This window comes from Amblyomma americanum, chromosome 9 (genome assembly GCF_052857255.1).
Source record: "Amblyomma americanum isolate KBUSLIRL-KWMA chromosome 9, ASM5285725v1, whole genome shotgun sequence".
NCBI lineage: Eukaryota > Metazoa > Arthropoda > Arachnida > Ixodida > Ixodidae > Amblyomma > Amblyomma americanum.
Window position 1 is genome coordinate 106,033,539 of NC_135505.1, and position 71,521 is coordinate 106,105,059.

The following is a 71,521-nucleotide window of genomic DNA, read 5'->3' on the forward strand; positions in this document are numbered from 1 at the left end:
GGCGGGCGTTGGGCTCTTTGTAGCGTTCTTCAGAGGGCGTCGAATAACTTAGCTTCGCGACCAAAAGAAATGGGCCTATTTTTCTTTTTTTAAAAAAAAAAAACGGCACCACCTCATCAGGATGGAAATTGAAGTAACACAGACGCTCCGCCGGATCGGAAGAGTCCTTTTGTTGTGCTCAGCTTAGGCAAAAGCGAAAAATCACCATTGCATAGTCCGGACAGCGCCTTTCTTACTGCGGCCCGCGCAGTCACGAGGCGTGTATTTCCCAACTGCAAATCGGCAGTCGCGACCACTCTGGATTGCTACAAATTACCTGTGCCATGTCATAAAACGTCGACGGCGTGCTCGTCGTGTACCTGTTGCAGCCTCATGATGCTAGCAAAATACCTTGCCTGTGCTCATCGTGCAACAATAATCGCTGTGATTTGGGGTCTGTTAATTGATTACGGCATTGTGTAACCGTATTTCTTCGGTCTGGGTACGTCTGAGGGCCTGATACGACGACACTTGAGCGCATGTTTGCATGATGTTTTGTAGAAAATCGCTGGTTCTGAAGAAACTCGGCCTCACCTACTTTGAAGAAATCAACTTAAATGGGCATATTGTAACTTGAACTTTAAATTTCTGACCGAAAAAAAATTGTGCTAAAGAACAAAATCTAAGATCACGTAAAAAATATGCTTATTACCTGGTCACCACTTGAACTGGTCGAATCGTCGTTGTACAAGTTGCTGTTTTTTGAAGATAGACACAATTTTGCTGAAATGCCGTGTACATTTAATTGCTCATTAAGCCGGCCGGCATGATATCGGAGTAAAATGTTACCAAGTGCAGTTGTGGCTCGGCTTTCCAGGACACGAAAAGCGTTAATGCTGTCACATGCAGTTAACGCTTGAGATAAAAGTTATAAACATCTAGAATTCTTCCTCACTGGTCCTTCCATTGTAAAAGTTTAAAACAGAGCAATTTTAGTTAACAACGATATGAGTACAGCATAGTTAGGATTAGCACATTGTTACAATCTTTGCATGTCACAAAATGGCAGAATTGCGTATGTGTACTGATGTGGATGCATTAAGTATGGAGAAAATTCAAAATTAGTTTTTGCATGGGCGTTGAAATTTCAGGTTTTGCCATTTGTTTTAGCTCTTGCGATGAGCGATATAAGTGGCGGTTTCTGCTTCTGTGACGCCTGATATTTGACCTTGTTTTGATACCTTCAGGAACTGTTATTTTTATAGAAACAGAAACGAAAACTACTCATGCTTTTACCGTATTTATACTACATGACAGCCATGCGTTAAGAGCTTCATATCAAGTCTACATATTGTGGTGCTTAAGTTTAAAGGGGGTGTCATTTTGTTTAACAGCGAACAGTGATAACAATATTCTTCAAGTGTTATTATTGTACCATCAATCATGTAATATACTTTACAAATAGTATAAAACGAGGAATACGCCTCGTTTGATTTACAAAACTCAAGGCGATGCAGTGAAGTCATTTCCGTATTGCTATCATGCCTTGAATAAAAAACCACACTCTATTGAGCTGTGCGTGTGCAGGAGGTCGCCTTGCACAGCGTTTATGACCTGTGAGCGTCTGGCCAGCAAGATTTTTTTGCATTTTCCTTTTTAGATGAACAAGTTCATTTTCGCTGCGTGGCTGTCACTACACTGTACGCGCCCAGCGAGAACTCCCGCCTTCTCCTCTACTGCGCAAATAGAATGTTACATCGGCGTCATTAGTGGCATGTGATACCAATATGCACACCCTGAGTCAAAGATTAACGGCCTGGGGGCGCCTGTTGCTGGGCTACGCCATTGGACTAGTTTTGTGTCGCAAGCGTACTACATCTCTTGAAGGTAAACGGAACTGAGGTCCTGCCCACTCTGAAGGCTATGATTTCCACGAATGCTACAAGCGTCCCACTATAAAGGCTTTAACTGGAAGATGAAGCACCTATTACAATAGCAGGTGGGAGGCTGAGGTGCGGTTCAGCTGTTGTCCGCGCTTTTTTGCGTTGGGGGACAAAAAATTCTTTTTTCTTTTTTTGCTGCTATTTCTTTACCTGCCATCGCCTTAAAACCTGCGTCATTTTTCGAATACTCCTGGATGCTGCTAACAGCGCTTTATCACGTAATTAATAGAGTCCGCAGAAACATAGGTCTTTCCACTTTGGGTGACAGCCTATCATACAGTCTATTCTTTATTCTCTACAAGATACTTCATTTTCTTTTTAACCATTAGTTCTCGTTAGCCGGGGCGTCCTGGATAATCTTGACGGTGAGACGCTCGCTCCATGCCTCAACGAGGGCATGAAAGAAGCCGACGTAAATGTAAAAAAGACAGTGTATATCAAGCTACCGGGTTGCGCGTGCTCGATTCCTCCCGCGCCTGCCGTGTTGCACGCTGGATAAATGTCACCGGTGAGCTTTTCACTTCCGCCGGGTCCTTTCGTGGGGTTCAGTTACGCTTGCCCCCGTCAGCTCCTGAAGGATTAGAAAGTGCCAGACATATCGAGGTCTCCGTAGACATCGCCGTCGACGCCACGCACGCAGTCCAAAACAAACAAAACTAAAGGCTAAGGAAAGAAAAAGGACCTCCCCCCCCCTTCTCCTCTTCAGACAACCGCAATTCCATTCGGCGCCGCGATGAATCCACTCGTTTCTCTCTCTCAACCTTCTCAGAACAGTCGTGGTTGCTTTGCGCAGGCTATGCTTTTATTGCTCTCCGTCGAGACAGGTGATCACTCTTATGTTTCCGTGACACTCCGTAATACTTGCGTGTAATTGGTTTTTTGGGGGGAAAGGAAATGGCGCAGTATCTGTCTCATATATCGTTGGACACCTGAACCGCGCCGTAAGGGAAGGGATAAAGGAGGGAGTGAAAGAAGAAAGGGAGAAGAGGTGCCGTAGTGGAGGGCTCCGGAATAATTTCGACCACCTGGGGATCTTTAAAGTGCACTTGCGTGTAACGATCTCTATTTTATGTTGTACGCTGCGCAGTTCGGACCGGCAACCGTAATAGGGTGTTGTTAAAAAAAAATAAAACGCTTCAAGTATTCGCTGAGGTGGCAAAATAAACTGATTTCTTTGTTCTTCAGTTCAGTAATTCCTTTGTTGTTTGTCTTACACAAAATGGAGCGTGGAGAGGTGTAAAAGCAGCATTTAAGTGTATAGAAAAGGAACCAGCGAAAATAGACGCAAGACAAGAACAAAGGAGGCACACACCACAACGATGGACTTACAACTGATTTATTGCGATGGATAATCGCTCATTTCAAAAGAATTTCCTGCCTGCGCACCCACCCTACAGACAATATACTTCGCGCACCACATGATGACATGCCTACTATAACGATAAAAACTTGTACTCCTTTTCAGTTATAATCACAGACGGCTCACTGACGCATTTCTGCTTATTCTTTCTGATCATGAATGCCTCCAATAGCTCACGCTCACGTTTAGATTTCCCCCGCCCGATAATGCTGGCAATGTGAAAACTAGGAGAACATTTGCAGTCCTTTACATGTAAGGCTAGATTGCTGCCTGTGCCTGTGCCCAAAGTTGTGCGATGTTGCCTCAGGCGCTTATTCAAGCATGCTCCAGTTTGGCCTATGTAGATTTTCCCGCATGACAATGGGATTGAATACACCACGCCCACTGCGCATGTGGTGAACATAGTCTGGTGTTTCGTGTTGCAAACACCAGTTCTGCGCATGTCTGCAAAGGTTTGGGCGCACAAACCGGACAGTTTGCAAGAAGCAGAAAATTTAAGTGTAGAGCACGGTGTTGTATAAGGTTATTTTTATCCCCGTTTTTATGGCCGTCGCAGCGTCACTGGTGCATCCTTACTTTATCTTTTCGAAGACTATGAAACATTTCCAGACTGAAGCCTTCGCCTGTATCCGGTGGTGTCAAAATTGAACGGATAATTTCTCTTAGTGATGCAAATTATAACGAAACGAAAAATTAACCCTGCTTGGTTTAGACGACCGCCTATCACATTCCACGAGTTCGAGTTACGTCGAACGTTTCCTTAGACCCTTGACCAACATTAGTTGCCGAAGCGTACCGACTCTACCACGTCCGTTTTATCGGACCTATCTACAGAGACACCAAACACCGGCCGAGTTAGATAAGACAAGCGCGCCTCCAACCACGAAATGTGACCACTAACACTCACGCCATACCACAAGGCCACACTACGGAGGTCGCTGTTTGACGTTCTCCGTCCTGTCTTCCGTCCTGAATTCACAATTAATGCCGCGTCGCACATCACTCCAACCAATAAAGATTGCGTACTCCAGTTTATCCAAATGCTAATGACTTTCGATGTCTCTTCGAAAAGGAGGCCGATACCCGGGTTGAATAATAACGCTCGCGGTGCTATCCAGGTTACGCACCTCAAATAATTGCTTCCCAGAAGAGCGCCCTAACCAAAACAGCGTAAGCGACGCGGCCACACCTGAACGAAACGGCCCAGCGCACGCGACAGCCGAAGCACCCTGAACGCTTGCCGGCACTGGCGCATCCATCGTAGTCGCTCTCCGCTGCGAAAGGGTTCGTCCCTACGTGGTCAATTGCTTATGCCGCTCTGACGCCGCTTAGTAGATGCACGTACGCGATAGCGCGAGCACGTTCCCTAGCCGCGCGGAGCCGGACAGCAGCGCCCGCGAAGTTGCCGATGGAAAGAGGGAAAGACGCGCGCGTTGAGAACAACAAGAAGCCGAACAAAGAGAATAAAAACAAGAAAGACCACGGGCGAGCTCCGGAGAAATTATGAGGCGGCGGAAGTGAGAAGGAGAAAGTGACCGCGCTTCCGATCCAGGACAGAGGAGCAGTGGTTGCGGAGCGGCCGGAGAGGTAGAAGATCCTCCCCTCCCCTCGACACTGTATACCGGAGGTCTTCGGTGCGGGCTGCGCGTTCTGCCGTTACACTTTCTCGATGGTCTGACTAGAATTTTAGATCTAGATAAGCGAGCACCGTGTGCGAAACTCGTCGCGTTTTATTTCTTCCTGGCCACAGCTGCTGGGGTGCCGCGGTTCGCAGCGGGAGGAAGCTTGCGGGATGGTCCGCTGCAGGTGATCTGCCTCCTCCTCCAGCTTCTTCTCTCCTGGAGGAACAGGGGAGAGAGAGAGAGAGAAAGAGAGAGCCGTCGGAAGTGATGCGGCTGCGGAGAGGCTGAGGGCGCAGGTCCCACGCAGTGCGTGCTTACACGCAACCTGGCGCATGTGACGTAGCTGAGAGCCCCACCAGGGGTGCGGGTCAGAGTATAAAAGCCTGTGCGCCTCCAGCGAGGGAACACAGTCTCCTCGAAAGCTCTCTTGTGCTCAGAGCAAGAAGCCAGCCCCAAGCAGCCACCATGAACAGCCTGGTAAGGACCGGCGAGATCGGCTCTCCAGGTGCCCGTGAGCGGCTCGGTGGTCCACCTATGCGGTCTCGGACTCTGTGTTCACCCCACGAGTTAGCTCGAATACGGATTTACGTAGAAGTGGCCCTGCAGCCTCAGCTAATGTCCCCTTAATATGATAATATATAAGAAACCGAAAAGAGGAGCAGTGCAGGCGTCAAAGCATTTTCTACAAAATTACAACGGTTGACCGAATGCCCAATGACGTCCTATTAGTCATCTCCCGCTAGAGAGTGTGCCTACGATCTCCGCTAGCCCAGTTAGAAAGCCAACAAGTGCAAATAAACTAAGCTTAGTGTTTCCCTATTATGATTTACCTCTTCTAAGCCGTATAAATATCCGGAAATTATGGCAAAATTCCTGCGATAGTTTGGAAAAGTGCAACTGCGGGTGTTATAGATTCTGAACTTTGTGTCATCGAATACCGAATAGCTTAAAAGAAACAGGTTCGATGAAGCCTTGTTTCAATGAAAAGAGAAAAAGTGCCAGAATTTTTGATAAGACATCTGAATTTAGGCTTCAAAAGGTTTACCACCTCAAAACTGTCCGAAACGGACAGCAGGAGCAGTTTGAAGGCACTCGGGGCGTCTGAGCTTGCATCCAAACAAAGAAATTGTGCATAATTACTAGGGGGTAAATTGGACAACACTTTTGCCGTCCACTAACCTGTCTAAAAAATTAGCACAAGTGCCTAAAAATTTAAAATTTAACCTGAAAACGTGAAATTGAATTTATCAGTGCTTATATGCATATTGCCTCTGGCTGGCTATAGCGTACCGTGCCAAACCGCATGCCCAGCCATTCTCAGAAGACTTGAGGGCTCTAAGTAATACTAACCAGGCCATTGGGTAGCTAAGCTTCATTGAAACATATGGCCACTACGAGACTCAGCCCGGCTATCTTCAACGCGAAAATTACGAACCAACCTCTGAACAACGAAGAAGTGACAGTTCATACGGCCTCGCCGCTTTCAAGTTTTATCTAACACTCACGATAACAGCATCTCCTCAATCTTTAGCTTCTGTTTTAAGGAATGTGCAAGTGCTGTCATCCACAATTCTTTGGACAAAGATTCAACATTTCCTTTCTTAACCAATGTCAGTTACGGGCAGGAAATTCTCATCGCGGCACTTCGGGACCGTACTTGCAGCGGAAACAAGGCCATCGGTGTAATTGCTCGTTATTTACACAGGCTACTTTTCCTGAGCCTCTCAAGGCATGAAAAAATGATCATGTGTAAATAACCCGCCCCAGAATCACCCATAACTTTCGGTCCCGTGATTTACTTGTGTGCAGCCGTCGTTCGCAAATCCCTCGCTTTTCGCTGCGTTATGCGCCTTCTTATACTTTTGATCATTCACGTGCCAACCAACCAAGCTTTATGGCTATATTGGGCACAAAAGCTCCTCGGTGGTTTTAACGGGAAGCTTAACGGAAGCTTTGCTGCCTCAAGCAGCAAAGGATGCTGCATTGTCTTCTCACAAGGCGCTATACGTGGCGTTCGCCGTTACAGACCTGCACCATCTTCCTGAGCGCCCTTCTGGGCAGCGCCCTTAGCGGATTCGTCGGCGGAGGTGCCGGTGGTCTCGGCGGCGGTTCCTATGGAGGAGGCCTGGGCGGCTACGGAGGAGGAGGCCTGGGCGGCTACGGAGGAGGAGGCTATGGTGGAGGTCTTGGAGGTGGCCTGGGAGGCGGCGTGGGACTTGGGGGCGGCGTGGGCGGAGGTGCTGGCGTCGGCGTCGGCAGCAGCGTCGTCCTGCTGAGCGGCGGTAGAGCGGGTGCGAGCAAGGCTGTGGCCGGACCGGCGTTCCTGGTCAGGACCGTGCACCACGTGTCCCAGGTGCACGGTGGTGGCGCCATCGTCGCTCACTCCGGCCTCGGAGGCGTCGGCGGAGGTGCTGGCGTTGGAGGCCTCGGTGCTGGCGGTCTTGGAGGAGGTTTCGGCGGCGCTGGTTTGGGAGCCGGAGGCCTCGGCGGCTACGGCGGCGGATACGGCGGCTACGGAGGTGCCGGTGGCTACGGAGGTGCCGGCGGCTACGGAGGTGCCGGTGGTGGCGTCGTCGGCAAGCTCCTGCTCGTGAAGCACCACAAATAGAAACCCACCAGCTTTCTAACATGATTCAGGTAACGTGTACCTTACAGGTTTTTATTTCTGACGGACGTGTATATCAACAAGCAGCTATCATAAGTGCTAGCCTTGTTGCTAAAAGATGGAAATAGAGGTGTGTGGATACGAAGCAAATTAAGATTTCAATACACTTTGGCAGAAATTATGCGTATTAAGTTCACGGGTCAAGGGCATATCACACGTAGAGCTGACAATTAGTGTAAAATTCTATTGAGCTCGTCGACACCAACCGATGTGGCCATGCTCGACGATGGCCAGTTTCGCTGCTTATGCCGCCGCTTACGACGCAGGGCCGGGATGCAATTGGAACTTGTTTGAAGGGGGGGGGGGGGGGCTCTTTCATGTTCTTAAGCTCAATACATTCGACAAGAAAAATTCCTTCTGGGATAAGCACCAAGTACCCCTTGTCACAAAATCAAAGCGAAATGTATCATAACTAGGACTTCGCGCAGAACACAGAACACAGAGCACGCAATAGCATATCTACTGTACTGACCACAGAAACCGGCAGCAGTTTGAATGAGGACCACTGAAGAAAGATTTCTACCTGGGACAATTAAGACACTCGAGCATGAATAAATAAAAGTGATTGAGCACGCTGAATCAGCACGCTTATGTGAAACAAAGGGTAATAAGGAAGTACGTAGACACACTACGGTAATTGCAGAGATGCTGCGCAAACGGGCGAGAATGCAGGCAACCTCGTAATGGCCGGTTATACTCCTATCATCGTTTCTTGCGCAGTCGTTATTACAGCAATGCGCTTTGTAAAATGCTTGCAGTAAAACCGGTCTGAAGAAAACTCCTCTGCGACCACAAACTCGACTTCTTAAAAATGTTGGTTGCATCAGTGCATTGCTTCATCTGAGTGAAACCATTACATTTAGACATTTGCTGGGTACTCCTCAAAAAGATGCAATGTCTGAATATTTTCTTTTCTACATTAGATAACGTTAAACTTTTTTCGCCTTAGAAATGCAATCATAGAAATAGATTTCGCATGCAAATAGGTACAACAAGCCGATTTCATGTGTTGCTTAGAGAATGCAGTAGAATGCTTTACAGCGCTTACTATTAATGCTTGAAACAGCTTGACCTGCTATAGTTAACCTGCTGAGAAAAAGACGGGCTACATGATTGTGTCGTTTATTTTCTACTTCAAGGAAGCAAGCAAAAAAAAAACTATTATCCACTGACAGCGCATTTCTCTCTTGCTTCCAAACTTCTGTGCAGCGAACACATGTCGATCTCTGATCTTTCCTTTATTCCTCCTCGTAGAATGAAGAGGCGCCCAGTCAAAGCCGTGCAACGTCCAGCCCCGCGGAGATCTTCAGCGACTTGCGCCTCCCATCTAAGTCGAAGCGAAGACGGACGCGATGCCGAATGTATTCCTAACGGGTGTAAATACACATCATCTGGGGCCACGCTCCCCGTTATGTTTACCCTGTTGTCCTGTCTTGGTGGCCTTGGTGGTACGCACCTCTGCCATGCTTTCGTCTTATTCGCTGCTCGAGGAGAGCAGAATCAACAGAGTGTAGTCTTTGAAATGTGGCAATGAATGCGAAACAACTTGAAAAAATGCAACGTTTGCTCTTTGGGGCAGCCTACTGCAAAGTCTTCGAGGAACGATTTCGGCGGAGCTTACAATTTACATACCGCAAGAGATATGATACTGATATAAGCAATCTACTTCTTCAAACGGGATGCAAACAGTGCTGTTTTAACATTTCCCCACCAGTAGGGGCATAGCCTTTAATTAAAAGCGGTAGCAGTGGACTTATAAGAAGAAGTTGTGGCATTTATATCATGGATTAGGGTTCTGTTCGTATATTTTATTTCTAGAATTTGCTTATTGCGGCTTTTCCTTGCAACAGATTTTTCGCTTAAAGTCAGCAACGCCTGCATCGCTCTGGTTTTATATGCGCCAACGCACAGTAGAGGGGGTCAGCTACAATTGCCTCGGTCTCTGTTGCGTCGCCTCCTTTCGGCAGCCGTTTCTTGGTAGACAAGGGACTGCTCGCCTGCACGCTACCGCCATCTGCCGGCTGAGGGTGCATCAGTTTTCACGCAATACGGCCGCGCGAGGCGGGGCTCAAGTACGGTTACTGCAATTTTGTCAAGCTCAGCCGAATCCAACAGCGAGAAAGTGGACTTCGATTTCACGATGCGACGTGCGTGATTCAAAAAAGAAGTTATGGTAGGCAAGTTATGGTAGGCAAGCCAAACATTTCGGCGCTTCCTGAAGGTTACCGAGTTGGCAGGTTGGCTGTATCATAGAAGTATCTACGGTGTCGGGCAGGCAGTAAGGAGACGTATACTCATTGTAAACCAAACCTGCTGGAACATGCGGGTGTGCACTCTTCGGAAAGGGTTTTCGGACATTTCGGACGGTTGTATGTTTCTTTATTTGGCCCCCTGTACACGTGCTATGTTTTCTGTTCAACCCACATCTGCAAGATGCACTCGTGGTGTCCACTTCTGACTTCTTCCCTGCTATGAGAAAATTAGGATGTAAAAATTTCATCCTTCTCTCGGCCGTCGCTTCAAATTCATGATATTTATGCTGTCGTAGAAATAACATTGCACTCCCAGTTCACTGCCTAGAACTGGATAGCGGTGTAGTCTCGAATCAGAAATGTCCGTTGAAAATTTTTAATGTCATCGCAGCTGATACTGGGTAAATGCTACTGGCGACTGTAGACGTATTTTATTGGCGTGGTTTTTCGTAGTTTTCAACAGTCAGTTCTAATTGGAAGTACGTGAGTTGCCTCTAGTATCAGGCAGTTGATCGGACAGGCCAACTAGACCATAATTGAATTAAAACCCCCCTAACAGTACTCAGGCTCATATGGTTAGCATTCATGCTCGGCTCCAGTAAAAAAACGACGATTCATGCTCCCACCTTGTTTTGCATAACATAGAATTTATATAACATAATTCTTTTATTAGCGGCTCGATAAGAAAGATTTCAGTCAATCGATGACGGTTGTAGAACATAAAAGGTCACATAAAATGGGGGTCATTTATGAAAACAAACTCACCTGGCGACCTCACATTGACCATGTCGCTGCGAAAGGTGCTCGTGCCGCGGGCATGTTACGGAGATTATGTCATCACCGGTACGGCATGCGCAGAAATGCGCTATTAATGATCTACACAGTGTATGTCAGGCCAATTTTAGATTTTGGATCAGTGTTGTTTTCAGGTTCGGCTACATATAAAGTTCGTCCTCTCGTCCTTTTAGAGAGGGGAGCACTTCGCATGTGCCTCGGCCTTCCAAAATTTGTGGCTATCAATGCCCTGTACTTTGAAGCCCGCATTCCGCCTCTCTTATCACGACTTCAATTTTTTTTTAGGTTTTAACTGTGCAAACTTACCTCAGGATCTATGAATCCCATTTCCTCCGTTCCGAAAGTATTTTCTGTTGTCAGCCGACCTCCTTTTTTGGTATCCCCTGGTCTCGTTTCAATTCCCTCCAGGTAGTGTTTGTGCAAAGATTACTTCAGCCTTTAAAGGTAAACATTTATGATATCCTTCCCGCGCTTAGTAATGGGCCCGCTATCCACATTGTTTTCGACGACATATTCCCAAAAAATGCAAAACTATTGCCACCGAGTATTCTAAATGGTCTACTAGAAGATCATCTGAAGACCCTACCTACAGATATAGCAATTGCCACTGACGCATCGCAATTAGATGAAAATGCAGGTGTGAGAATATTTTGCTCGCATTTAGACTGGTCCTTTTCCCTGTGCCTTCCAGATTTCACCCCTTTTTTGCAAGCAGAGCTTCTAGCAGTTGTACTTGATCTACGCAAGCTAGACCCCTCTATTACAGCAGTTGCAGTAATTACTGATTCTTTATCTTTGTGTTCGTCCCTCGCTGCTCATGTTGACGGTCCCATTTTAATAACTTTCTTATCCCTACTTCCTCCGCATTTGAGCCTTGTTCATTTAGTATGGGTTCCCGGTCACAGCAGTGTGGCAGTAAATGAGATTGCTGACAATCTCGCAAAGGCTTCCCTCAGCGGCCCCGTGTTGCCAATCATCCCGGCTACAGCCTATATTACAGCATCTAGATTTCGGCGACGTGCGTTTTTAAGCACGCAAGACACAACACTTTTAACATCGGCGGATTATGAGCACCTTAAATATTATTGGAACAGGAAAATTTGTTGCTCTCGGCAGCTTGAAGTATCACTGCCAAGGCTGCGCTTCCGCATCCCCCCTCTAAATTTTTATTTACACAAGTCGGGTTTGGCGCTCTCTCTTCTTTGTGCATTTTGCCGTGAGCCTGAATCTATAGAACATTTTTGGCTGTATTGTCGTCGATTCAACACTCTGAGAAAAAGGTTGCTGGAGGAGCCCTTGCAGCATCTTGGCCTTAGTCTGAGCAGCCCGCTCTTGCTATCATTTGGCGCCACCACATTTGGGTTCAGCCACAGATCTGTTTGTACCGCTGTTCTAAATTTCCTCATAGAATCTCACCGACTGCCTTGCTAAGTGGTCCAAACTTTTCTTTTCTATCAATTATTACATTTGGACTAAATCATTTTTATTTATTCCCTCTCTTTATTATTATTCTTATAATTTTGAAATGAAAACTCTCATCCCTTTTCTGTTCATGAGGAAGAAATCACCGGTGTTGCGCTCCCACGTGCTTTTCCTTTTTGTTAACTGCGTTCAGGTGAATAGCCACCCGATTCTTGGCCGATCCCCCAGTGTGGGTATGTGCCATCATTTGATAGGCTAACAACAACAACAACAAGAGAAACAGGAAACTGTACTAAAATTATCTTCCGCCTTTGAATGTGCGCCTATGTCAGAAGCCCAGCGCTGCCTGCAAAGCCCAGAGGAAGGAACAGCCAGTGTTACCGCGAGGCTCCGGTGGGGTGGCAAATGGGCTGTTAGGGGGTGCTCCCACATATTCAGACCATGTTGTAGAGGGTTGGGTGGCGTGTGCTAAAGTTTCGTATTGGAGGCGTGCCCTTGCTGTGACTGGCATAGATATCATGCACAGACTACTACAGCGGCCGCGATAGTAGACACTTGGTAAAATGACTTGTTTCTAAGGGAATGGACGCTTTACAGGTTCATTCAAGGAAATATCTTACAGCGGTAGCTGTTTAGCGCCTCTTCCTGGGTTTCGCGTCGGTGTACTGGTAGCAGATGTGTGTGCACCCGGTAAGTGGTTGCCATAGGAACCACTCGGAGTGTGGTTGCCTTGGAAAACGGCGGTTACGATGACAGCGGAGGTATACATAACCGGAGATTGGTAACTGTGGAAAATATAATGAAAACGGTGCAACTAACCAGGACAAAAGCAGAAAACAAACGACAGGACAAGTGACAGGCCAGGACAGGCACCGGTCCTGTCGTTTGTGTCCGACTCTTGTCCTCGTTCGTCGCGCCATTCTCATCACATTTTCAAGCATGAACTAACAAAGTCCAAGCATGAGGTTCACTTGGGCATGTAAGCGTGGAAGGACGGGGGGAAGTATGGCGAGAGTGGAGGAATCTAGCACGGTCCATGTGCGGCCGCTGTTTCGAAATGCACTGCTCGAGGAGAAGGTCAGTGGTGGTAGCAAGACGGGCTAAGAGCGGCGGAATTTAGGAGCACGAGCCGCGTAATGAGTATGTGGAAAACAGAAAGAACATTCCAAAACTATGCAGATATGAAGTCGGTGTCATCTCCTGTACCTCAGTATTTCGTGAAATATACCTACCTTACCACCACCTTTCCTTTGCACTTGCGTTACACACTTATAACTATATACACACACTCATATATGTGTGCGCGCGCGCGCGTGTGTGTGTGTGTGTGTGTGTGTGTGTGTGTGTCTGTGTGTGTGTGTGTGTGTGTGTGTGTGCGCGCGCGTGTGTGTGTGTGTGCGTGTGTGTGTGTGTGTGTGTGTGTGTGTGTGTGTGTGTGTGTGCGTGCGTGTGTGTGTGTGTGTGTGTGTGTGTGTGTGTGTGTGTGTGTGTGTGTGTGTGTGTGTGTGTGTGTGTGTGTGTGTGTGTGTGTGTGTGTGTGTGTGTGTGTGTGTGTGTGTGTGTGTGTGTGTGTGTGTGTGTGTGTGTGTGTGTGTGTGTGTGTGTGTGTGTGTGTGTGTGTGTGTGTGTGTGTGTGTGTGTGTGTGTGTGTGTGTGTGTGTGTGTGTGGTTAAGCTACTGCGCCGCTGATTCCGCCTGGAGTCTTCGGGCCGAAGAAGCTCCAGATAACGGAAGTCCCCTGCCCTGTCTGCATTTTATTCTGTTTATTTGTTCATTCTTTTTGGACCACGGCACGCGGGAGCATGCATCTCTAATATTATCTTTTCGGCGATTCCACCACCGTCTGTTGCTGTGCGCTTTACTCGCCGCCGCTCTGTTGTTGCCTTGAGGATATATATATATATATATATATATATATATATATATATATATATATATATATATATATAGAGAGAGAGAGAGAGAGAGAGAGAGAGCTTTGTTGCTGTTTCTGTGAACAAAAAGTCAATATTCGGACATTTATTTAAAGTTGGCAAGTGGTCGTATAACTCTTCGGACGAAGTGGGGTAAATTAATATTAATTGGTTTTTGGGGAATGGACATGACGCAGTATCTGTCTCACATGTGTCGGCGGACATTTGAACCGCACCGTTAGAGAAAGGAGGAAGGTGGGAGTGAAAGAAGAAAGGAGGAAAGAGGTGCTCTAATGAAAGGCTCCGGAATAATGTCGACCTCCTTGTAATCTTCAACGTGCACTGACATCGCACACCACACGGGCGCCTTTGCGTTTCGCCTCCATCGAAACGCGGCCGCCGCGGTCGGGTTCGAACCCGGGAACTCCGAGTTAGTAGCCGAGTGCCCTAACCACTCAGCCAGCATGTAACATGTCTAATTTTGGTAAATCTCTACGGCCGGCGGGAGGACATTATTCAAGTTTCGTCAGCAACCTACTAACTTGGCAGGAATAATGGCTAACTGTCAGATTATAGCCGATTTTCCAAAGTGTGCAGCCAACATGAGAAGCACTAGGTAACCTGCCCATGGTCGTACATCCAAATTCGCAAACACATTGGCAACGCGCTGCCTTTAAAATAGGCTGAAGAAGTTTACTGACACGGTTTCATCATTTGGTCGATGAGTTCCATTGGCTGACAACTGACTAGCAGTAATTTTTTTTCCTTTCAATGAACGCAGCTAAGCGCCCACATTTGGGAAATAATGTGACGGCTATATTTTCTTTTGGAACTTCGGTGCCATTTATATTTTTCTGGAAGTGAACACTGCAGCTTTCACCTATGACAAACTGCATGCTCGATCGCTCCGGTTTCCGGAGTCAAAATGTATCATACGCTTTTATAGTGGTGTTACAGGAAGCAGGAACACTCGTGCCCCACAAAGGCGCATCGGCTCAGTGCAAAAAAAAGCGCAATATTCGAAAGCTACGCACCCTTCTAAGACACACACAAAAAAAGCACGCACAGAGAGTTTTCCGCTTCGATTCTCAAGGCGCAGCGCACTAACCGAGTTCTTCCTTTTGTTAAGACTGCATCTCAGTGGCATGCCACGTATGCTGGTTGCGCCCAACTAATCCTAGTCGGAAAACCGCGGCTGAGTGCGAGAAAAGCAGGCCGGCTAAAGCTTTCCATGAGGTAGCAACGTTAATTTTAGGCTCGACTAGTTCGGTGCAGCGTTCAGCAACCGAACTGCGCTTCACAAAGATTCATTTTGCGCCAGAAAAGAACTTCTGAATGGTCAATATGATCACATTCTGGGTGCATATCAATATATCTATACTTAGAGTGCTGGAGAAACCTGAAAATGAGTACCCTTTGGCCCGATCGAGGCCTCGCTGCAAAGGATTTGCGGTAACTTATTAGATTCTTTGAGCGCTTTTATTAGAAATGTGTAAATCCTCTGCCAGATCTGATATACGTGGAGCACTGGAAAAACATAGAAGAGAAGGCATGCCTTGAACCCAAGTATACGTTTTAGTGAAAAAAAAAGGATCGACTTTATCTGTAGTAGGCAGCCTTCCCGATCAGCGTATTGCATCAGTAGATTCAGAAACAAGCTTTGTGCCTTAAAATTGCTGAAAATTTTGTTTCCTTGAATTAAGCTGACCGTATAATCGTGTTGGCTTAGTCCGGCCCAAGCGTTAGAGAGGTGCAAAATGCCGTTAATTTTTTTTTCCTGACACGTAGTGACGCGGCAAACACTTCAAATATTCCAGCCAATGGTCACGATAAATATTAAAGTTGTGTAGATGTGGTATAAAAAGCGGGGGAGACAACAGTCAACCAACACAGCTGGCGGCACGTTTTGTGCAGAGCTCGAAAAGCTGAAAAAGAAAAAGAAAAGAAGACTACAAGGAACAACACACGCGAACATGCAGTACACAACGCCAAAGATATGACAACGGTTCCTAATTTACATTTCTTCGATGCAGTGAACCGTGCCATCCGCAGCTGCAGCGCTGCACACAACTATTTAGCGGGGAATAAGAAGCTTGAGAGCTAGCCGCGGCCACCTCCTCGAATAGGTAATCCACTCAGTGTTATGCGTATTCTCCCCCATTGTGGGGCTACGCTTCGGGAAGGCGCGTGAATTTGGGTTTCACTTTTCTTGCCGCTTACAACACAATAGGGCAGCGAATGGCCAGCCTTCGTTAGCGTATACGTCACGCCGACGTAACTAGAGCTCAATAAACCTGGAAGCTGGAAGGAGTATAAAAAGGGCCGTCGAACGCTCTACATTATCACGTCTCTCTGGGACTGCAGCGTTCACCAGCTTCGCCATGAACACACTGGTACGTGTTGTAGGATTCTTGTATTAAGCACTAATAACTAGTAAAAAACTTATCAGTAGCTAATACTGAGGACCATTTGTCAGGATTAGGCAGTTGAGCTTGCGTATGTTGATATATATCCTGTTCAGAAAGGTAATGCTCCCGAGGTCCCCCTTGGTAGCTTATTATTGCATAATGCTACAACCTGGTTCATGGTGTAGAATTTTGGGGGTACTATTGGTGAGCCAAATCTTGACGCACCTTCCACTGTGTTCATCATTGCGCTAACGTCGCTACGATACCTTGCAGCAGACATCGTTCTTATCCTAATGCAGCGCCATTAATCATTCTGCCGTACAGAATTATAAAATCACAAAGCTTGTTCGCAAATTGTGAAGGTGGACATGTGCAACACAACAAGAATATCTGAGAGCAGCATACGAAAACAAGCCATGCTTACGGTGAAGCAAGAGACGTCTTGTACTACCGTGGCATTCCTTCGTACAATGGCACTGAGTAGTACTTGCTATGTATCGGCAGCGATCGCACTGCGGTTCGCTATTCATAAGACTTTGGTGAGCTCGAGCACACTATGCGCAATGCAAGACCTTTTGTTAAACAGCTAAATGCGCAATTTTTTCATTAACTGGACACAGCTCCTGCTTCGTGAATGATACACCGACCGCGTCGTCGTTCTGTGCGTCATAATGTGCCCGACTGTAGAGTGTAAAATAATTATACGTATTGGTCTCGAATACCAAAGGTCCCTAGCAAAAATACTTAAATCTTCTGGTTTGCACTTTTACAGATTGCCATCCTTGTCGGTTTCACTCTGATGGCTCGTGCCTTGGCGGGTGGTCTGGGAGGCTACGGAGGCGGCTACGGAGGTGGTCTAGGCTACGGTGGTGGACTTGGAGCAGGAGGCGTAGGTGTAGGCAGCAGCGTCACGCTACTGCGCGGCGGTCCTGGTTTCTCCAGGGCAGTAGCTGGACCCGTCTTCGTAGTAAGGACGATTCACCACGTGGACCAGGTGAACCGCGGAGGTGCCATCGTGGCCCACAGCGGACTCGGAGGCTACGGAGGCGGACTAGGATTCGGCGGAGGTCTCGGCTATGGTGGTGGACTTGGATACGGTGGAGGACTGGGAGGTGGTCTGAAGTATGGCGGCGTTGGTATCAAGGGATAGGTGCGTGCTTCTGTGCGACGAACTGAAAGAATGTGCGCAATGGTGATGAACCGAGAATGCTTGTTGCGTGATGACACAGTTTCGGAAACTATGTTCTGCAAAAAGACATCGGGACATGCGATCAAAAGGTGAAATTTCTACCATCTCTCCTGCTTGGGCATCCATCCTCTTCAGAAAGTGTCTCTTGATGTCATTCAGGCGGTGATAGCTGTGTGTTCTGAGGAGGATTGCGTCTGTGATGTAGAAGAATGACCGCAGTGATATCCGCGAAGCATACTGATGTGAAGACATCTGGCTGGCCCTTGATCACGAGTCTTAAATAAAGTGATTTTGTTTAAGTCTCTCCTCCCTTTTCCCTGCTTTGACTGCGGGGAGGTTTTAGTCTCCAAAACATCTGCCGGCACTTTGGATACACGAGGCACTACATCAGTAGACTACTTCAGGGCAAGTACATGCCATCGAGTTCACTGTGAGCTTCACGAATGCCGGTAGTAGAACATCGTGATCTGAGGGGAATGAGTTCTCGGTGCAATGGACAGTGTTCGCGCCAATTCACGCCAATGGAGCAACGCTTTGGAAATGCATCTGCTTTCCTAGGCTGCTGCGACCTGCTACATGACACTGAATATCAAAAATTACCGCCACGGGAGCTTTCATTGTATGTTACACCCACTGATTTTAAAAGGCGCTCGGAGCTGGTCGGCATGAGTGTAGGAAGCACTTTGCAAATCGTATTTTCCAGCCTGAAAGTTTAGCGGACGTTCATAATCGAACTTTTGTCGAACTGTTTACGCGCTCTGCAATTTTTGTTGCAATTTTTGTTGCATACTGATGTGAAGACATCTGGCTGGCCATTAATCACGAGTCATAAATAAAGTGATTTTTGTTGCAATTAGAAATGAAAATGCCCCTTCCAGTCACGCAGTGCTCGCTACTGGGGGCTAACGGATGTCGCTAGTTACGGTGCTTGAAGAAAATGTGGGCATGTAACAGCTTAAAGAAGTCAAGATTTCTTCTAGAAGAAAAAACTGTGTTTGCACGCAAGTGTGCATAAATTTTTTTATTTTGCGATGACAGGCAGTTTTTGTATCAGCGGCACTTCCATTATATTGGCGGCTGCGAAAATTTAACGGAGGATGCGTAGGGAACGATTGCTCCCGTCTATTCCTTGTTATTTATGTTCCTTTACAGGAGTAATTCTGACCTGTAATACATGCTTACGTGCGTTCAGTTGGCGGTCCTGAAAAGTGTAGCTCTTTTACCAACCGTTATTGAAGTCAGCGCCCGTCCTGTGGTGCATGCTCTTTGTTCATTTCAGAAGAGCTGTATGTATATTCCTTGCAACTATAGTAGAACAATGTCCCGGAGTACTACTTATTGAATGTTACATCTTAAAAGCTATACGAAGAGTTGCGATCGCGATAACGCGGCACAAAGAGTGATAAAAGTGTCATGTATATCAAATATTAGCTCGGAAGCAAAATCAGTTATACCGCCTTCCGTTACATAAAATTTTAGATTTTCGATAAATTTGATTTCAGTCGGAGGAGGTTTAACGCCCAAAAGCGGATCAGGTGGTGGAAGGCTCCAGAAAATTTCGACCGCATGGGGTCTTAAACGTGCACTGATCCCGTACAATACACGCGTCCCTTGCACTTTACATCTGTAGAAATGCAACCGGTGCTGAGGAGATCGAACACGCGTCTAAAAGGTCAGGAACCGAGAACCATCACCATGGATGGATGGATGGATGGATGGATGGATGGATGGATGGATGGATGGATGGATGGATGGATGGATGGATGGATGGATGGATGGATGGATGGATGGATGGATGGATGGATGGATGGATGGATGGATGGATGGATGGATGGATGGATGGATGGATGGATGGATGGATGGATGGATGGATGGATGGATGGATGGATGGATGGATGGATGGATGGATGGATGGATGGATGAGGCTGAACACAGCTTTTTGCGGCTGGCGCCACCTATCCACCATGCCAGTTGCAGGTGTACGCAGCAGATTGGCGTATAACAAGACGACGCCCAGAAAGCGGGTGGTAGCTCCATGTGAAGAAAACAGTGCACTGAGCCATATAGCGTGAGTAAGGCTAGAAAAAATTCCGTCGAAGAGGTGGCGCCTTGGAGTTCGATCTGCAATCATTTCATCCCCGTTTTGACCCCGTTTAGAACCCATTTCGGATGTTGCAAAAAGGGTAACCTACTTGGCACGCCTCATACTAACGCAGATTGTACGAACATTATAAGAGCAAAGACCACTTAATTACAAAGAAGTTCCGTTGCATTATTTAATGCTATGGCGCAGTTTGGGTTATATGCTGATATGCTCGATTCGGGCGGAGAATGTACGTAGTCCACCGAAATATACGCCTACCTTTAAAGGCGGAGGTGAAGATAAAGAAGAAAAAGAGAACACTCACAAGAAGGAGGTCTGTGACTGACGCAATGGTCCACGGCGAAAAAGACGTGTTTCGGCCGTCCGACTCTACCTTCAAGCACACAGCTTGGAAGAATGAAAGCCAGGATAAGGAAATTCCTGGCCTACAGCACGCCGTCCATAAGAGTCGTCTGAAGAAAGAGCAACGTTTTCTACAACCGCCAGGTGAGTGTTGGAATGCGGTTGAGACTGTGCGAGTATTGTTGCGGAGAGAAGTGCACTAACCGAAAGCCAGTCCGAAGAATGCCTTGCCTGCCAGGAGCCACCATATTCTTTCTTTGTGAATGACTCTTAAAGATGCTGGTTGCCGCGGCCCCAGGTCACTAAACTTTGACTAATGATATGCTTACAGGCGGTATTGTTTGGCTCTTGAGCTGGTTTGGAGTTGGAGTAAGAGAAAGGAACAGCGGGAAGACTGCGGGAAGAAAGTGACAACGGGAACGGTCATTTTGTCACGTTCTATATTTCCTTCCACACCGCTTTTCTTGTCCGTAACAAGATATTCATTGCCTCGTACTGAAAGCTATGTGCTTAGCGCTGCCTGCCTCATAGTTATGGTTCTCGCGAAATAATCTTACTAAAAATGAATGCGTGCGGTTCCTACAGTGGCATTTTTTCGCTTTCGAGGCTTTGCGACCGCTTTGCGACAAGCAGTGACTTACCAAAAGAGCCAACAGGGCGTAGCGCCTTTACAACTATACCTAAGCAGACATCCCGTACGTTGAGACAATCGTATTAATTGCGCACCTACCAGGAGTTTTTAGGCCATGAGCTGTTAAAGGACCTGGCCGGAACTAATCATAGACGTTATATGCGTATTCTTCACTTAAAAGCTATTTTTTCTCCAACGCTGGGCAAAGAATTGCAGCTTCGCACTATGCAGGCAGAAAGTGTATGAAAGCATAGTGCTTGGATAGGCCAGTAGTTAAGCTTGCACGCCTGACTTGGGAGGAGACGCCTACATGACATCGTGTTTTTACGAAGATATCGAAGATTGCGTCTAGCAACAATTTAAATGCATTATTTTTCACTTCAAAGAACTTGCGTAGCCCTATGTCATCTCTGCATTCTAGGGCGATAGTTGCCAGTGGTCACTGGTATTCGTAGCAAGTTATTAAGTGAGTGCCAGAATCTCACCGTGCGAGTTAACCTGCTGGCCAGTGAAAATTCTGCCAGGTGTACTGCTGTATGGGCTGTTTCGAGTGTGAATCAAGGACTGCCATGAGATCCAAGTATGATATAATTTTAGCGACAAGAGGAAAGGGTGAGGAGGGTGCTTGCTTTCCTTATCGCAATTGCGAAAAATCGACTTTTGTCTACGAGTGCTTCCTGGGTTCGAAACCGACCGCGGCGGCTGCGTTTTTATGGAGGAAAAACGCTAAGGCGCCCGTGTGCTGTGCGATGTCAGTGCACGTTAAAGATCCCCAGGTGGTCGAAATTATTCCGGAGCCATCCACTACGGCACCTCTTTCTTTCTTCTTTCACTCCCTCCTTTATCCCTTCCCTTACGGCGCGGTTCAGGTGTCCAACGATATATGAGACAGATACTGCGCCATTTCCTTTCCCCCAAAACCAATTATTATTATTATTATTATTATTATTACGAGTGCTTCGTCGGTAAGGCGGCTGAATTAAAGACTGTGGTCGCCCATCTTTATTTACTTCTGAACCACTGAGTTGTATGGTTTGTTTTAGCTCCTAAATTATCTCCGCTAGTACTCATGTATGTTGCTACATCTATTTATTGATTTTGATGCCAGAGTACATTGCAGATATCAAGCACCTTTTGAGCTAGATGGACAAAATTTACTAAGCTGAAGACGAATGAAGAGAGCAAGCTAATCTCTGAGGTTTCGCTAAAAAATACCACCATAATTATTTACAGCGACTCAATCGGTATTTCGTTCCTGGCGTGGTTAAGAGCGGTGGTAGCTATCGCTCAAATTCGTTTCCACCATGTTTCGGGCGAGTGCTTGGCAGTCTTTTCTCCTGAGCTGTGGCCCACATTTGGTTACTTGACTCCACGTGACCGATCTTTATGCATTCGTGGAACGTTTACTTAAACCGCCTTTTGACATTCATTCGTTCCTCGCCAGCGTGGAAACATTTTTATGCGCCTTTTTATGCTTGTTTCAGTCAATCGACCTCACGAGGCGCCTCTGCAATTGTTCAGAGAAAGATTTCTTTGATCGTGTGGTCGCAGGGCAAGACGAGTGGGCCATGACAAACCCGGCATCGACGGAGCTGTCCACGACGGAGGCTCCCATACACGTGGGGCTGGACGATGGCTCCCAAGTCCAGGAATCCGCATCAAGGAGCGCTGTGTACCACTACGCGGTGGTCGCCATCGTGACGACCGTGGCAGGTGTCGTCTTCATCGTACTCGTGGGCTTCTTCTCTGGCCGCAAGAGTATACGTGCCCTCCAAAACACTTCACTGAACAACACCGAACGGCCTTTCCTTAATCTTTGACTCTCGCGCTGCAATTCCGCCCGTTGCTCCAGAATCAAAATGAGCTACACAGGCAGTGCGCGATCTGCCAACTTTTCTTATTTACGGGGGGCTTCGAGAGGGAAAGAAAGGATATGGTTCCAGTAGCCAGGGGCTCATGCTATCTGTTTCCTGGAATAAATTATGCATCGGTTATTCATGTCAGAAGATGATGAATTATTTTGTGATTGTGTGAAACCATGGGGTGTTCAACCGCGCATCAAGATGCGACCGCAATTCTCTTCAGTAGTGCTGTGAACCGTCGGCGCTATTTCTAACTGTCGTGCGACACTGCCTTAGTCATTCACCTGGGACAAGCCGGGAGGCTTATGAGGTCGGCAAGGTAATGAGGATTCGGGCATAATAAAACATCTCTAAGCTTGTCCTCAGTGAACAGATTGTGTCGTTTACATTTTCTGTTGCTGCTGATTTTGTTGTAGCAAATAGCCATATACGTGGGATTCGGGATTCTATACTTTGCATTCGTAGATCGTTGGAACTCCTCAAACGAAGTCTGGAGCATTAGTGCAGCGGTTAAGCTCGGCGCCACTGCCCCGCAGTGGTAGGCGCTTCCATCATGAGCTTAACTGCCACCTGCCACGGTTGGCATTGTGCTCACAATGCTGGAAAAGGTTACCAGGTATATGTGTATAAGGAGACTGATACCCGCTAAAAATAGTAACCGATTACTGACGTTTCAACTGGGCAGCAGTCTTCTTCAGTGCAACGTCATTATTCCAGAGGAGTATTAATAGGGGTTGGAAGAAGGCTGCTACAGTGCGCTGAGTTAAATCCCGGGAAAAACAAAGAGGAAAAAGCTTGACAAAATGGGACCTACCTGCTTGGCGCATGATGAATAAGAGTGCAGAAGGGTGTGCAGTGCTCGTACTTCCGGCATAGCTGAGTACGCCGGAGCACACACCCTAAAGCAGAAAACGCGGGAACACACATGCGCGCTGCACACCCAAAAATAAACAGACACGCACACAAAGCACGTGTGTCCGTAGCACGCGGTGGCAAGGTGAAAGCACACTTTCTTGATTTGGTAAATGCTTGCTTTTGATGGGCATTTGGATCTAGGAATGTGAGTTCGGTAGTGCGGTCTAGTCTTCCGAGATATCGGTAATAAGAAAGTGGATACCGGTCTACGAGCCTGGACACGACTAGACCCTTCAATGATATCGGTGGATTCCCCCTTAATTTTATCTAGATATGGTACGTTCTCTATGCACTCGAAGTCTGCGCACAAGGGGATTTCGACACGGTGGTCGAAATTATTCGGAGCCGTCCACAACGGCGTCCCTCGTAGCCTGAGACGCTTTGGGACGTTAAACCCCATAAAACCAAAACCAACCGTCTGGGCAGGTTCCCCTTAACCAGGTGGCCATATGGGCAGCCAGCCAAAAAGCCGGCTTCGGACGAATAAAAAAGTTGGGCTGAAGCTTAGCTAAAGTGCTAAGCTTGGATATCTCGAAGCGAAAAGCTTCATGGCGGTGCTCGTGGTTTAGCTTAAGGTTTCATACATAGGGTTACAATTTGGGTATACCTTTCAAGCTATTCCAAAACGTGTTGTCTTAGGTGTACAAAGCTTGTACAGTCGTTATACAAGGCGATTAAAATCTCCAACTTCCACGCTACCACTTCTGTGTCTTCTTCTCCTCCTTCCATGGCGAAAGGTCAGACGACGGATGCAGCGCGCGGCGGCGACGACGGCTGCGGCAGCAGCGGCCACCTGCGCACCGCGTGACGTCACTCGGTTTCACGCATGCGCAGCTGTGGCAAATCTGTGGTGTGGCTCACGCGAAGCCCGGTGTTGACGAGACTAGTGAAGCTTTTCGCTTCAATACGGGGCACACTGAAAATTCGCAGGACAGTTCGTCTCCGTACTGTCAGCAACAGCGACAGCGAACGTTGCGATGGCGTCCTTTTACTTTGGTGTCCGTGGCATACACATCCGGATCTCCCAATCAGCAGTATCCTATCGCACTGAGCGTTACCGGCGACCGACATGAGCGCTTGCATTGTCCATCTCACCGCCTACACAATTGCGTGATAGGCTCAAGCTTTGGCCACTCGGCCACTCTTTTCTTTGCAAGTTATTTTCACGCACGTCCGCGAAATCTGGCCTAACACTGATTTACAGCGTCTCGAACACGAAGCTTCCTCTGGTGTGAATACGCTGCTACCGAAGTTGACATTGGCAACTCTAGACCACGGCTGTACGACGGGCTGGTATTCGTGCATTGTGTGGTTGCGTTCACGATTTCGTCTCCGTCGCAGAGCCAGTACGTACAATGGGCCCATAGTCTCCGTGCGACTAAGCGCTCATCGACAGGAGAAAGACCAAACGGCTCTCAGTCGCATGTGTCTCACCCTCTCACGACACGCGCTTTACCTCGCACTTTCCTCCTCTCGGCGGACAACATGCTACTACTAGTTATACTACCCATACTGCTACTAATTATTGTTCTACCAATAGTACTACTAATAATTTTACTGCTACTGTTTCTATCACCATTTACTGCTTCCTGCTTTTCCCGCTGCAGTGCCTACTACTAACCCTTACGGTAGACAGCCTCATCGTCATAAGGCACATGCAAATCGACTTTTCATAGTTCGACTTGCTGCTACGTCGGTTGTTTCCAAGAAGTTTTCTTGTACAGCTAGATAACTGTGGCACAACCGAGACAATAGGCCAGCAGAAGAAATGGCAACATTCGTACAGAACAAGCCTGCCAGAGAGCCAAGACTAAATGGATGAATAAGTGTCTCGCGTCTTGGCTTTCATGGGGCTGTGGCCAAACAGAGATATTCCTTTCTTGTCATTGATTCTCAGCGTCACTTCCGCTATGCTCGGCACGCCCAGCGGAGCAGAGTGGGAAAAACACGGCTTCGAATAAAGTGGAGTCGGGTAATTCTCGCAATTGGAATGGGACGTTGAGTATTTTGCTCACGGAGATCTGTGCAGCATTTACGACCATAGCTATGCCAAAAATTATAAGGTAGTGGCCAGGTCGAAAGAATTCTTTTTTGCGCCAAATGAAAACATGCACACTATTTTTCATATCAATCGCCTTTTCGCTGTGAACTAATATTTAGCAAACTGTAGAAGCATAGAAGGCCAAGAGATATTGTCCTTCGAAGGAATCCCCGTTGTAAACATTTTCGGAGCAAAAGAAGGATTCTTGCACTGAAACAAATACAATCAATGTAGCACGTTTTGTGCTCTAATTAACAATAAAACAGAAGCAAAGGCACAAAGCCAAATCTGTGTTTTTGTTTATGTAAAAACATCACGCCGTCTTTCGCGGTCATCACTTAGTGAGCAGGTATGGGTAGCTAATTTTAACTGAGCAGTAAAATGTAACTGACTTGCTGTCTCTCAAAAGACGCTCAATATAACACTATCATGGCTAATTTATTGCCACATTTGAAACAGCGAAAAAACTACTCTCCAACATCAGAACCCAATGGTCATAGCATATAATTGTGCTTCCAGAACCGTAGCAACAGCAAGTGTTTTGTGCAAGTCTTTGCCAACAATTTCGACCTCGAGAAAAGGTAAAGAAAGTGACCCTTCATAAAGAGGACAAACAGCACTCCTGGGAAGCACCCAAAAGTTATGTTGTGTACCGAATGAGGACGTCTTTCATTGCTTTCGTTTCCTGGCTGCACTTCTTTGCGCCGTGCACCGCTACAGCTATGCACACAAGTAGTAAACCGTATAAACGAAGTTTGCAGCCTGTCTTCGCAGCATTTTCGAATCTGTGGTTCACTCAGCATTGCGCACATTCCCATAAAACGTAGTATGCGTTGGGAAAACATGATAATTTGAGTTTCACTCTTTCGTACACCAAAAGCACGAAAGAGCGGCGAATTGTGTGGTTTCGTTAGCGCATAGGTCACGATGGCGCAGCGAGCGCCGAAGATACCTGAAATAGGAAAGGGGTATAAAAATAGCAGTCGCCATGGCCAAACCACTACAGTCGCACAGTACCGCAGTGCAGAACAGCTTCGTCATGAACACTCAGGTGTCTCCTGCAGACTGTTGGAAGTAAACTCAGCTTATTAGTAGAACCGAACATTGTTTAGGGCGTCGTTATTTCCTGCAAGGATATGTTCTCCACCCAGCGGGTCTCAACTCTACAGACGTGTTTGGTGTGTCTGGTGTCGATGTATTTTAAGCGCAAGTCCTTTACTTTGCACCTAGGAGCCCCCATGATTCTTAACCTTGCATGCGCTTGGCTAACCTAAACAGCGCAATGTACTCCTATCATATCAGGATAACTTGAACATAGGCACGACGAAAGTGCTTGATACCATTCAACTTCATTATATAAAAATAAATCGTTAAGTAGAAAACATCCTATGAGTATCTAATCTTGTAGAGCATCGCATATAGCCAGCCCATAGTGCAACGACATGATTAAGCGATTCATAGAATATGTTAACAGCATGCCTCCTGGGTACAGCCGTGTTCAGCACCAACTGCCACGTAGCGGCGGCGACAGTGTCTGAATTTGCGCTTAAGAATGCGCTAAGATGTACGCTGTGAAAGCTTGCGCCTCTTCGAAATGCAGTCGCAGGCTTAAATTCCCTTTAATTAGGCTCTTACATTGCTTTGGCTAGAACATTTAATCTCATCTTACGGGCTACAAGTTAATGTGGACTATGAACAATCACTTCTTTGGCAACCTCTGCGACTCCATCAGCGAAACGGGTCTTCACTCGTCCTTGTAACTTTCTATCCCCTACATTCCCCCCCCCCCCCCCACCCCTTTTTACAACTTATGCGTCATGGCACACTTGTCGAATAATCATAAAAAAAGTCCTAGGGTGTGCGAATGCTTCAGAATTCAGTCAAACCTGCTCTTTCTTTGAGTTTTTTTACGTCAGACTCTTATGTGCCTTTATGTATTTCACAACTTCGCTTCACCGTTCTGCAAACATCACAGGTAGCCGCCATTATTGGTCTTGCACTGGTGGTTTGCGCCATGGCCGGTGGACTTGGAGGCTACGGAGGAGGCTACAGTCTAGGCCACGGAGGTGGCTTCGGCTTTGGCGGTGGCCTGGACGCAGGAGGCGTGGGGGTAGGCAGCAGCGTGACCCTATTGCGCGGCGTCCCGGTTTCTCTAGCGCAGTGGTCGGGCCCGTATTTGTCATCAGGACGATACACCACGTAGACAAGATGCACAGAGGAGGTGCCACCGTGGCCCACAGTGGACTCGGAGAATACGGAAGCGGACTCTGATTAGCAGGAGGACTCGGATACGGTGGTGGACCTGAAGTACGGTGGCTACGGTCTCAAAGGCTAGTTGTGAGTCTGTGCGACGGTGTTGCTCCAATGATTTTTGTTTAATGTAGTCATAAAAAGCAGGGCAGCCTTTGCACGTGTTGACATGTGTTGAAAAAGTGAAATTTCGGTCTTCTGATTTTCTTCGGCCAGTTTCTCTCCTAAATAACAATCTGAATGACACGTAAACGCTGGAAACTTAAAAACATGAAGCGCTGTAACCTTGACTTCAACTGCACAGCTGTAAAACGACGACTGTGAGGTGCGCCAAGCTTAGGGCCCTCAAAAAGTCTTGCCGTCATCTGGAAACAAGATGTAAATAAACTGGTTTTGTTAAAAAAAATCACGCTTTTTCCTCCTTTCTTTGAAGTTGCAAAATTATGCTCAAAATAATATACTCACTGGTTGTACAACAGAAAAGACGAACACACCGGTTTTCCGGACGGGCTAATGGCTTGAAGGGCGTCGTGGCGATGATGACGATGACTCCTAATGGGGGACGGCCATCTTTGACCAAAGACAGCCATGTAACAAGTCGTTTCTAGCGTATATAATGTGTAATGTGGTGTCTTGCTCCCATTACCCAACACTTAACCTCAAAAGCGAACCACTAGGTGAGGGGAAAGCTTGTACCTTATATATATCGGATGGGTACCAGGTGACGATGGGGGATCGAAAGCCGCACCTCCCGGATATAAGGCGCATGCTGAAAGGGCTGTTCTACCGTTGCGGTGCGAGGGACATAATGAGCTCAGTGAGTCAGGGTACCTGAAGAATTTCATTAAATGTAGGAAACGAAATTCACAGCACTCACAGTTCAAGTGTCAAAAATCGGCTTTAAGGAATTTTTTTTTGTGTGTAAAAGCGAATATATTGTTGTTTCCCACCTCACATGATGTAAACACATCTTACACGTTACGGTATTACATGGTTGTTGGAATCGAAAGTGAAACAGCAACAAGAAGTAATTCCCTTACAAAATTGTTTAGGAGTCGGAGCAGAATACCACTTGGGACTCATGTATACTAGTTGCTTAACCGAGCTTACACGAGTTACTTTCACTCATCTGCAAACTCATCTGCATCATGATGGCTTCTTCGCTATCACGGCAACTATTTTTAGCGCAATAAAACTAATCCTCGGCACTGGCGCAGCTGCTGATGATTAGATTGTTCACTCTAAAGCCGGTCGTGGTCCTCACTTCCAGCTTTACTACCTAAGTAGCCGCCCTGCCCTTTTATTGATTCTAAAGTGTATGCGTACACCATGCTCTTGGCCACAGAATGCTGTGTTACTACTGAATTTTAACCAGACGCCTTTAAAATGGTACGTTATTCACAGAATCGCCCTCCAATGACTAGGAACCAGACGCAACCAGCGAAAACAGAAGATCGCCCGCTGGAGTCGAGCCCGGCTGAACCAAAGGTCGTGCCTTCAGCGACTTTGGGAATGTCCCGAACGAACAACTGGATAGGATCGAGTTGCTCTTAGGTTTGGGCGAGTGTAGATGTTTATGGTTTATGGGGGTTTAACGTCCCAAAGCAACTCAGGCTATGATGGACGCCGTAGTGAAGGGCTGAGGAAATTTCGACCGCCTGGGGTTCTTTAACGTGCACTGGCATCGCGCAGTACACGGGCGTCTAGAATTTCGACAAATCGAAATTTGATGGAGAAGAAATTCTAGAGGCCTGTGTACTCTTTCATTTTTCAAAGAATGATTTCTTGAACCTGAACCGCTTAGGAACGTTACATCCTGTAAACCGTGTTTATTTACGTGGTCACTGGGCTGAACGAGGGCTTCAAGTCCACGACTGCGCGTCAAAGAGCTCCGTGTATCACTACCGGGTCGTCGGCATCATGGCGACCGCGGTACGCGTGGTCCTCATTGGTTGCGTAGGCTTCTGCAGCCGGAAAGTGCTCACGTGCAATTCGATACACTTAACTGAACAGCACTGAGAGGAGGGCTTTTCAAATCTTTTCACTCTCGCGTCACGATTCCGCCCGTTTCTCTAGAATCACGAAGAGCCCACCTTTGAACTTTTATTTACGCGGGGCTCCGACGGAGAACAAATATTGAAAAATAACCATATAGTGGTAACATAAGAAAGTTTATAAGTTTCCGTCAAAAATACAGTAGCATAACTCCCTCAGACATATAAATGTATGTGTATAGCCGCCGCAGTGGCTCAGTGGTTCCGGCGCTCGGCTGCTGGCCCGAAAGACGCGGGTTCAATCCCAGCCGCGGCGGTTGAATCTCGATGGAGGCGAAATTCTAGACAGCCGTGTGCTCTGCGATGGCAGTGCACGACAAAGAACCCCAGGTGGCCGAAATTTCCGGAGCCCTCCAGTACAGCGTCCCTCATAACCTGAGACGTTTTGGGACGCTAAACCCCCATAAACCAAACCGAACCATATAAATGTATATATTATGCGAGAAAATGGGAGATTGGTGCACCTGGAGTAGAGCAGCAACATACGCAAATATCGTCTGCAAATCAAATGGTCACCCCGAAGAAATAGTTATTCAAGAAATATGACAGCCTGTCCAAGTTTGCAGATGTAGAGTTAGAGGTGAATTTTCTTTTTTTACGATAAAGCCTGCGGGCGGCTCACAACCAAAATCTCTGCCATGATGGGATTCAGTAGACTGACAGCACCGAGGTCAGCGCTCCTCACGGCTTCAGTTCTTCAGCGTTTTGAGATTCCTTGCGAAGGCTGCACGGGGCTGGGCAAGGTTAAGTTTCAATGCCATGCGCCGATCATGCTCCCTGTGAACGCTTCGTCTTCTTTACGGTTCGGGTCGGAGGAGGGGCGCGACGCGTTATTTGTTCGCCCTGTTAAACTCGAAAACATCTGATCAGCTGAAGTTGGATGAACTGCGTGCTCCCAAACATCAACAGTATCGGGAACGCAGTCGCAGGGGCATCTTTTGGTCAAATTATTTATGTTAGGCAGTAGTTTGCCGGATGCAGTAATAGTTTACTTTGGTACTCACGCTGATGTATTGTAGACTTTCCACAGCCAAGAGACCTGTTTTACCCTCTCAAATACCTTTTTAGGCGTCGTTAGCGAAGTGTGCGCCTCGTCGGGAAACAAAGCGTAGTGTCTGACAACGATAAGAGGCCGTCCTAAGTGGCGACGATGTTAGCGCCAAGCGCAGTCGTTTTTAGCACTTAGATGTCCGTTACGAACAGGATTCTCGTTATTCTAGAGCACAGCGGTGTGCCTCTCAAGTAATCTTATCTTGCAAGCGTCAACAAGGCCTGTGTTTATAAAAAATGCGTGCCTGTACTGAAAAGAAGTGCTGCTTAGTAACCTCCTCCGCTATTGTCGTCATCACAATTGTTATAAATGAAAGAAAATAAAAAGCAGGTGAAAGTTGTTAAATACAAAAACAAAACAAATCGCCCCGAGTTGTAGATAGTCTACACCTCGAAAGCGCGTGCAATATCGCTATAAACCCCACAGTTGGGGTACGGCGGCATGGTGCATGCAAATGCTTTAGCGAACGTCTTGGACGTGCGCACGACGTAGATGAGTGTCTTCCTAGACGCCTGCGGTTCGCCGCAGTAGGCTTGTGCGAAGCGCACAAACATGAATCGCTCCAGGTGCGCAGACCTGCCGTGTCTGGCAGCGCCCAGAGCCGCGTCGAGAGCAGCCTCGACCGCCCAGGTGAGGCCCGCGTAATGCGTCCAGTGCATCCCTTGGATGGTCAGGTTCATGTGGCTTAGCGCGAACGTTGCGAAGCAGGACATGACCTCGGTCGACGTGAGGGCCTCTTTTGGGACACTCCGTAGGAACAGGTGTTCGGCCACCTTAACGCCGACGGTAGCGTAGTTGACGAATGGCTCCGTTGCATCCGGGTAGAAGTAAGGAGGCCTTAGTAGCTTGGGGTCTACTTCATCCGCCGACCAGCTGTTGGCTGGCTCGACGGGGACCAGGACACCAGTGTTTCGCGTGTAAGTAATCAAGTTAAGTAGAAAGTCGCCGCCATACGCGCCTTCCAGCGCTCCCTCAGGCATTTTTTCGGAGTCGTCGAAATGTCCTGCAAGAAGAGTTGAGATGTTCCAGCACGCAGTCTGCACTCTATCGCTCCAATAAAAATCATGATCGTACAAACGTTCCCGAGGTGCCACATAAAACCTTCCTGGGGATGTAGACCCGGTATTCAGCCCGCAACCCGTTTCTGTCTATAGATAAAGACAAGAGATGACGCCACCAGTATACTCTGCATGGCAACCTTTTCGACAGCCTTGCTCTCTGGCCTCTTACATAGCGCCGCGAATTGATGATGAATAGGATTATGGGTTTTTATGGTGCAAGGGCATCAATGGCCATCTATGGTCATGGCACAAGGTATTTTTCGATCACTCAAGGTGGGGCCAAAGACCCATTTTCCAAGCATTTCTACCCTGATAGGCCAAACACCAGGCCAGAGTAAAGCTTGTACCCTTGTGTCACCGGTGGGTACCCGGAAGCACTGGGGACCGAACCCCGCACCCTCCGCATGCGATGCGGATGCTGAACCAATCGGCCACCACGGCGGTACAGTGCCGCCAGTTGTTGGACCGTAAGCAAGCCTGCGGGCTCTAGTGCCCAACAGCGCACACAATTTATTTATCACATATACCGTGCATTGAACGAAAAGGAAAGGTGTTCTGTGCCCACCTACAAATGTCCTTCAAGCAAAGCAATAATTTGAAAGCTTCAGGAGGACCTGTTTAACTAACACTCAGTGATTAACCTTGAACTATTGCTGTTTGCCTACATATTTACTGAGAGGCACGCAGATCATCGTACGTAATATATCAGTTGTTAGAACTTCGGAAACGCAGTTACCGTCGATGCAGAGGCACAACAAATTTTGGCTATTTCGACAAGTTAAATGCAACTGAGATGTTCGTATGTATGTAAGGTTCTCGAAAGGCCATGTCACTTGGCGCGATGTAGCCAAAATTGGTGGGGCCATAGCGTCGAGCGTAATGGCACTTTCAAAATTCTGAAAGTTGTTATGGATATTCGTACTGTGACTACACGCCTCTCAATACATAAGGAGACTAACAGTAATTCTTAAAAGCTCTCTTCTCAATATTATTTAACCATCCTACTTGTTAGGAGGCCCTAAATGTATTTTGATGAGCAGCGCCACTGACAATGCTATGCTGAAAACGCGCTCTTCTAACTTAAAAAATGTAGTTTTTATACTTGCAACACATCTCAGGCAAAGAAAACGAAATACGCGCCAGATTGAAAAAGCTACACTTTCCATCCGGACATTTTTGTCAAACCCACCTTAATGAATTACAGGACGCACTGTTCTACATTCAGGCACATATGGACAAATGCAGACATACCGTGGAGCAGGACAGCGGCATTGCGAGGAACTGGGTCCTCTTTCAGCCTGAGACCTCCTGCCTCTGGGTGCCTCGAGCTGACCTCCTGAAGTCGTTTCCACATAGCATTGATTCCTGGTAGGGCTTGGGAGGCGCCCGTCGAAGCGGCTATGACCGAGTGCAAGGTGTCTTTGAAGAGCAAGTGCACAAAGTTAGCGCACACGGAGCACACTTCGGAGCGCACGCTGTGACCCCTTAGGACCGCTGTCTCCCGTTCGAAGTTTATGAACTCCGCGAACGGGACATACAGTGCGTACAGAGCTACAACCTTGACATCGAATGCCTGGATGCGGTCCAATAGTTGAAGCATTGAGGAATCGTCCGGGTAGCGAAGCTGTGCCGGCGCTCGTTTGTGCGCGCTCTTCGCATGCTTAGCGAGTGGCTTCGCAAACCAGCGTGCTACGGGGCTCTTGTCAAAGTGCTCAGACTTCACGGACACCAGAGGATTATCAATGCCAATGTATTTCCCTACGATTGCCATGATGCCTTCGTTCAGAGCGTTCATTTTGTCCATCTGGGCGCGGTACCAGTCGTTCCCAGGAAGGTTCTCTGCCTCTTTCATCATGACCTGTCGGAGAGAGAACAGGGACTCGGCGTCGATGCCCGTGCCGATCCTGACGTCGACAGTACCGTTGCTGTGATAGACGATTGATAGGATGGACTCCAGGTGATTCGTCAAAATGCTCTCGACGATCATTTCGATTAGCACGGCGTAGTCGGTTGCACCCAGCCAGCGTTCGGTGTCTATCTTCGCTGCACTAAACATGGCACCTAGGTCGGTACTGCGATTGACGTGAAAGGCAACACAGGAGCTATAAACGTTTCCAATCTTTCGAGCGGCAGAAACTCCGCTGGTTTCTGTCAGCTTCGCATCCACCAAGTCGAGGAACTCTGCCTCAAGAAATCGGTTGTATGTGAGCCGCGGCGAAGACTTAGATGTCGTGTTCCATTTTCCGCAGGCGAAAAGGTAGAAGTCGTGACACGGCATGACAGAGGCATCAGCCGAAGTCTGGATTTCTTGTACGGCGTTTCTGCATGCGGCAGAGTTGCACGACCTGTACATTGCATTGGGAAAGTCGGCCATGAAGGCCTGCGCAGTGGTTTCCTTGGCACTCCAGAGCGTGTACAGTCCATAGGCAGCAGCACTGGACGCTAAGATGGCAAATGCAATGATGGCGAGTAAGGGCGTTCCACGAGATTCTTTCGATGGTTTCTTGTGCTGGCCGTAATTTTCGAGTGAAGACACCGCTTTTCTGCCTTGATCCTCACGGTCGCCTGGGAACGTAAGATATCGAACACTTATGCTTAAGGTGAACTTTGTAGACCAATTCTAAATATAAAGATCGCTAAGTTCAGAGAAGCATAATTTACGGTACATTTCAGAGCAGCGGACGTACTGAAGCTGCTCAAGGTGCAGGAATTGGCACTCTATCGCATGTTGCTGCTAAACCGCATAACACGTTGACAAATGTTTAAAGCTCAAATTATGCACTCACCGCAGAACTTCAATAAACTGAGCGTTTAACTTGATATTTGCAAGAGTTGTACGTGTTTTGTTATAATGATGAAACTTCACAAAAAAGAGAAATTTAGCACTTGTGTAAATTTGCAACTAATATATTTGTTGATGGCGCCATTCAGAGCCCGGCTCCTGCTTCCTTGTGACGCCTCAAAACTCCACAATGGTGGAACGGAGTTTAGACAGGCACCAGCATTTTCGGCCGGCCATCTGCTCCCTGTTTTAACCTTCGCTCGAAGTGCATGCTCCCTGCCTTTTACAGTTTGTATGCTTTTGTGAGAGAATGAAATGCCAGCTTTAAAAACATATATACACCACTTCGACGCCCCTTCCTCCTGCTGGGTCTAGCCGGTACGTACTCAACGAAGTTGGACACGGTAATTCAATCATTTTTTCTATGATATTTGCTCGGTATGAAAAGTTCAGCTTGGTATACCATAATTACGCAATTTTGAGGCTCAATTTTAGAGCCAGAAGAATGAATACTGGAGTATCTGCGCTCCATATTAAGCATTATATATAATTTCAGGTTAAGAAAAACATCGGACGGAACTGGTACTTTCAAAATAGCTCTATCGATGAAACAGACGTTTCTACTAGGAGTCTCCAAAATGACGCGTGAATGCACAAAAAGAGTACCCTTGGTGGCAGTACTTCCTCCAGCTTTCCTCGGTGAATCCAGAGGTGCAGTTCCGCCTGATCCCGATTTCTGAGAGCCTGCAGCGGTGTTTCCTTGCTTGCCAATAAGAGCGCTCCTGCGACTGCCAACGGAAGAAGCCATTCGCTGGAATGGCAGAGATTGTAGAAACTGGGTCAGGTGCGCGTCTTCCTGAACATGGTAGTTAACTACTATGATCAACACGACAAAGCGAGGCGCAGTCAGAGAGATGGCCTAAATAATTTCAAATTTTTACATTCCGTTATCTTGTACAACTAGTGGCCCGCATGAGTCGCTTAATCACCTGTGAAAGACTCACTGTGCATGTTTGTTCGCGTTCTGCTTAAAACAAATGAATGCTAGCACACCACAGCATGCAATTCCTAACTGTACATTAGGTATCGGAATGCGCTACCCATTTAATAAACGCGGGTTATCTCTTATCTCATTATAATAAAACCCTAGTGTACAAAGTATGCTGTACAAAGTGGGCTTTGTTTCTGTAGACCTTTCTCAAGAATTCCACTTGGCGCACAGAACTAATGGAACGCAAGAATAAAGCAAAAAATTATTAGCAAAACAGTGAATCTCATATGAGCTTATTTCGGTAAAACACACTACGAAAAAGCACGCAGAAATAGGACAATGGGAAGCACTTACTGCACGCGAAGAGCAGGCACAGCCTATGCGGAGAATAATCGAACGTATTATCTGTTGCCAACAGTATCTCAGGCGCTGATGGTAAGCCTTGCGAGGGCTGTCAGTTCGCAAGTATAAACTCTTTTCCTTATTTTTCCTGTGGTATGAAGTAACATACCTGCCATGTAGATGGCCTGCGGCTCGCGACGTTCTTAGCAGCGCCATCCGCGTAGTTCAGGATGTCTACGTCTTCCAGGGGGCTTTCTGGTGAGGAAATCGCACCGGGTGAAGTGAACTTCTGAGACAGGTCCCCGGTGCCTGGTTGGAGTACGACTGACATTTCGCTTTCTGCGGTCGTCGTCTTATTGTCCACCACCCTGGCACTTGGAGGTCGAGGCTCGTCTGCGTTCAAGAGTTTGAGTATATCTTCCGCTTTTAGCGGGCGCTTCGGGTTTCCCAGCAGACCAGGCAGCGAAGAAGGCGCTGCAAGGCCGATCCGTGAGTATGTTTTAGCTCGCCGCTGCCCAGGTGCGTTCGGTAATGAAGTCTGCAAAGAAGAGGGAGTTTCGCGTATTGCATCGCTGATCAATCTGTTTAAAAATTACGAGATACATACATGATTCAGAGCTTAAAACAAAGAAGTTAAGAGTGGGACTGACTCCTTTGCTCTACTTTTTTTGATGCAATAGCCGTGAAGCACAGTCAGCAGTCCACTCGGGGAACGATCGGTTTTTTCTCCCATTTTTCACTCGTATTTGTACCACCGTACCATTGTGCTTAATGTGCGCTGGTTTTTTCTTCACAGAGTGGCGTGTATTGGAGAGCTAAGGAGGTTTTCCATTTCCGATAAGCACAAAGCTGACATAAATGCGTTTTTTATATGTGCGCACAGACAACAGAACACTGTATTATGCAAAGAGCACACCGACAGGGTTGTGTCGGTTCAACGCCTTCTCTCTGTCCTTTTTTCACGTCACGACTTTGCACTGCTCCGATAATACAAAAGTAAAATTTTTATTTCAAAGTTCCGGCTTTTCTTCAAAATCCTAGAAAACATTTGATTTATAGTTTACTTTCGCCACTACTTCATGACGACTCCAGTGCTTATGCGCATGAAGTTTTAAAAGTCACTCTGGGTTATAATAATGAGATTCATAGCGATTGAGAGCAGGGTGGCACAAAAATGACTTCAATTGTGGAAGAAAACTTGGCAGTGGAAATTAAAAGTAGCTGAAATGTTATGTGCTCTTTTTTTGATACCAAGCACTACGCACAACTTCTGAGGACTTTAATACAGGTGCACAACTAATGATCATCCTGACTGAGTCGTTCCTTCAGCAGATCTGAGGCTGGTTGGTCGAGGTGCGACTGGTTCTCTATGAAAGATGAACAGCGTCCACACATGGTGTGAATGCCGAGACAGACAAAAGCAAGCACACAATTACTATTGTTGAACTAGGTTTCTTTCCGCATCTCTCCCGTTTCAGCGCGCTGCTATTCTCTCACGATGACCTTTAAACACAGTTTGCAGTAAGAACTGAGGCGACTCTCCCTTTTACGCAGTGTCGTGCGAAATAGCCAAAACACATGCCAAGGGATCAATGCTTAACGGCACTCACAGAGCGCAAACCACAACATCAGCCGCATCCAATGCTGGTTCATTTCCTCTAACGCAAAGTCGATACTTCCTCGACAGCCGTTCTGAGCCCTTCAGACCAAATTCTATAAGTCCCCACCTTCACGTTCTCTATCTATGCAGCCACCCTCTATTCGTTTTAGGTATCGAAGTGGTACGTCCGGGCAATGAGCGCTAGCTTATTGGTGGCTCTTAATCAGAACTTTAAAGAAAAACATTGCTCTCGCACTGAAACCTACCGGGCTTGGGAATGCTGGAGAAGCAGAACCAGGAGATTGGACCGCTTGGCTAGGAGCCTGTGGACCCGAGGTTGGTGGTTTCGGTGGCCCAGCGAAGGCTCCCAGTGACGACCTTGGTAGGTGGGTTTTTCTGAGGAGCTCTGGCGACGGCTCTCTCTTGGTGCTGTCCGCGTCTTTGACGTCTTGGTCGCTCCTTGATTCCACATCTGCCGGTCCCTGCATGAGTGAAAGTATTACATGGCGGAAAAGTGGTATCTTTAACTCGAGTATGAGTAACACTGTTCACGTCCCCACGCAGTGTATCATTCTAAAGAATGTTATGGTAGTGGCTGGTGTGGACAGGGATCTAAATCACATTTTTAAAACAAAATTAGCAGAACGCATTTTGCGAGGTGTAATCGGAAAGTGTAGCGCTTCGCCATTGAGCTGTAGAATTGTATATGCGGGCAGAAGAGCTGGGGTTGTCAAGGGTATGCCATCTGTCACCACGTGCACAAGGTAGGGTATTGCAGTAGACATCAGAGAGTCCAGGGAGGCGGTAGTGCAATTAAAGCCGTCAGTACCGAGCTTTCGTATTATGGTGGGAAAAAAGTTGGAGCTCCCATGGGTGTTAACAATGATTTTGAGGAAGAATGACAGCTCCGATACGTATGGAAAAGAATCTGCGGCTTTGCGTGTGGTATGATACAGTAAGAACAGTTATCAGGGCGCATAAAGTCTTGCGGAAGGCACAAAGCGAAGCTAATGCATGTTCATAACGAAAGCAACACTGTACGTGGAGCGTGAAGAAAGGAACGAGCAAAATGAGGGCTAGAAATAAATTAGTGCCGCCACTTTTAAAAAGCGCGATGTCTACCGACGACGAGCCTCTTGAAGGAAGGAAACTTGTAATCACACTACAACCAAAAACACGTCTCGCTGTTTGTCGATTCCATTCAGCGCTTGTAAGCATTTTTTTACTCACGCTCCAGATATATCGCGCTTATGAAATTAAAGATATCGGACACTGTCCAGGTCTAATGCTGTTATTTTCTTTCTATGTGCCATCTTTGCAATAATGATACCTTGAAAATATTATTATTATTATTATTATTATTATTATTATTATTATTATTACCACATAACCAATACCACAGAGGTGAATAAATTTTGTTTATAGAGTGTTAACGGGAGCAGGACGTGTATCAAATCATACAATATTGACCAAGGCCACAGGGGCACTGTGAATACAATGTCCGCGAAATCCAGCGTAGTAATAATAATAATAATAATTGGTTTTTGGTGAAAAGAAATGGCGCAGTATCTCTCTCGTATATCCCTGGACACCTGAACCGCGCCGTAAGGGAAGGGATAAAGGAGGGAGTGAAAGAAGAAAGGAAGAAAGAGGTGCCGTAGTGGAGAGCTCTAGAATAATTTCGGCCAAATGGGGATTTTAACGTGCACTGACATCGCACAGCACACGGGCGCCTTAGCGTTTTGTCTCCATAAAAACGCAGCCGCCGCGGTCGGGATTCGAACCCGAGAACTCTGGATCAGTAGCCGAGCGCTCTAACAACTGAGCCACCGCGGCGGATTAGAAATCTAGCGCCCGAACACGCTTTGCTCACCATGCGGCTCTTCCCATTTGGTGAGTCCAAGGACATAGTTCCTGATGTAGGTGAAGGCGAATCTCCGGACCCCGCAGAATATCTGTTACGGGTCCAATTGGACTTATTTTTGGAGGATTCATACCTAATAGATATGTTCGATGCTGAAACTACACTGCGTCCAGATGCAGCCTGGCGCAAGTTGAACTCTTTGGTGCGTCCCGGTACTCCTACGCTTACACTTGGCACATTTAGGCATGGGGAAAAAGAGCTCTCCGGTGTTCCATTGGCAGATGCTTTCAATCACTTTTTTATTCAGCAAACGAAAGATAATGAACACGATGGGAGTTCCATTAGAAACTACGCTCAGTACGTGCGAGGAAACGATAGGATAAGTTCGCTGTTCTTGGCCCCGACTGAAACAGCTGAGGTTTTCTCTTCCATCAATAACTTGAAGAATAGTAAAACGCTGGACGTAAATGGCTTCCAGATATTGCCCGTAAAATATGTACTTGATATACTGTGCCCGATTATTACCTATATTTATAATTTGATTCTCTCTACTGGGGTTTTCCCTACAGGAATGCATATTGCTCGAGTGATACCCATTTTCAAAAAAGGTGATAAGACCCTATTCACAAACTACCGACCGATTTCTATACTGCCTGTGTTTTCCAAAGGCATCGAGAAAATAATACATCACAGAGTGGCTTCTTATTTTGACGAAAATCACTTATTTCTAGATTTTCAACATGGATTCAGGAAGAAAAGATCTACAGAGACAGCACTTCTAACTCAAAAAGAAATTATAATTAAGGCATTCAGTGAAAACAAGCTCACCATGGGTATTTACATCGATTTTACTAAGGCCTTTGACCTCATAAATCATGATATTCTTCTTTTTAAATTGGAAAGGTATGGTGTGCGGGGCCTAGCGCTAACCCTATTACAATCTTACTTATCTCACAGAACCCAATATGTAGATATAAACACAGCATCCTCTCCTACCCTCCATATAACATGCGGAGTGCCCCAAGGAAGCATTCTTGGGCCTTTGCTATTTTTAGTTTATATAAATGGCATCGTCTACAGCGCTAGTAATGTTCAGGTTGTGTCATTTGCAGATGACACAACTTTTTTTGTCGCAGGTATTTCCGAGGCCGAGGTTGAAAGCAAAACAAGCGAAGCCCTTAATAAACTGCACTCATGGGCAGATGCAAACTCCTTGCGCATAAATCCGTCAAAAACACAAATTCTGTTATACCTCCATAAGGGAAAGAAAATATCTAGGCCTCTCAAAATAGCCTTAAACAGCCAACCAATAGAGCTTGTGACTTCTGTAAAAACACTGGGCGTTATATTTTCTCACAACCTAACTTGGAATGCGCGCATAGAACACATTTGTTCGAAAGTTTCCTCAGCTCTAGGTATACTTGGTCGCTTTAGACATATTTTTCCAGTAAGGGTAAAGATGTTGCTCTACAACGCGTTAGTACTAAGTCATATCCAATACTGCAGCTTGGTTTGGGGAACAACAGGGCTAACAAATCTTCATAGATTGCATTTGCTGCAGAAAAAAGCCGTCCGGTCCATAGCAAATGTGCCATTCCTTTTCCCCACAAGAAATATCTTTATAAAGTATGATATCCTTCCAATCTTCGCGTTATACTTTTACAGGCTTCTATTATGCTATAAATACTCTTCACAACAACGTGACAATCCCTTTATTGTACTTGGACAACTGAGAGAAAATAACAGCTGCCGTAACACTAGATACAAAGAAACTTGGATCACTCCAACACCAAGAACTTACTCTATGAACCAGTCCTTAAGTTACAACCTTCCCCTCTTGCTAAACAAACTAATCCATGACAATTTTGATATTACCAGAAATTCAAAACACAATATCCGTGACTGCTGCCGAGACAATTTCAATCTGTGAAAGAAGCAGACATGATATATTTTAGTATATTTTAGTGATGTAAAACATTTGCTTTGAGTACATGTGTGTATTGCGACTTTCGTTTTGCATGTGTGTTCGCGCTTCGCGTAAATGTGGATTTGCATCGGATACCCATGACATTACTAATTGATGTAAATGATGTGACCCTCGCCTTCCTTCTGTACTGCCACTGTCTCAAGGAGTCGGGACCTCCAGTCAAGCTGTTACCACAGTTTTTAGTCCCGGCTCCTTCTTTGTAAGAAAGGAAAATAAACTTGAACTTGAACTTGAACTTGAAATGTGGCGGAGAGTTTGAAGGATGCTTCACTCCCGCCAGGCAGTTTGGCTCGTGACGCCGCCGGAGGCGGACGCTTCTTTTCGGAGCTCCAGCGACTACGTAGAGCGTCCGAGGACGCGGACGCGGTTTTGCGACGCGCGTCCTTTCTTTCAGAAGGGTGCTTTATGGGCAATTTCGACCTGATTTTTCTCTATTCGGCCCCTAATTATGTGCTGAACGGATCCACGAAGTTACACGCTACACTGGAATATAGGACCTTTTTCAGCGAGTGGAGTGTACTCGATTTTACGGCCTTTCTCGTCTTGACTATACGCCACCCGCCGTGCTCGTGGGCCGCGCCGGCTCCCCGGCCGCCCGACACTTTTGTCATGATGGAATACGCTGTGGAAGGCGAAGATATTTCTCCGGAAGACGTTTCGGAGGATGCTGGCTGGAAAATTAACACCCAGAGGAATTCTACGACCAAGGCAAGGCTGTCATACAGCGGCAACGCTGTTAGCCCTAACGGCGGGCCGGGACCCAAGAACGGCAGAGTACAAACTCGCCTTCTAGCGTCAAGAAGGGTATCATCCGGCGACATAAAATGCCTCCGCTGCCGAAAAATGATATCAAGATTATCGTCAGGATCAGGGGAGGTCTGAATATTGCTAGAAGTGGTGCGGCCGCGGTGGCTGATGCAATCACGGCTGCTGCTTGCATAGACGAGGTGAAGCGAGAAGCGGACACGATCTGCCCCAACTATCAGCAGAATATTGTGGTGGTCAGCACGCCGGAAGAAGAAAATGCTACGAAGTACGTGAGGATCAAGGAGTTATGCATTGCTGGGGACACGCATGCAGCCGCGGCATATCGTGCGGCGCCGCATGAAACGTGCAAGGGAATCATAAGAAACGTTCCTCTCAGCGAGGGACCCGAAGCGCTCAGTTACAAGATTGTTAAACCGCCTAATCCTCTGGCCCTGGCGGCAAAACGCATCAAGGAGTCGGGTACGGTCATCATCGCTTTCGACGGGTACAAGGTGCCCAACTACGTTCGCTATGGTAACGCGCTGGTTAGGTGCACGCTTTACCACAAGCAGATTGATATTTGTTATGCTTGCGGAAAGCTGGGGCATCGCGCTGACGTCTGCCCCTCGCCGGAAGAAGTGGTTTGCAGGGGCTGCGGTTCAACCAATCCCGATGAGGCCCGCCGGTGTACGCCCAAGAGTGAGCTGTGTGGGGGAGAGCATATAACGGCTGCCAAGGAGTGCCAGCAGTGGTTCCGTACCCCATATGTGGTCCGGCGCCGCCGTTTTGAGCGGGCTATGGCGGATATCAAGGCGGAGGATGAAGAGAAGGGAGGCTTCAGATACGCCGAAAGTCAGTTCCCAACGTTGGGGAAGACGCTGGAGGCTGGGCAAGGACAGCATCGTGGGTGTTGACGATCAAGATCAAGATCAAGGAGACCACGAAGAGCATCTCGCAGCCTCTCCGGTGGCCGGTCTGGGAGCAGATCGGCGTCTAATGTGCGCTTCGGAATGGACGGACAGTTGGGAACTGACATTGCGCGTGGCCCCAATGGGACTGAGAGACAGGAAGTGCGCAAGAGTGGTGTGCTGCAGGGTCTACAAGGCAAGGGCCCCGGTGAAGAGGCCAGCGGTACTACCTGGGCGGAGCGCGCAAGTGCTCGAGTGGAGATGCCTAGTTTGGTCAGGCCAGAGCATAGCAAGAATGAGGCCAGATTCAAGAGGCTAGAGCAGGAAAACGCAGAGTTGAGAGAACTGGTGAGGTCGCTTCGGGCAGAAATCTCGGCACTTAAGGGTGTGGCAGACCCTGCACCGGCGGAGAGGGCAGTGCCTGAGCCCATAGATAGCATGGATTTTGCTGATGTAGGTGAGGCTAGTGGGTCGCGCCCCTCAAAGAGGAATGCTTTGACACATGAGACGGAGCCCGCGTCGAGGAAGCTGAGATCTGAGATGACACAGAAGCTGCCGAGCGTTGTGGATAGTGTCAAGCAGGTCAACGATGGTCTGGTGCCGCTGAATGCGCGTCTCATAGAGTCGCTCGGCTTGATCGATGGGAGGTTCAAGGAGCTGCAATGTAGAATAGAGGTGTTCGACAACAAGTCCAGTCTGAGTGCCTCTCCCCTTCTTAGGTCGGGATCTCATTCGGCTGGTTCCTCGACGTGGCAGTCTCAGGTTCAGCAAGATGCCTCGCAGCAACTGCTTCAACATGGCGCGACAAAATGAGACTTTTTGTGTGCGGCAATGGAAGTGTAGGGGGTATGCTCGTAAACGGGCGCCTCTACAGCAGCATATTCGCGCGTGTAAGTGTAGGCCGCAGGCTATTCTACTGCCGGAGACAATAACGGCAGAAGTTTCTCTGTCGGGCTACCGAACCGTCTTCGGGGGATCCAAAGCTCGGGGGACCTGCATTCTATTGGATGGCAAACTGACGCACTTGGTCCATTATCTTAAGATACAGTTCAGTTCCCTGGAATATGTCATGATTGAGGTAATTCCTAACCGGGTGAATAAGAAAAGCGTGTTTATTCTGAACGTGTATAGTGCCCCGAGGGACAGGGTGCAGAAATTCAAGTTGCTTCTGCAGAAGGCTTCTAAGCTTGCCGGGGACCATCCGCTGACTGTGGCCGGGGACTTAAATGCTCCGTATCACGTGTGGGGGTACAAGCATGACACAGTTAAAGGGAGAGACCTCTGGCAGAAAGCCGCGGAGTTTGCCCTTACGCTCGTCACTGACCCTGCCTTTCCGACACGTATAGGGACGTCGACGTGTAGGGATACTACCCCTGCCCTCTGCTTTGTAAAGAACGCCACCATGCCTAGCTGGTGCAATCTTGGCGAAGACCTAGAAAGTGAACATAATTTTAACCAAGTCGTTTTTGAGGTTGAGGGTAGGCTCCCTAGGGCGTTAGCGTGTATAGGCTAGGATAAGTTTGATGATCCGGGAGGAGAGAGGAAAAAGGGGGAAGGAATTCGAAGGCCCGTACCGGCCGTCCCTGGAGTATTGGGTCACCCAGGTGATGGAGAATGTAAAGGAGGCTACGAAGGAGATCACTACGGATTTGGAGGTGGATAGTGTTGATAGCAGGCTGGCCCATCTCACTGAAGCCAAGCAGTCTGTGCTGGCTAGGCGGAAGGGGCAGCGGCTTAATCGCTGGCTGCGTAAAAAGATTTCCGAGCTGAATAAGGTGATTGAGGAGCACTGTAAGCTTTTGTCTAGGCAACAGTGGGATGAGGTATGCAACTCGGTGGACGAGCGGGTACGCAACGGGAGGTCGTGGAGCTTGCTTAAGCATTTGCTGAACGACTCCAATACGAGAGTTAGTCAGGGGCACGTCCTTGCTAGAGCTGTACATGAAGCAGTGGGGTCTGCCTCGGAGGAGGAGCTGGTTGAGAAGCTGTCCAAAAAATACCTTCCTGTTGCGGACCCGAATGCTCTTCTGACAGAACATGCCTACATGGGAGAGGACAACTTTTCCCTAGATGAGGCCTTTTCTGTGGAAGAGATACGCACGGTTTTGAATAACCTTAATAGCAAGTCGGCTCCCGGACCGGACGGCATTTCGAACAATCTTTTGAAAAACCTGGATGATAGGTCGATCAAGTACCTTACCGGGGAGGTTAACGCTATGTGGAGAGATTGGGTGGTTCCGGGGCAGTGGAAGACAGCTCTCACGGTGCTCATTCCCAAGGCTGGCAAAGCCCCTAGCATTGATAACTTAAGGCCTATTTAGCTCACTTCCTTTGTGGGCAAGGTGGCCGAGCATGCGGTGCTTAATCGGCTTACAAGGTATCTTGAGGAGAACAAGGTCTACCCCTCCCCCCCCCCCCTATGATTGGTTTTCGGGCCGGGCTGTCGACTCAAGAGGCAATGAAGCTCATCAAGCATCAGGTCATTGACAGAGGTGGAAGGGGCGTTAAGGTCATCCTAGGCCTGGACCTGGAGAAGGCCTTTGACAGCGTTTGACACTCTTATATTCTAAAGTCCATTTCGGATCTTGGCCTCGGCGCGCGCTTTCATGACTACGTCAGATCGTTCCTGTCATGCAGGAAAGCCACTTTGAGGGTTGCGGAGCTGGAGTCAAAGACGTTAAACCTCGTAGACAGGGGCACTCCTCAGAGTGCCGTCATCTCGCCCACATTGTTCAACCTGGCCATGGTCGGGTTGGCCAAGAAGCTCTTGGAGATTGAGGGCATTAAGCACGCTATGTATGCCGATGACGTGACCATATGGTGTCCTGGGGGTAGTGAGGGCTATATCGAGTGTGTTCTGCAGGAGGCAGTAGATGTAATCGAGACTTATTTGGACCCGACGGGATTAAGGTGCTCCCCCTCCAAGTCCGAGCTGTTGCTGTACAGTCCCACTAGAAGGGGACCCAAGCCAAGGGGATGGATCCCCGTGGACAAGCTGCAACGGGATGGATCCCCGTGGACAAGCTGAGCTTTAAGCTTCGCACAAGAAATGGCAATCTCATCCCTAGGGTAGATAAGATCAGGGTTTTGGGGATGCTGATTGAGTCGAACGGCGCCAACACGCTGACGACCCAGAAGATCACTGCCAAGACAGAAAATGCGGTACGCCTATTGAAGAGGGTGGCCAACAGGCAGACCGGGTTGAAGGAGGATAGTCTGATTAGGCTTATGCACGCATTTGTATTGTGTCACTTTACTTATGTGGCGGCCGTGCACAAGTGGAAACCATCAGAGAAGGAGAAGCTTGACACGCAGATTAGGAAGATCACAAAGAAAGTGTTGGGAGTGCCGATGTGCACCAGCAACGACCGACGTCTCCAGCTGGGAATTCATAATACCTTGGATGAGATAGCTGAGGCTCAGGAGAGGACGCAGATGGTGCGTCTCTCTACGACTAGCGCTGGTCGGCAGATTATGAGAGAGTTAGGTGTTCTTCACGAGAAGATTTCGCAGGTTCACGTCGGTATTCCCTTGAAGGTCCGTCAGCGGTATCATGTCAAGCCTGTTCCCAGGAACATGCATCCGGAGCGAAATGTGGGTAGAAGAAAGGCCCGGTGGGCTTGTTTGCTGAGACTCATTCGTGATGAGAATCAGAAGGTTGGCTTCGTCGTTGTTTCATTTAGCGAGGAGAGGAAGGTGTTTACCGTAGTTGTCGTGGACATTGAGGGCAGTGTCGTTAACACTGTTACCGTTTGAACTGATAGGCCAGAGGTCGCGGAGCAAGCGGCTATTGCACTCGCCCTGGTTGACAGGCGCAGGCCTTTTGTATACAGTGATTCAAAGTCGGCCGTTAGGGCCTTTGAGAAGGGCTCGGTGGCTAAGGTTGCTTTTAAGATTATGCAGACCTGTGAGATCTCTCAACACTACTTATGTTGGTTTCGTGCTCACCTTGGGTTGATTGAGGGAGCCCCTCCGAATCTCAATGAGTCCGCCCATGAGGCAGCGCGAGATCTTACCCTCCGCTCTGCCCCGCGCCACGGCGTGGCGGTACTCCCCGAGAACAGAGACTCCCCTTCCACATACAATGAGATCTCGAAGTATTACCTTCTTAATCGCAGGGTTTATGGTTTGCCGCATCCTAAACTAAACAGGGCTCAGGCACTTACATTACGCCTACTACAGACTGGTACTTATTCTTGCCCACGGAGGTTGAACTTGCTTTATCCTGAGACCTATACGGAGCCTTATTGCCAGGATTGTGGTGATTTAGCCACGCTCGAACACATGCCCTGGTCTTGCGCAAGAATTGAAGATTCGGCGATCAAGGACGCTTCCAAGTGGGAGGCTGCACTTCGCAGCCCGGAACTGGATGAACAATTCTGGGTTGTCCAGCAGGCTCACGACGTGGCCGTGAGGCTTGGTCTTCCTGTCCCGACGTGGGAGCGGCCCGCTTAGTGGTTACTTATCACTACTTGCAGGACCCAATAACGTTTTCCATCCATCCATCACTCCCGCCACCGGTTGGCCCGGTATTGCACTACCTCTGGGATCGGCCTTGTCTTTAGCGCGTCTTTACTATCCTGTCTTTCTATCCCATCTTCCAAATCTCCTACTATAAGCACGTGGTAACGATTGTGGCTCCGCTTGAGCCAGTGAGCAGGCCTGTGCACTTTTCTTTTCTTTCTTCTTGGCAACAACAGACAGACAGACTGCCCGCTTTTACAGTACCGGTGTCATCATCTTTGTTTTCCTTCACCTCTCTAAGCTTGGACGAGGAGGTGCCATCTACTGTGCGACGCAAACTTACGGAGATGGGAACCGCTTCACCAGCGGTGGAAGCTTCAGAGCTGGCTTGTTTCAGATGCAATGAGGGCTCCTTGAAGTTCGTTGTCTCGGAAGCAGTGCCACGTGACTTGGCCTTCATCTGTGTGAGAGGAAAGCGTCTTTAACGAAAAGGTTTAGGAAAGAAAAAGTTGTGGATAGATACCGCTGTAGCCTCAAGACAAGCGTGAACTACGCGAGCTGGTTTGGACTCAGATTCACTGGTCCGAAGCAAAAGGCACTCTTCAAGAGGTTCGGAATATGAGGTTCGCTCAGTGGTTAGGGCGCTCTGCTACTGATCCGGAGTTCCCGGCTTCGAACCCGACAGCGGCGGCTGCGTTTTTATGGAGGCGAAATGCTTAGGCGCCCGTGTGCTGTGCGATATCAGTGCACGTTAAAGATCCCCAAGTGGTCGAAATTATTGCGGAGCCCTCCTCTAGGGCATCTCATCCTTCCTTTCTTCTTTCACTCTCTATTTTATTCCTTTCCTTACCGTGCAGTTTAGGTGTCCAACGATATATGAGACATATACTGCGCCATTTCCTTTTCCCCAAAACCAATTATTACTGTTATTATTATTATTACGGCTCTGTTCAGGTGCCAAACGAGATGTGATAACTAAGGTCACAAATGACATAATTAAAAGCACAAGGAATATTATAAGCAAGTGGGAAGCAGTTGGAAACTGCAGGCGGAAATGGAACAAAAATAAATTGCTTCACGTAAGAGAGGAGAGAGAGAGCAGAGAGTATCGTAATACAGTTCTGTAAGCGCAGTAAACATAAGGAAAAAAATTGTTGATGGCCTAGCTATGTTAGGCCAGGATATACGTAGCGAAAGCGCGGAGGCTTCTCCATCGCAATAGTGCATTCACTAGATGCGTCTTTATGCGCATCTAGATTCACTAGATTCATTTATGCGCAGTGAATTCACTAGATGCGCCTTTATTGGTAGCGTCTCCACCTCAAACGCCAAAGGCCCTGGTTCGATTCCGAGTTTCGGCACAGGTTTCTTCTCTTATTCACTGAGTGTGCGGGACGGGGGGGGGGGGGGGGGGGGGGGGGGGGGTTCCGTGGCTCCCATATATGTCGCCTCCGAATACGTTGGTTAGCGATTAAGCGCAGGTTCTGTTTAGGATTATTAAAAGACTAGCGCATAAAACTGGGTACAGAGAAGACAGGACGAGTGCTCGTCCTTAGCGCTCATTCTGTCTTCTCTGTGTGTGTTCCAATATTATGCGCTAGTCTTTTAATTAATGATTACACACCAAATAGCCCAGCTTTCCGCATTGATCTGTTAAGGACCGTTTATACTCCGGCGTAGCGCGCGCGCGCGCGCTGCACGGCGACGTCACGTCGGCCAAAGCGAGACCCTCTACACTCCAACTGCGCTTGCCCGCCGACGCGTTCGGCGGCTTCGGCGCAATCTTACCGCCCTGGCGGAGACTTGGAGCATGTCTCTATTTCGCGCCGAGTGCGCCAACCGCCGTTGGCTCGACCAGATAATAATTATATTAATAATTGGTTTTGGAGGAAAGGAACTGGGGCAGCATTGTCTCGTATATCGTTGGACACCTGAATCGCGCCGTAAGGAAAGGAATAAAGGAGGGAGTGAGAGAAGAAAGGAAGAAATAGAAAGGAAGAAATAATTTCTCCCACCTGGAATTCTTTAACGTGCACTGACATCGCGCAGCACACAGGCGCCTTACCGTATTTCATCCATCAAAACGCAGCCGCCGCGGTTGGGTCCGAACCCGGGAGCTCCGGATCAGTAGTCGAGCGCCATAACCACTGAGCCACCGCGGCAGGTCAGTACTCAAGCGGACACTGCCCATTTATGCTGTAAACCTGTTCGTCCTACTGCAAATTTCAGCTGATTCGAAAACCAGAACTCAAGCGGACGCTGCACTTTTATGCTGTCAACGGTAGATTTAAAAGGAGGTACGCACCGCAGAGGTAGTTGGCCAATTTGTTATGAAGAGCGCGAACACGAAACACATTGGTTTTGAAACAACTTCTTCTGTCTCTTGTGCAGAACACACGAGGTCGTTCATGATGATGGCTATGTTGTTGCGGCTAAATGAGTTACACATGAGATGGTGCCTCCCGCAGTGACGGTCCATTGAAAATCGCGTTTAAATAATCATGCCGAGGGCACTCCATTAAATTACGGCCGCGTAGGAAGCCTTCAATTGGGGCGTGGTGGAGGAAAAAACTTTATTGGGCTTTTCGTTCCTCTTTAGTCCACTTTCGCCCCAGGTAGCCTCCATGAAAGGGCGACTTCGAGGATTCAATCTGCGATGTTCGCATGTTCCTGTTTGTCTTCCCTGCGTATGATCTTTCCCCAGCTGCCAGCTGAGGGATGTGGCAGGAACTTTCTCGTGGGTGGATTTCCCTTGCATCCCCAGAGAATATATTTATCATCTGCGTCATGGTTTTAGTCACAAATTTAGCAAATAGGATTAGCATGATCTTTTTTATTTAAGGCCAATCGATACGGCCTGATAAGACTTTTCGTCTGAGCTCTTCTAAGAGCCGTGGCTTGTGCCCTGGTAAGCTCTGGGTGTGGCCGTGGGTAAAGGCGTCTGTTGTTCTTATATATGCTTGTAACCTCGTTGTATGTGGTGGGTGGCTCCGCAGGTGGAGCATTTGTGCAGACGGCCCGGTTGGTTAGCCCTAGTGCGTATTCGTCTGCCTTCTTGCTTCCCGAGTAGCCGGAGTAGGTCGGCCCCCTAACAAGGTTGATAGTGGTCGGAGGTGTGTTGATTTTGAGCAGGGATGGTGTGAATTTGCCCAGTGTGCCCCTCCGATAGCCAGTGATCGCGTATATTGAGTCACTATCGATTTTCTTCGTGCCGTGATCTTTATTAGCCAGTGCTATGGCAGCCTCCTGTGCGTCTTTAATACAGAACAAGAATTGTCGCTACGATGATAATTGACTAAGGGGAAAACCTCAATGCGCCCGTCAGCTGTACGCTGCGCATGTAAGTTAGAGTAGTACCTAGGTGAAATTGGCTTGAAAATTGGTTTTGGAGGAAAGAAAACGGCGCATTAATTATCTCACATCTCGGTGGACACCCGAACCCATCCGTAAGGGAAGAGAGGAAGGTAAGAGTGAAAGAAGAGAGAGACCAAGACGTGCTGCAGTGGAGGGCTGTGGGATAATTTCGACCAGCTCCGGATCTTTAACTGCACTGACAACGCACAGCACACGGGCGCCTTTCCGCATCGCCTCCATCGAAACGCGGCCGCCGCAGTCGGGGTCGAACTGGGGAACTCCGGATCAGTAAGCGTTCTAACCACTGAACCAACGCGGTGGGTCGCCAGGCGCAAAAAAATATTTCAGATTCTGTCATTGCTAAGGTGCTCGCCTACTATACTGGAGGACCGAGGCTCGAACACGGCCGCGGTGGCGGCGTTTCGATGTTGTTGGTGGTGAAAAACATTTACGGGCATATACACTTGCCAGCCGTGGTGGCTCAGTTAAGGCGCTCGTCTACTGAGCCGCAGTGCAAGGTTCGAACCTGACCGTGGCGGCCACGATTCGATGCAGGCGAAACGCAAAAGGCGCCCGCGTGCTGTGCGATGTCAGTGCGCGTTAAAGATCCCCAGGTGGTCGAAATTATTCCGGAGCCGTCCACTGCGGCACCCATTTCTTCCTTTTTTTTCAGTCCCTCCTTTATCCCTTCCCTTAAGGCGCGCTTCGGGTGTCCGCCGAGATCTGCCATTACGACGCTTCTTATTTTCTTAGGTGGTATTTTCCTCTAATCCTGTCCTCGACGCGAGTTTGAGGTGTGGTCCGATGGTAGTACACTCTACCGATGGTGACAGACATACTACGCCTCTTCCTACCTCGAATGTAATTTTCCGATTTTTACGAACCCGCCGCGCTGTCGGAGTGCTTGCGGCACTCGGCTACTGATCCGGAGTTCACACGTTCCAACCCGACCGCGGCGGCTGCGTTTTAATGGAGGGAAAACGCTAAGGCGCCCGTGTGCTGGGCGATGTCAGTGCGCGTTAAAGATCCCCAGGTGGCCGAAATTATTCCGGAGCCCTCCACTTCGGCACCTTTCTTCTTTCACTCCCTCCTTTATCCCTTCTCTTACGGCGCGGCTCAGGGGTCCAACTATGTAACTATGTATGAGAGATACTGCGCCATTTCCTTTCCCCGAAAACCATTTTTATTTGTTATTGTTTTTACCAGAGCTAAAAAAGCCGTTAGAAATTGTAATAAATCTTCCTAGTCATACGTTAATTTTTAAAGAAACATTTCAAAATAACCTGCTTGCGCTACTATAGCAGATAAACCTGTAACAAATATGTTGGTATATTTCAGGCAGGCCTCCATATAATTTTCTTCTCACGTTTCAGCAGAAACCAGTGCATGTACACGGCCCTAAATGGTCGGGACCGGATAGGCTGTGGGTAAAAAAGCGGCAATTCATGCAGCGATGTTCTGCTCTCATGATGGTAGTGCCGTTCTTGCGCTAGGGTCTTCTTCTTTATTCCCCCCCCCCTTTTTTTTTCCGTGTCAGATTTTTCCGGTATCACTCACTGTTAATAATCATGCCACGCCGCTTTAAATCGCACACAAGAAATTCCTGTTAGTTATTCAAAAATGTTTTGGCACTCTAATTGGCTCGCCTTACATGCTGAGCGTCATGTCAACTTGTGAATGTCAAATGTATCCGGTAACCTTGGCATGTGTACATATGTAAATAAAATTTTTTCTAATCAGTGCCGTTGTTCGGGTTTTATGCAGGTGCTGTGGTTAATCTTTGCAAACCGAGTACCGTCGTGTTCTGCGCTTGACTGGTGTATTTGTAGTATGTTTTTAATAATAAGTTAATCTGAAACCATCTTCCTCTGTGGAAGTTTTTTTTTCATCATTATGATCTAAGGGTGCGCAAAACCTTACACTCCACTTATTTATCTGTCATACCTTCATCGCACATCGTGCCGCTGAGTTGGGAATGTGTTCCGTGCGTCGATCTCAAAGCATGAATTGCTTTTTTCCTGTCAGTCTTGATTATCTTAACAGAATACAATGAGCAGACCACCCGGAAGTTCACAGTAAATACGGCGCCGACATCTGTGGCTCTATTGCGCAAACTGTAAAGGTGCAGTATAAAGTAACCCGCCGCGGTGGCTCAGTGGTTAGGGCGCTCGACTACTGATCCTGAGTTCCCGGGTTCGAACCCGACCGCGGCGGCTGCGTTTTTATGGAGGAAAAACGCTAAGGCGCCCGTGTGCTGTGCGATGTCAGTGCACGTTAAAGATCCCCAGGCGGTCGAAATTATTCCGGAGCCCTCCACTACGGCCCCTCTTCTTCCTTTCTTCTTTCACTCCCTCCTTTAATCCAATTCCCTTACGGCGCGGTTCAGGTGTCCAACGACATATGAGACAGATACTGCGCCATTTCCTTTACCCCCAAAACCAATTATTATTATTATTCAGTATAAAGTAATCAGAGCACTGGAACGGCGACGGGACTAGGACCACAACAGTTTTTCGGTAGTCCGCCGCATAAGAAGATTGTCGGCTCGATTGAATTTATTTTCCAAATGAGCGTAGAAGGTGTTGCAAGTAGCACAAAACGAGATATGATGTGGCGCCCCTCACGGTGCCTATGTGGGCAGCCTTTGTGGGGCCCATGTGGGAAACATGCGAGTTCTGTAACTGGTGCCCAGATGGTCCCCCTCGGTGCTTACCGCAGGTGACCTCGATCGGGCTCATTTCAGACCTTTTCTATATATAATTGGTTTTTTGGGGGGAAAGGAAATGGCGCAGTATCTGTCTCATATTCTGTCAGCCGAATTTAGGCTGCCAGCATTCGACCCGCATTGCCCAGAGCCCTCTCCAATAGCGGAAGGGGACCAATGTGGGTTTCTGTAGAGGCAAGCCCCATTTGGACTTGCGAACATATTCTCTTGAGTGGCTGAGGTGGGTATTTTTGGGGCTACTGGCATTGCCTAATGGAACCGATGCAGGTTCCGCAGGGGCCACCCAAATTTGGGCTTTCCCATATATTCCTCACAGGAGGCCGGTGGGGATATATTTGGGGCTGCTCGAGTCCAAGTTGTACCGTGGGACCCTCAAGCACCAAAACGCCTGCTCTAATTATTTGCACGGCACTACAATCTTTGAATCCCACTGCAACATTTTTAGCACTTGAGGCATATGGGTTGCTGACTCTGTGTAAATATTGAGCGAACACACATTTTCCTTATAATAGGGTTATCTTCCTCATAGCACATTTATTTTAACAATGGCTCCAAGGAGCTGCAGTAGGAACAGACGATGTGTGTACCTGTACTGAACTGTAATGCAGTGCGGGATGTCACAAGCAGTCAGGGCATCCCGGCAAGTTGGCACAGTTATCCCTTCGTGTTTAATTTAACTTTGAAAGAACGACATTTTTTGGTTCGCGTTCTTTCGAACTCAAATAAAATACGCTTTCTAACCAGACAGACGTCTGTAAAATCTTTTCATTTCCTGCGTATTCACTCGTATTTTGCGCAATTTATGCGAGTTGCGTAGAGTCATAAACATGTAATCTTCAGTAGTTCAATAAATATGCTTAGAAGTCTTGTGTGTGTACATTATGAGAAAACTTAAGAGCACATATATAACAAATTTGTGGAAAGTACAACGTGCATAAAAGTACGGAGGCGTGTCGGTGGGCTCAGCACCGGATGGATGGGATGGATGGAAGGTTGGAGGACCCCCTTTGAAACAGGGTAGTGGCAGTTGCCACCGTGCTCGGCTTTTTTCAAATATATTTTTGATTAACTGTGTTGTAAATTGTTAATAAGATTCGCCATTTTTTTTTGTAAAAAGGTTTTCCTACGCCTCTAACCTTATATCACCTCTCAGCTTTGGGGCCAACATTTTTCTAGTCGCTTTTTGTTAACTTTCACAGCAGATTTATTTACATGACCCTTGTTGTCCCTAAACTCTAGGGCTTCGGGAAGAGTGACTGTGCCGGCATCGCCATCCGGATGGATACTATCACTTTTGGGTATGATATGTTCAATAGTTTATTTATCACACACCGCACACGTGTCATCTTCGTTAAATTTCTTTTTGTAGCCGCGCGTCCTAAGACGCCCTCACCTAGCTTCAGAGAGTAGGGCACTACCTCTTGAGTTATAATTGAATGCTTGCTTCCTAATCTGCCTTTTCCAGTATCGATATATTTGTACACTGTGTTTCTTTTCTATTGAATTTGTCCAATTCTTGCCTTCCGCTACGGCCGATTGAGCGCCCTTGGTGGATTGCATCGGCAGCCCCATTTGGGCTGGCCGCATTTTTCCTTCATAGAGCATGGAGTTATGTTGTATGTGCCTCAATTACCAGACAAGTGGCAGATGTTGGCACCATGTGAGCAAGCCCGCTTTCCAGCCCCGCCGCAGCCCAGCTTGAAATAGACCCATTTTCTCTAGGCAGACCCATTACTGCTAGGCCAGGTTTTAGAGCGAAAGCGCAACTCCACCTGGTTAAACCGGCTTACCGGTTTGTGTGAAGTTGAACCTTGAGTGTGACATTCGGAAACCATAATTAAATAAATAAATATTGGCGCGATTGGGATTCTAGCCCATGGCGGCGTGAACATATCAGCTTCGCTGGCCACTGCACGAGAATACTAGGCTATTGCTGATTTTTTTTTATTGCCAACACTAAGATCGCTGCGGCCCATCGCGCCTCTAGTTAAACTACAACACGTTCTAGCGCTGTGTACTGCACATCGTGTTCCCTATTTATTAATACTACGATTAACCAATACGGGCGGTAGTAACCGCTCATTTGTACGCTGGTTGTGGTAGAAACACGGTACTAAAGTAATATGCACTGGCATTGAAAACACTGCTGCAGAGATGCAGCACTGGAGCATAGCCGCCTGCGTGCATTGCGTAAATTGGCATTGACGATGGCGGCATTGAAGTGGCGGTGGTGTCCACTGCGAAAAACTGTTCTCGCACAATATTTCGTGCCCAGCAATGCGAAACCGCCAGGCAATTTATTGAAGCCATAGCTTCACAACGTCATGCAAAGCCAAGGTCACCGGGCCAAGCCAGAGCCGCTAATGCGCATGCTCCGAGCAACAGGTGTGCCGTGCATGACGTCAGAGTTGCGCCGTCGCCGCTGCCGACTCCGCAGCCTCGGTGCGCGCTTCGCGCGTGCGCAGTTGCTACAGGTGCGCTGTGGATGCGCAGTTGGGCAACAGATGCGCGTCATTGCTCGGCCACTTTACGAATAGAGGGACCGAAGCGCTCGTTCTTCAGATGATCGATGGGTGAAGGAGCGCAAATTCCGCGTCTATACGGCGACCGACATCAACGGCGACTGCGGGAAGCCACGTCGACGGATCCCGAAGTGGTTGCGTGGTGTAAGGAGAGTCGACAGCGAGCCCAAGAAGCCAGGAATGCCAAGCGCGTGGCCGAGACAACGGAAAGAGAAGTACGGCTCGTCAAACGACGCCATCAAGAAGCAGAGAAACGACCGCTACAAGCCGCGATCGAAGCCACGTCTTCTTCAGGTCAGCTATCGCGTGCTCACTATGCTTAACCGAAGCTAAACCATCAGCAGTTTTTTTTCTGCATCACGTGGCAACCCGCCTCGGTGGTTAGGGCGCTCGACTACTGATCCGGAGTTCCCGGGTTCGAACACGACCGCGGCGGCTGCGTTTTTATGGAGGAAAACGCTAAGGCGCCCTTGTGCTGTGCGATGCCAGTGCACGTTAGAGATCCCCAGGTGGTCGAAATTATTCCGGAGCCCTCCACTACGGGACCTCTTTCTACCTTTCTTCTTTCACTCCCTCCTTTATCCTTCCCTAACGGCGCGGTTCAGGTGTCCAACGATACATGGGACAGATACTGTGCCATTTCCTTTCCCCAAAAACCAATTATTATTATCACGTGGCAATTTCCCCGCAGTACCACAGAAAAGACCGAATAGAGTATAAGGCTAGCACGGCTGCATTCCGGCCCCAACACAGCCCCTGTGGGTCCTACTGCGGCTTTGGGTGGATAGCCTCGCTTTGGCTAGCCCAGTTCTTGCATAAAGCTACGCACCTGTGTGGCATCTGCTCTGAAGACTCTCACATGGGGCCCATGTTGGGTCACCGTGAAGCTGAAAAGCGGGCGTACCCACAAAATGCCCACATGGGGCCCATGTGGGCATTTTGTGGGTACGCCCGCTTTTCAGCTTCACGGTGACCCAAGCGGAACCTACAGCGGTCAATAGCGGGAAGCCTTATTTGGGCTGTCACTGTTTCTTACTACATAAAGCCTAGAATTGAAGGTGAGAATGTGATAGAATCTCGTTGGGCCGGGAGCATAAATTTGAAAGCAAATGTTAACCAACCAGTAAAAAAATATTGTTGCCGTTTCGGCTTCAGCAAGGAACCCTTCTTAATGAATACATCACGAGAAGTAGTACCTTAAAGTAGGCTTAAAAAATCGTCCCTAGGAAAGAGCGTCTTGTGTGCAAGAGCATGCCTGGCGGCTATTATTGAAGCCTATCCCAATAAACCACTTCTGGTGATCTAAAGTGGTGTCCGCCGCTCTCAACAAATGCTTGCCTTACTGTCTCCTGACTATGTTTAGAACGTCCGACTACTCCGTTGGCTCGGTGGCACGATTGGAGCTCAACTTTCCTCCCTGACATAAAAAGCTAGTCTTAGCCACATCAACGCGCAACACGAAGCAACTTAAGGAGGAGCCATTCATCATCATGATCATCATCGTCATCCTGACTAAGCACACTGCAGAGCAAAGGCCTCTCTCATGTCCCTCCTGTCCTTTGCCAGCTGTATTGACCCTTTGCCTGCAAACTTCTTAATCTCATCCGCCCGCGTAGCTTTCTGCCGCACCATGCTTCGCGTTCCTCCTCTTGGAATCCATTTCGTTATCCTTGAACGAAACCAAAAATTGCACATGGCGGTTACCCACTGCAACGACAGTGACAGCGACAGCTCCGGGAACATGGTGTGCTGAATGTTCGCCACAACGTCCCTTTGCCTTGATGTTCATGGCACACATATCCCGATCGTACGACCAGCTGAAACTAACCGTACCCAGAACTTGCGGCGACTGTACCGAGGGCTTCATTATTCTTCTCACCGACCGCACGCTAGCGAAAGCTGGCCTGCCGCGTATTTACAGAGCCCCGAGCGCTATGCTTCCTGTGGTTTGCATCGATGGCTGCCGAGAGCCGAGTTTAGCAACCCCGATCTCTGCTGCGCGAGGAGCTAAGCCCTCGTCGACTGTCATACCCAACAATTCTGGACAAAGAATTTTTGAGCTGGTAACCGTTTATGAAAGCATTTGTTTCATATTATGTAAGATTCTACTCTAACATTCAATATAGCCGCAGATCACCCGGCGGCAGTATTGTATTTTTTGTTCTATTAGTGTTTTTGCCATTGCCAGAAGCGTTCCTGGTTTGTTTTCTATGGCAGTCTACTCTTAGATGCGAGCGATGGAAACGCTAAAAAGAAAATACCTGATACCTGATTTAATATCTGCGGCGGGTCCTGGGACCCGAGAAATTAAACTTATTTTTGGAATATGGCGGCGTGCTTCAAGCACTCTGGCACGGGTCGGCCCGATATTGCACTGCCTCTGGGATTGGCCCGGAGCATAAAAGCGCGCGCCTTTTCTTTCTATTTTTGCTCTCCTATCATATAACTTTCCTACTTTCGGTACGCGGCAGCGAGCGTGGTTTGGCTTCAGTCAGTAGGCAGACCAGTGCATTTCCCGTTTCTTTCTTCATATCAACAACAGCAGCAGCAGCTGCTAACAAGAAAGATTTTGCTAAATATCCGAAGAATGGATCATTACCTCCTTATTAAAAAAATTAATATGGAGTAGCTCAGCTAATCTAGGATATACAAAGCGAAAGAAGTAGGCGTTCATTGTGTTCATTGGCGCTGGCGTTAAGAATGTTCTAGACGATGATGGCTTTGAGCAAAGGAATGGAGCATAACTGGCTCCCTGGATATGTTGACGCCTCATTCGTGCTTTCATACATGTGGTAATGGTGAGAGAAAAGTGTGGCCCGAATGAATTATCGCTGACATCATTCTGGTGATCAATCTCTCGTGATCAACCATTAACTGCATGCCACCTCCCAGGGTGGCAGGGGGGGGGGGGGGGGGGGGGGGGGGCACGCTGCCTATCCACTGATAATAATAATAATAATAAAGGCTTTTTGGGGAAATGAAATGGCGCAGTATGTCCAATATATCGCCGGACGCCTGAACCGCGCCGTAAGGGAAGGGATAAAGGAGGGAGTGAAAGAAGAAAGAGGCGCCATAGTGGTGGGCTCAGGAATAATTTCGAACGCCTGGGGATCTTTAACGTGCACTGACATCGCACAGCACGCGGCCGTCTTATCGTTCTGCCTCCATAAAATATTGGCGAATGTCCGGACCCCGTAGAGAATCTGTTACGGGTCCAATTGGACTTATTTTTGGAAATGTGGCGGAGAGTTTGAAGGATGCTTCACTACCGCCGCCGGTTGGCCCGGTATTGCACTACCTCCGGGATCAGCCTTGTCTTTAGCGCGTCTTTACTATCCTGTCTTTCTAACCCATCTTTCAACTCTCCTACTTTCTGCACGTGGTAGCGATTGTGGCTCGGCTTGAGCCGGTGAGCAGGCCTGTGCACTTTCCTTTTCATTTTTCGTGGCAACAACAGACAGACTGTCCTCCATAAAAACGCAGCAGCTCACGCATCGAGTGCCTCACGCAGAGAGGTTGTGTCGTGCGTGCACAGTGGGTGCCCGGTCACTGCGGCATCGCAGGCAACGAAGAATCTGACGACCTCGCGACCGCTGCACACCAACTACCTGCGTGAGGCCATCCACGATCATCTCCGAAAGCAGCACCCCGACCCACGCATCGCGGGAGGTGAACGCATCGTCAGTGTCACCGGCTGTACTGAAAATTGAAAGTTGGATTTTGAGGAAAGGAGCTGCGCAGCGGCGGAACACCTGTGGCTCGGTGCTACTAGTGGCGCATGCGCAGTAGTGACAAGGGAGCGAGAGAAAGAAATATCCGCGGCGAGGCGCGCGTTGGGACGTCATGTGCCTCCTCAGAGCACCGCCACGTCGGAATCGCAAGTTCGCAGCCAGTAAAGATTTCGCTGGAAAATGTGTACTACAGACTGGTACTTATCCTTGCCCACGGAGGTTGAACATGTTTTATCATGAGACCTATACGGAGCCTTCTTGCCAGGATTGGGGTGATTTAGCCACGCTCGAACACATGCTCTGGTCTTGCGCAAGAATTGAAGACTCGGCGATCAAGGACGCTTCCAAGTGGGAGGCTGCACTTCGCAGCCCGGAACTGGATGAACAATTCTGGGCTGTCCAGCAGGCTCACGACGTGGCCGTGAGGCTTGGTCTTCCGGTCCCGACGTGGGAGCGGCCCGCTTAGTGGTTACTTATCACTACTTGCCGGACCCAATAAAGTTTTCCATCCATCCATAACTCCCGCCACCAGTTGGCCCGGTATTGCACTACCTCCGGGATCGGCCTCGTCTTTAGCGCGTCTTTACTGTCCTGTCTTTCTATCCCATCTTTCAACTCTCCTACTATCTGCACGTGGTCGCGATTGTGGCTCGGCTTGAGCCAATGAGCAGGCCTGTGCACTTTCCTTTTCTTTCTTCTTGGCAACAACAGACAGACAGACAGACAGACAGACAGACAGACAGACTGCCCGCTTTTACAGTACCGGTGTCATCATCTTTGTTTTCGTTCACCTCTCAATGCTTGGACGAGGAGGTGCGATATACTGTGCGAAGCAAACTTACGGAGATGGGAACCGCTTGACCAGCGGTGGAAGCTTCAGAGCTGGCTTGTTTCAGATGCAATGAGGGCTCCTTGAAGTTCGTTGTCTCAGAAGCAGTGCCACGTGACTTGGCCTTCATCTGTATGAGAGGAAAACGTCTTTAACGAAAACGTTTAGGAAAGAAAAAGTCATGTGGATAGATACCGCTGTAGCCTCAAGACAAGCGTGAACTACGCGGGCTGGTTTGGACTCAGATTCACTGGTCCGAAGCAAAAGGCACTCTTCAAGAGGTTCGGAATATGAGGTTCGCTCAGTGGTTAGGGCGCTCTGCTACTGATCCGGAGTTCCCGGCTTCGAACCCGACAGCGGCGGCTGCGTTTTTATGGAGGCGAAACGCTAAGGCGACCGTGTGCTGTGCGATATCAGTGCACGTTAAAGATCCCCAAGTGGTCGAAATTATTCCGGAGCCCTCCTCTAGGGCATCTCTTCCTTCCTTTCTTCTTTCACTCTCTCTTTTATTCCTTTCCTTACGGTGCAGTTTAGGTGTCCAACGATATATGAGACATATACTACGCCATTTCCTTTCCCCAAAAACCAATTATTATTGTTATTATTATTATTACGGCTCTGTTCAGGTGCCAAACGAGATGTGATAACTAAGGTCACAAATGACATAATTAAAAGCACAAGGAATATTATAAGCAAGTGGGAAGCAGTTGGAAACTGCAGGCGGAAATGGAACAAAAACAAATTGCTTCACGTAAGAGAGGAGGGAAAGAGCAGAGAGTATCGTAATACAGTTCTGTAAGCGCAGTAAACGTAAGGAAAAAAATTGTTGATGACCTAGCTATGTTAGGCCAGGATATACGTAGCGAAAGCGCGGAGGCTTCTCCATCGCAATAGTGCATTCACTAGATGCGTCCTTATGCGCGTCTACATTCACTAGATTCATTTATGCGCAGTGCATTCACTAGATACGCCTTTATTGGTAGCGTCTCCGCCTCAAACGCCACAGGCCCTGGTTCGATTCCGAGTTTCGGCACAGGTTTTTTTTCTTATTTACTGAGTGTGCGGTACGGGGGGGGGGGGGGGTTCCGTGGCTCCCATATATGTCGCCTCCGAATATGTTGGTTAGCGATTAAGCGCAGGTTCTGTTTAGGATTATTAAAAGACTAGCGCATAAAACTGGGTACAGAGAAGACAGGACGAGCGCTCGTCGCTTAGCGCTAATTCTGTCTTTGTGTGTGTTCCAATATTATGCGCTAGTCTTTTAATTAATGATTACACACCAAATAGCCCAACTTTCCGCATTGATCTGTTAAGGACCGTTTATACTCCGGCGTAGCGCGCGCGCGCGCTGCACGGCGACGTTACGTCGGCCAAAGCGAGACCCTCTACACTCCAACTGCGCTTGCCCGCCGACGCGTTCGGCGGCTTCGGCGCAACCTTACCGCACTGGCGGAGACTTGGAGCATGTCTCTATTTCGCACCGAGTGCGCCAACCACCGTTGGCACGACCAGAAAATAATTATATTAATAATTGGTTTTGGAGGAAAGGAACAGGGGCAGCATTGTCTCGTATATCGTTGGACACCTGAATCGCGCCGTAAGGAAACGAATAAAGGAGGGAGTGAGAGAAGAAAGGAAGAAATAGAAAGGAAGAAATAATTTCTCCCACCTGGGATTCTTTAACGTGCACTGACATCGCACGGCACACAGGCGCCTTACCGTATTTCATCCATCAAAACGCAGCCGCCGCGGTTGGGTCCGAACCCGGGAGCTCCGGATCAATAGTCGAGCGCCCTAACCACTGAGCCACCGCGGCAGGTCAGTACTCAAGCGGACACTGCCCATTTATGCTGTAAACCTGTTCGTCCTACTGCAAATTTCAGCTGATTCGAAAACCAGAACTCAAGCGGACGCTGCACTTTTATGCTGTCAACGGTAGCTTTAAAAGGAGGTACGCACCGCAGAGGTAGTTGGCCAATTTGTTATGAAGAGCGCGAACACGAAACACATTGGTTTTGAAACAACTTCTTCGGTCTCTTGTGCAGAACACACGAGGTCGTTCATGATGATGGCTACGTTGTTGCGGCTAAATGAGTTACATATGAGATGGTGCCTCCCGCTGTGACGGTCCATTGAAAATCGCGTTTAAATAATCATGCCGAGGGCACGCCACCAAATTACGGCCGCGTAAGAAGCCTTCAATTGGGGCGTGAAGGAGGAAAAAACTTTATTGGGCTTTTCTTTCCTCTTTAGTCCACTTTCGCCCCAGGTAGCCTCCATGAAAGGGCGACTTCGAGGATTCAATCTGCGATGTTCGCATGTTCCTGTTTGTCTTCCCTGCGTATGATCTTTTCCCAGCTGCCAGCTGAGGAATGTGGGAGGAACGTTCTCGTGGGTGGATTTCCCTTGCATCCCCAGAGAATATGTTCATCATCTGCGTCATGGTTTTAGTCACAAATTTATCAAATAGGATTAACATGATCTTTTTTATTTAAGGCCAATCGATACGGCCTGATAAGATTTTTCGTCTGAGCTCTTCTATGAGCCGTGGCTTGTGCCCTGGTAAGCTCTGGGTGCGACCGTAGGTAAAGGCGTCTGTTGTTCTTATATATGCTTGTAACCTCGTTGTATGTGGTGGGTGGCTCTGCAGGCGGATCATTTGTCCAGACGGCCCGGTTGGTTAGCCCTAGTGCGTATTCGTCTGCCTTCTGGCTTCCCGAGTAGCCGGAGTAGGTCGGCCCCCTAACAAGGTTGATAGTGGTCGGAGGTGTGTTGTTCTTGAGCAGGGATGCTGTGAATTTGCCCAGTGTGCCCCTCTGATAACCAGTGATCGCGTATTTTGAGTCACTATCGATTTTCTTCGTGCCGTGATCTTTATTAGCCAGTGCTATGGCAGCCTCCTGTGCGTCTTTAATACAGAACAAGAATTGTCGCTACGATAATTGACTAAGGAAAAAACCTCAATGCGCCCGCCAGCAGTACGCTGCGCATGCCAGTTAGTGTAGTACCTAGGTGAAATTGGCTTGAAAATTGGTTTTTGAGGAAAGGAAACGGCGCATTAATTGTCTCACATCTCGGTGGCCGCCCGAACCCATCCGTAAGGGAAGAGAGGAAGGTAAGAGTGAAAGAAGAGAGGCACCAAGACGTGCCACAGTGGAGGGCTGTGGGATAATTTCGACCAGCTGCGAATCTTTAACTGCACTGACAACGCACAGCACACGGGCGCCTTTCCGCATCGCCTCCATCGAAACGCGGCCGCCGCAGTCGGGGTCGAACTGGGGAACTCCGGATCAGTAAGCGTTCTATCCACTGAGCCAACGCGGTGGGTCGCCAGGCGCAAAAAAATATTTCAGATTCTGTCATTGCTAAGGTGCTCGCCTACTATACTGGAGTACCGAGGCTCGAACACGGCCGCGGGGGCGGCGTTTCGATGTTGTTGGTGGTGAAAAACATTTTCGGGCAGGTACACTTGCCAGCAGCGGTGGCTCAGTTAAGGCGCTCGTCTACTGAGCCGCAGTGCCAGGTTCGAACCTGACTGTGGCGGCCACGATTCGATGCAGGCGAAGCGCAAAAGGCGCCCGCGTGCTGTGCGATGTCAGCGCGCGTTAAAGATCCCCAGGTGGTCGAAATTATTACGGAGCCCTCCACTACGGCAACCATTTCTTCCTTTTTTTTTCAGTCCCTCCTTTATCCCTTCCCTTAAGGCGCGCTTCGGGTGTGCGCCGAGATCTGCCATTACGACGCCTCTTATTTTCTTCCGTGGTATTTTCCTCTAATCCTGTCCTCGGCGCGAATTTGAGGTGTGGTCCGATGGTGACAGACATACTACGCCTCTTCCTTCCTCGAATGTAATTTTCCGATTTTTACGAACCCGCCGCGCTGGCTGAGTGCTTGTGGCACTCGGCTACTGATATGGAGTTCACACGTTCCAACCCGACCGCGGCGGCTGCATTTTAATGGAGGGAAAACGCTAAGGCGCCCGTGTGCTGGGCGATGTCAGTGCGCGTTAAAGATCCCCAGGTGGTCGAAATTATTCCGGAGCCCTCCACTGCGGCACCTTTCTTTCTTCTTTCACTCCCTCCTTTATCCCTTCCCTTACGGCGCGGCTCAGGGGTCCAACTATGTATGAGAGATACTGCGCCATTTCCTTTCCCCGAAAACCATTTTTATTTGTTATTGTTTTTACCAGAGCTAAAAAAGCCGTTAGAAATTGTAATAAATCTTCCTAGTCATACGTTAATTTTTAAAGAAACATTTCAAAATAACCTGCTTGCGCTACTATAGCAGATAAACCTGTAACAAATATGTTGGTATTTTTCAGGCAGGCCTCCATATAATTTTCTTCTCACGTTTCAGCAGAAACCAGTGCATGTACACGGCCCTAAATGGTCGGGACCGGATAGGCTGTGGGTAAAAAAGCGGCAATTCATGCAGCGATGTTCTGCTCTCATGATGGTAGTGCCGTTCTTGCGCTAGGGTCTTCTTCTTTATTCCCCCCCCCTTTTTTTTTCCGTGTCAGATTTTTCCGGTATCACTCACTGTTAATAATCATGCCACGCCGCTTTAAATCGCACACAAGAAATTCCTGTTAGTTATTCAAAAATGTTTTGGCACTCTAATTGGCTCGCCTTACATGCTGAGCGTCATGTCAACTTGTGAATGTCAAATGTATCCGGTAACCTTGGCATGTGTACATATGTAAATAAAATTTTTTCTAATCAGTGCCGTTCTTCGGGTTTTATGCAGGTGCTGTGGTTAATCTTTCCAAACCGAGCACCGTTGCGTTCTGCGCTTGACTGGTGTATCTGTAGTATGTTTTAGTAATAAGTTAATCTGAAACCATCTTCCTTTGTGGAAGTTTTTTTATCATCATTATGATCTAAGGGTGCGCAAACCTTACACTCCACTTATTTATCTGTCATACCTTCATCGCACATCGTGCCGATGAGTTGGGAATGTGTTCCGTGCGTCGATCTCAAAGCATGAATTGCTTTTTTCCGGCGCCCGTGTGCTGTGCGATGTCAGTGCACGTTAAAGATCCCCAGGTGGTCGAAATTATTCCGGAGCCCTCCACTACGGACCTATTTGTTCCTCTCTTCTTTCACTCCCTCCTTTATCCCTTCCCTTACGGCGCGGTTCAGGTGTCCAACGATATATGAGACAGATACTGCGCCATTTCCTTTCCACCAAAAACCAATTATTATTATTATTATTATTATTATGTCAGTCTTGATTATCTTAACCGAATACAATGAGCAGACCACCCGGAAGTTCACAGTAAATACGGCGCTGACATCTGTGGCTCTATTGCGCAAACTGTAAAGGTGCAGTATAAAGTAATCAGAGCATTGGAACGGCGACGGAACTAGGACCACAACAGTTTTTCGGTAGACCGCCGCATAAGAAGACTATCGGCTCGATTGAATTAATTTTCCAAATGAATGTAGAAGGTGTTGCAAGTAGCACAAAGCGAGATATGATGTGGCGCCCCTCACGGTGCCTATGTGGGCAGTCTTTGTGGGGCCCATGTGGGAAACATGCGAGTTCTGTAACTGGTGCCCAGATGGTCCCCCTCTGTGCTCACCGCAGGTGACCTCGATCGGGCCCATTTCAGACCTTTTCTATATATAATTGGTTTTTTTTGGATAAAGGAAATGGCGCAGAATCTGTCTCATTATCTGTCAGCCGAATTTAGGCTGCCAGCATTCGACCCGCATTGCCCAGAGCCCTCTCCAATAGCGGAAGGGGACCAATGTGGGTTTCTGTAGAGGCAAGCCCCATTTGGACTTGCGAACATATTCTCTTGAGTGGCTGAGGTGGGTATTTTTGGGGCTACTGGCATTGCCTAATGGAACCGATGCATGTTCCGCAGGGGCCACCCAAATTTGGGCTTGCCCATATATTCCTCACAGGAGGCCGGTGCGGATATGTTTGGGGCTGCTCGAGTCCAAGTTGTACCGTGGGACCCTCAAGCACCCAAACGCCTGCTCTAATTATTTGCACTGCACTACAATCTTTGAATCCCACTGCAACATTTTTAGCACTTGAGGCATATGGGTTGCTGACTCTGTGTAAATATTGAGCGAACACACATTTTCCTTATAATAGGGTTATCTTCCTCATAGCACATTTATTTTAACAATGGCTCCAAGGAGCTGCAGTAGGAACAGACGATGTGTGTACCTGTACTGAACTGTAATGCAGTGCGGGATGTCACAAGCAGTCAGGGCATCCCGGCAAGTTGGCACAGTTATCCCTTCGTGTTTAATTTAACTTTGAAAGAACGACATTTTTTGGTTCGCGTTCTTTCGAACTCAAATAAAATACGCTTTCTAACCAGACAGACGTCTGTAAAATCTTTTCATTTCCTGCGTATTCACTCGTATTTTGCGCAATTTATGCGAGTTGCGTAGAGTCATAAACATGTAATCTTCAGTAGTTCAATAAATATGCTTAGAAGTCTTGTGTGTGTACATTATGAGAAAACTTAAGAGCACATATATAACAAATTTGTGGAAAGTACAACGTGCATAAAAGTACGGAGGCGTGTCGGTGGGCTCAGCACCGGATGGATGGGATGGATGGAAGGTTGGAGGACCCCCTTTGAAACAGGGTAGTGGCAGTTGCCACCGTGCTCGGCTTTTTTCAAATATATTTTTGATTAACTGTGTTGTAAATTGTTAATAAGATTCGCCATTTTTTTTTGTAAAAAGGTTTTCCTACGCCTCTAACCTTATATCACCTCTCAGCTTTGGGGCCAACATTTTTCTAGTCGCTTTTTGTTAACTTCCACCGCAGATTTATTTACATGACCCTTGTTGTCCCTAAACTCTAGGGCCTCAGGAAGAGTGACTGTGCCGGCATCGCCATCCGGATGGATACTATCACTTTTGGGTATGATATGTTCAGTAGTTTATTTATCACACACCGCACATGTGTCATCTTCGTTAAATTTCTTTTTGTAGCCGCGCGTCCTAAGACGCCCTCACCTAGCTTCAGAGAGTAGGGCACTACCTCTTGAGTTATAATTGAATGTTTGCTTCCTGATCTGCCTTTTCCAGTATCGATATATTTGTACACTGTGTTTCTTTTCTATTGAATTTTTCCAATTCTTGCCTTCCACTCCGGCTGATTGAGGGCCCTTGGTGGATTGCATCGGCAGCCCCATTTGGGCTGGCCGCATTTTTCCTTCATAGAGCATGGAGTTATGTTGTATGTGCCCTCAATTACCAGACAAGTGGCAGATGTTGACACCATGTGAGCAAGCCCGCTTTCCAGCCCCGCCGCAGCTCAGCTAGATCTAGACCCATTTTCTCTAGGCAGACCCATTACTGCTAGGCCAGGTTTTAGAGCGAAAGCGCAACTCCACCTGGTTAAACCGGCTTACCGGTTTGTGTGAACTTGAACCTTGAGCGTGACATTCGGAAACTATAAATAAATAAATAAATAATTAAATAAATAAATAAATAAATATTGGCGCGAATGGGATTCTAGCCCACGGCGGCGTGAACATATCAGCTTCGCTGGCCACTGCACGAGAATACTAGGCTATTGCTGAATTTTTTTCTTTATTGCCAACACTAAGATATCGCTGCGGCCCATCGCGCCTCTAGTTAAACTACAACACATTCTAGCGCTGTGTACTGCACATCGTGTTCCCCATTTATTAATACTACGATCAAACCAATACGGGCGGTAGTAACCGCTCATTTGTACGCTGGTTGTGGTAGAAACACGGTACTAAAGTAATATGCACTGGCATTGAAAACACTGCTGCAGAGACGCGGCACTGGAGCATAGCCGCCTGCGTGCATAGCGTAAATTGGCATTGACGATGGCGGCATTGAAGTGGCGGTGGTGTCCACTGGGAAAAACTGTTCTCGCACAATATTTCGTTCTCAGCAATGCGAAACCGCCAGGCCATTTATTGGAGCCGTAGCTTAACAACGCCATGCAAAGCCAAGGCCACCGGGCCGAGCCAGAGCCGCTAATGCGCATGCTCCGAGCAATAGGTGCTCCGCGCATGACGTCAGAGTTGCGCCGTCGCCGCTGCCGACTCCGCAGCCTCGGTGCGCGCTTCGCGCGTGCGCAGTTGCTACAGGTGCGCTGTGGATGCGCAGTTGGGCAACAGATGCGCGTCATTGCTCGGCCACTTTACGAATAGAGGGCCCGAAGCGCTCGTTCTTCGGATGATCGATAGGTGAAGGAGCGCAAAGTCCACGTGTATACGGCGACCGACATCAACGGCGACTGCGGGAAGCCCCGTCGACGGATCCCGAAGTGGTTGTGTGGTGTAAGGAGAGTCGACAGCGAGCTCAAGAAGCCAGGAATGCCAAGCGCGTGGCCGAGACAACGGAACGAGAAGTACGGCTCGTCAAACGACGCCATCAAGAAGCGGAAAAACGACCGCTACAAGCCGCGATCGAAGCCACGTCTTCTTCAGGTTAGCTATCGCGTGCTCACTATGCTTAACCGATGCTAAACCATCAGCAGTTTTTTTTCTGCATCACGTGGCAACCCGCCGCGGTGGCCCAGTGGTTAGGGCGCTCGACTACTGATCCGCAGTTCCCGGGTTCGAACCCGACCGCGGCGGCTGCGTTTTTATGGAGGAAAACGCTAAGGCGCCCTTGTGCTGTGCGATGCCAGTGCACGTTAAAGATCCCCAGGTGGTCGAAATTATTCCGGAGCCCTCCACTACGCGACCTCTTTCTACCTTTCTTCTTTCACTCCCTCCTTTATCCTTCCCTAACGGCGCGGTTCACGTGTCCAACGATATATGGGACAGATACTGTGCCATTTCCTTTCCCCAAAAACCAATTATTATTATCACGTGGCAATTTCCCCGCAGTACCACAGAAAAGACCGATTAGAGTATAAGGCTAGCACGGCTGCATTCCGGCCCCAACACAGCCCCTGTGGGACCTACTGCGGCTTTGGGTGGATAGCCTCGCTTTGGCTAGCCCAGTTCTTGCTTAAAGCTACGCACCTGTGTGGCATCTGCTCTGAAGACTCTCACATGGGGCCCATGTTGGGTCACCGTGAAGCTGAAAAGCGGGCGTACCCACAAAATGCCCACATGGGGCCCATGTGGGCATTTTGTGGGTACGCCCGCTTTTCAGCTTCACGGTGACCAAGCGGAACCTACAGCGGTCCATAGCGGGAAGCCTTATTTGGGCTGTCATGTGTTTCTTACTGCATAAAGCCTAGAATTGAAGGTGAGAATGTGATAGAATCTCGTCGGGCCGGGAGCATAAATTTGAAAGCAAATGTTAACCAACCAGTAAAAAAATATTGTTGCCGTTTCGGCTTCAGCAAAGAACCCTTCTTAATGAATACATCACGAGAAGTAGTACCTTAAAGTAGGCTTAAAAAATCGCCCCTAGGAAAGAGCGTCTTGTGTGCAAGAGCATGCTGGCGGCTATTATTGAAGCCTATCCAAATAAACCACTTCTGGTGATCTAAAGTGGTGTCAGCCGCTCTCAACAAATGCTTGCCCTACTGTCTCCTGACTATGTTTAGAACGTCCGACTACTCCGTTGGCTCGGTGGCACGAATAAAGCTCAACTTTCCTCCCTGACATAAGGAGCTGGTCTTAGCCACATCAACGCGCAACACGAAGCAACTTAAGGAGGAGCCATTCATCATCATGATCTTCATCGTCATCCTGACTAAGCACACTGCCGAGCAAAGGCCTCTCCCATGTCCCTTCTGTCCTTTGCCAGCTGCATTGACCCTTTGCCTGCAAACTTATTAATCTCATCCGCCCGCGTAGCTTTCTGCCGCACCATGCTTCGCGTTCCTCCTCTTGGAATCCATTTCGTTATCCTTGAACGACCCGCCGCGGTGGCTCAGTGGTTAGGGCGCTCGACTACTGATCCGGAGTTCCCGGGTTCGAACCCGACCGCGGCGGCTGCGTTTTTATGGAGGAAAAACGCTAAGGCGCCCGTGTGCTGTGCGATGTCAGTGCACGTTAAAGATCCCCAGGTGGTCGAAATTATTCCGGAGCCCTCCACTACGGCACCTCTTCTTCCTTTCTTCTTTCACTCCCTCCTTTATCCCTTCCCTTACGGCGCGGTTCAGGTGTCCAAAGATATATGAGACAAATACTGCGCCATTTCCTTTCCCCCAAAACCAATTATTATTATTATTATCCTTGAACGAAACCAAAAATTGCGCATGGCGGTTACCCACTGCAACGACCGTGACAGCGACAGCTCCGGGAACATGGTGTGCTGAATGTTCGCCACAACGTCCCTTTGCCTTGATGTTCATGGCACACATATCCCGATCGCACGACCAGCTGAAACTAACCGTACCCAGAACTTGCGGCGACTGTACCGAGGGCTTCATTATTCTTCTCACCGACCGCACGCTAGCGAAAGCTGGCCTGCCGCGTATTTACAGAGCCCCGAGCGCTATGCTTCCTGTGGTTTGCATCGATGGCTGCCGAGAGCCGAGTTTAGCAACCCCGATCTCTGCTGCGCGAGGAACTAAGCCCTCGTCGACTGTCATACCCAACAATTCTGGAAAAAGAATTTTTGAGCTGGTAACCGTTTATGAAAGCATTTGTTTCATATTATGTAAGATTCTACTCTAACATTCAATATACCCACAGATCACCCGGCGGCAGTATTGTATTTTTTGTTCTATTAGTGTTTTTGCCATTGCCAGAAACGTTCCTGGTTTGTTTTCTATGGCAGTCTACTCTTAGATGCGAGCGATGGAAACGCTAAAAAGAAAATACCTGATACCTCATTTAATATCTGCGGCGGAACTCCGGATCCGGGAACTCCGGATCAGTAGCCGAGCGCCCTAA

At 48.1% G+C, this 71,521-nt stretch overlaps 3 protein-coding genes and 1 non-coding gene across 4 annotated transcripts; 3 read left to right on the forward strand and 1 right to left on the reverse strand.

Annotated features, from left to right (window-relative positions):
* The first annotated feature begins 5,224 nt into the window (after positions 1–5,224).
* Positions 5,225–8,987, forward strand: LOC144103967 (uncharacterized). Its single transcript, XM_077636714.1, has 3 exons — positions 5,225–5,381; positions 6,931–7,541; positions 8,824–8,987. The coding sequence occupies exons 1-2, from the start codon at positions 5,370–5,372 to the stop codon at positions 7,510–7,512; spliced, it is 594 nt and encodes a 197-aa protein (XP_077492840.1). The 5' UTR covers positions 5,225–5,369; the 3' UTR covers positions 7,513–7,541; positions 8,824–8,987.
* A 7,322-nt stretch (positions 8,988–16,309) lies between these two features.
* On the forward strand, positions 16,310–17,824 carry LOC144105291 (uncharacterized). Its single transcript, XM_077638431.1, has 2 exons — positions 16,310–16,344; positions 17,132–17,824. The coding sequence occupies exons 1-2, from the start codon at positions 16,333–16,335 to the stop codon at positions 17,507–17,509; spliced, it is 390 nt and encodes a 129-aa protein (XP_077494557.1). The 5' UTR covers positions 16,310–16,332; the 3' UTR covers positions 17,510–17,824.
* Positions 17,825–19,958: 2,134 nt separating this feature from the next.
* LOC144105523 (uncharacterized) lies at positions 19,959–22,570 on the forward strand. The gene is made up of 2 exons (XM_077638645.1): positions 19,959–20,138; positions 22,177–22,570. Exons 1-2 carry the CDS (start codon positions 19,982–19,984, stop codon positions 22,443–22,445), a joined length of 426 nt encoding a protein of 141 aa, XP_077494771.1. The 5' UTR covers positions 19,959–19,981; the 3' UTR covers positions 22,446–22,570.
* Positions 22,571–39,337: 16,767 nt separating this feature from the next.
* Positions 39,338–39,410, reverse strand: TRNAS-ACU (transfer RNA serine (anticodon ACU)). Its single transcript has one exon. It is a non-coding gene; the product is annotated as a tRNA-Ser (tRNA).
* Between the last annotated feature and the right edge of the window lie 32,111 nt (positions 39,411–71,521).

Bases quoted from the DNA above. Each gene is read 5' to 3' on its own strand.
- LOC144105523 (XM_077638645.1), top strand. From the start codon at position 19,982: ATGGTCCACGGCGAAAAAGACGTGTTTCGGCCGTCCGACTCTACCTTC. The intron at 20,139-22,176 runs GTGAGTGTTGGA...GTGTGGTCGCAG, and splicing joins ACGTTTTCTACAACCGCCAG to GGCAAGACGAGTGGGCCATG.